Source organism: Ochotona princeps, chromosome X (genome assembly GCF_030435755.1).
Source record: "Ochotona princeps isolate mOchPri1 chromosome X, mOchPri1.hap1, whole genome shotgun sequence".
NCBI classification, from domain to species: Eukaryota; Metazoa; Chordata; class Mammalia; order Lagomorpha; family Ochotonidae; genus Ochotona; species Ochotona princeps.
The window spans coordinates 101,536,595-101,608,683 of record NC_080865.1 but is presented as its reverse complement, the minus strand read 5'-3'; the positions used below and the strand labels follow the sequence as shown (position 1 = coordinate 101,608,683).

At 39.0% G+C, this 72,089-nt stretch overlaps 1 long non-coding RNA gene and 1 pseudogene across 1 annotated transcript; one reads left to right on the top strand and one right to left on the bottom strand.

Moving 5' to 3' along the window:
• Window positions 1-872: 872 nt before the first annotated feature.
• On the top strand, window positions 873-20,122 carry LOC131478550 (uncharacterized). The gene is made up of 4 exons (XR_009244545.1): window positions 873-909; window positions 3,537-3,677; window positions 5,309-5,475; window positions 19,795-20,122. It is a non-coding gene; the product is annotated as an uncharacterized LOC131478550 (long non-coding RNA).
• Window positions 20,123-31,580: 11,458 nt separating this feature from the next.
• Window positions 31,581-60,644, bottom strand: LOC101531974 (protein FAM114A2-like; annotated as a pseudogene).
• Between the last annotated feature and the right edge of the window lie 11,445 nt (window positions 60,645-72,089).

Sequence of the window (72,089 nt, the reverse complement as noted above, 5' to 3'; positions counted from 1 at the left end):
TGCTTGCTTATTTTGTGTTTCAGGAATTGAGGCTAAGTAATTTAGGAAAAGGGACTCAGGAATTTGACAAGGCAGGGGAAGGTAAGAAGTATGTTTTCTGCTTTAAATCATTGAATTTTGTGAAAGCAAACTGTTTCTTAATAATTCATATATAGAAGTCAGAAAATACATAGGTAAATCATGGGAGACAGCATCCTCCATGACCAAGGACTAAGAAATTAAGACTAAGAGGAAGATTTAATGGTCCCCAGTTCTGAGAACTGCCATGTGGGAATCCCATTGTTCGAGAAGATGGTACTCAGAAAGAGATCTGAGTGAGGACACTTGCAAAGGCACTGCAAGTCTATCTGTCCACGCACAGCCTGGTCACACTAATAGAATACTAATTTTTGGGACAGCAACAGCAAAGTTCTGCCAACTGTGTGACTTGCACCAATGCAAGCATGTTATCTCACTATTCTGGAGGATAGACGTTTAAAATAAAGGTGTCAGCAGAGCTATGCTCCCACTGAAAGTTGGAGGATGCTGTCATTTTCCTGTTTCCAGCTGTTTGGTTGTCTGCAGGCAATGTTTGGTGTTCCTTAAACTGAAGTAGGGCACCCCTACTCCAATTTGATTTTGTCTTAATTACATCTGTAATGATCCTAGTTCCAATAAAGTCACATTTGCAACTACTAGGGATTAGGACTTCAGAATATTTGAGGGGGGAGGTCCGTAATTCAGCTCATAAGACAGATGTTTTAAAGGCAAGTGAGTGGTTAAGCAAGGCTGCATCCCTGGATGTGCTGTGTGCTATACTCAACTCAAGAACGTGGCAATCATGTATAAATAAATATGATTGACACTTCTATGAGTGGAGTAAAGCATGACATGTGCCATGTAAGTGATGCGCTCTGTGCACACTGGTAAGTTTTTCAAATTTATTTATTTGAACATCAGAAAGAAAAATTCATAGAGAAAGGCTGGAGGAAGCTAGAAGCTAGGAACTCAGTCAAGGACTCTCATGCAGGTTGCAGGGCCTAATCACTTGGTTGCTGCTTTCAAAAGTATGCATTAGCATGAAACTGGATTCAGAAGCCCACTTTTAGGATTTAGCCCAGGTACTACAAGGTTTAAAATTTTGTTTATTAAGAAACAAGACACAGTTATGTAGAATGAGATATGTGCAGTGGTTCACTTCGTAAATGTCTGCAATATCCAGGCTTGATTCTAGCCTAAAACAGGACTACAAAACTCACTCTGCTTCTCCCCCACGGTAGGCAGGGACCAAAGTATTTGAGCTGTCACCAGCCATTTCCTAGTGTGTACGTTAGCAGGAAGCTTGGAACTGGAAGCAGAGCCAGGACCTGAATCCACTTTTCTGTGTACATTCCACATGGAATCCTTACCAATGTAGTAACCCCCCACCTCAGCAAGTGTGTGTCTGGAACAGTCTTAACCATTCTGCTCAATGTTCTCCTGAGCTGGTGGGGGTTTATTGCCAATGGAAGGATGCTTCCTCAGAGCCCATACACACCTCTGCCTATGTTTCTTATATCAGGCTACACTTTCAGGCTTAGGTCAGGCTACCATTTCGGACTACATCAAGGCATTATTAACAATATCCACTTGTTCTAGATTTTTGAGATATATATAACTTGCCTGACCCTCCACCATAAACTACATACAATTTGAATATTACTAGGCTGGTTTTTGTTTGTTTTCCTCTCCACACGGTGATGATCCCTGAGGTTTAACAGAATATGATATGAAAAGCAGATATCCATTAACTACAGCCATCATATGCATACTAAGTCTAGGTTTTTAAGACATATACACAATTTTATTTCTTTAGATTGTTATACTTTGCTGTAAGTCATCCCTAATGTGGAGTCATGTAGTCCCCAAATTTATCTAGGTGTGGCACTCTGGTCAAAAGATGGATACTGAATTCAAGAAAACTTTCTAAGGTAAAGCTGAGTCCTCCCCTTACCTATGTGGACACTAGTAATTGTCATTGCTCCTGTTACTGTTACTGCTGAAGTACTCTTAGATTAAACTTGTAAGAACAATCACAAAAGACATGTTCAAGTGTTTGGAGTAAGAAATTGTCAAGATATGGCCCTGAGAGATCAGTCAGGTTTGTAGTATTTTCATGGAGTGAGTGGTTGTCTAATGGCGTCCATCTTTTTCTGAAAATAAATGTTATGAACATTTTTGTTTTGGCTTGTTTCCTCTTTTGGTTTGTTCCTTTGAATCCTTTATTTTTGGATAATTCTACATTTTTCTTTCTTCTTTTGTTGGGACCATCTATGACAAAATTATATAATTTTTTTCTGTGAAAGATAGTAAATATTTTTGCATTTCACCACCATATATCATCTGTAGTTCAATTACACAGTTTTGCCTGTATAGCATTGAAATCAGTACATGACAGTGTGCAAACCAACTGATAAATCTATTTTTCCAATTTAATTATTTACTTAATTTGAAGAAGACTAAAGTGACGAGTTCACAGACACAATTTTAGGATATACTATGTCTTTCCAAACTAAAACTTTGAGAGCCTGGTGTTGGGATATGCTTGATTGTTTGATCAAATTGTCCTGTTCTCTTTTATGTCTGCTCATTCGTTATGTATGCCAGATACTTTGTCATAACATAATCATGGAGGATACAGATGATTTATTCCGCCCTACACCGTTCTCCCTTTTCACAGTTAGCAAGACACTGTGAGGTACAAATCATCACGATTCAATCACAGATTGAGCTGCAACTGTGATGAATGCCAGTTTGACTAACAATCAATCCAGCTTCTCTTCATGCTTTGGCCTTGGCTTGGTCTCAATTGGGCTTTTGATTGAGAGACTGGCAGATTTCAGTCTCAGGAGTCTGAAAGACTTCCAAAGACTCAATTCTGCCTTTCAAAGATTTTGATTTTAGTACTTTTGGCATCTGTTATAGACAGCTTCAGAAGCTGATAAATGCCATGGCTTGTGTCATTCTGCATGACTTTGTGGCCACCCCCACCCACAGTATGACCTTTTCTTGTTGAGCAAAGCTGCAATAGATCATACTCTTCCTTACAGTTGTTTTTGGTATCAGTCTCAATCAAGCTACACATTTAGCGAGTGGTCTCTACGATAAAACATAAAAAGCTGGTTGCCTTTTGGATTTGTCTAACTTTACTTAGGTCATGACAAATTCTCAGTCTAGTGGCCATACTGACAAATGTTTCCAAAGTAAAACAGTGATCATCCTATAACTGGATTTTGGTTAAATTTTAATTTTATTTCCTTGTCATGTTATGTTCAAAATTTCCCAGTGACTTGAAATTTAAACTATATTTTTGATTGTTTCCATGAGAATGTTGACTAACTTGAAATATATCCAGTTACAAGTCTGGAGTTCCTTTGCATTTCAATGTTGAGAACTCTTGGTGCTTTTTAGTTAAAGCAGCATAATTGACCCACCCACATCTATGCACTTTTTCTTGATTTCCTTCATACTGAATCAGAGAGTGCTGACAAATTTTCTTTTTATTTCAAATTGGAAAGAAATCCCTGGATACATTATCTACAATTATAGACATGAGTTATTTTGAAACCAAATTTACCATGAATTAATCTACTCTTTAGTAAAGGAGATTGAGGTGTGGGAGTTAAAGGACATGATGACACAAGAATGTGAAATATCAGGTATTATTGGTCAATTAGGTATAATAATGTAAATTATGTATTTATATCAATGAAGTGAATACTATTTTAAGAGATTTGTAATTTCCTTTATCTATCAGGAGTTTTAATCTTTGTTTTTCCTTTGACTTTTTTTAGTTTCTTAGAAAATGATGCCATTTTAGTTTTATATATGTACATATTGTTTTGAAGTATTATACATTGAAGAATGGCCAAATATACTTAAAATATATTGCCTTACATAAGTCTCATTTTCATTCTGAGAACACATAGGCTCAAATCTTCATTATTCAAGAATACAGAAGCCTGCATTTGGTCTAGTGGTTAAGCATACAGAATTCCACATTGAAGTACTTGAATTTGAGTCTCTGACTTTAATTTAAGCTCCTGATTCCAGCTTACTATTTATGTGGACTTTGAGGTCAAGGGCAGAGGTAATGGCTCAAGTGCTTGGTCCCTATTACCCAGGTAAAAGATCCGGAGTGAATTCCTGACATTTTTGTTTGTTTTTGAGAATTATAGAGATTTATTCTGATTTATAGAATATATTTGTCAGTTTGAGTATCACATTAAAGATGAAAGACAGAGTGGCATAACATGATATAGGACACAGAAGGATGTGAAAGTTTACCTGTTACAATTAGGCCCACACTTTTCAGACACTGGACATCAAAGACAGCATGAATGAGAGTTGATGCAAACATCAGGTTTGTTCAAGAGACCAACTTATTGGGAGAAGAGCAGAGCTCTTTAATCCCCAAAGCACAATTCCCCAATTTTCAAGTTAGCAGGAAGACTTTGTAAGGTATTTAGTTTGAAAGAGTACAGAGACCGAGGGAGAGACAGAGATCTTTCATCTTATGCATTGCTTCACAGATGACCAAACTGGGCCAGGCCAAATCCAGGGGCTAACTTCATCCAAGTCTCTCATGTGGGTGGTAGGAGCCTAGATACATTTTCCCTTGGCCATTAGCAGTGAGCAGGATCAGAAGCACAGCAACCAGGAATAGAACTGGCGCCAGTTTGACAGGCTCTGGGATTTTCCCTCTCCCCTCCCTAAATACCATTCCCCCATTGATTTCCCCTATATTATTATAAAAATATATTCCTTCAATAGCAGTCTTAAGTACATCATTCTGCTATATCCTGACATTTTATAACCTGACATTATAGGCATGGACAATGGTAGAGAGTCCGGCATCTTATTGTGAAGATATGTTGAACAGTTTCTTTGGGAGACCATCTTTGATTTGGAAGTAGAGCTATATACTGCATTGTATCTTTACATCTGGATAGGATAGTCTCTATTGCACAGTTCCACTAGATGACTACATGTACATGCATACTTATTGAGCTTTTATTTTGCATGAAGTTTGCCTTATATCAGAGAGAACATATTTTATTTGTCCTTTTGGGGTTGGCTTATTTAACTGAGCATAATGGTCTATGGTTGGGTCCATTTTTTTTTTTTTTGCAAATGATACAATTTCATTCCTTTGAATAGCTGAGAAGTATTCCATAGAATACTTGTACCACAATTTCTTTATCCATTCTTCTTTTATTGGGTATCTTGGTTGGTTACATATCTTTGCTATTATACCACTGATGGGCGTTCCATGTCTTTGCTGTTACAGGCCACTGGTGGGCATCCTGGAAGGCAGCAGGTTATGGTTCAAGTAGTTCAGTTCTTGCCATTCAGTAGTAGACTTGAGTTGAATTCCTTGGTGCTGAATTCAGTGTGGCCCATCTCCAGCAACCGTGGGAATTTGGGGGAATGACGCAGCAGATGTTTAATTTCTGTGTGAGAGCGTGTGTTTTCAAATAACAATATTTACAGAAAATCTCAAATTAACATTATGCTTTTATTATGTAGACAACAAATCTCAACTCCTCCTTCCTTATATGTGTCTTTATAACCAATGCGTATCTGAAATAGCGGCTGGCTTTTTATACATAACCCGGGGCTTTGAGGGATTGCAAACTAGTTTTTCATGATGCAAGTTGCCTTCAAATGTGTATGTTATTTCAAAATCATCCGCAGCAAAATATTCTTACCTTTTCCATAAATTCTTTGCAGTACCTCCATATAGGCAAAATAATATGAAAACTGGTACGATAATTCTGTTTCCTTTGAAGAACAGATAAAGTGGAAAGCTAATTCTCGCTCAATCTCAAGTCAGTGGGGATAGAAACTGTATAATTCCCTTGTTATAAATTTTGGTAGTTATACAAAGGCAAAACTCTGGGAAAACTTGAATAAGAATTGCATGGATAGCAAATGTGAGGGCGAGACTGCCACATTCATCTATTCTATGTGCAGTGCTTTTCACAAGAAGGTGTCGTTCATGTGGGCCAAAAATATGAATGCCGCCTTTTTGAGAAGAGTAATGTACAACATGGACTGCATATGTGGGGGCCTTGGAAATGAAAGTTGAAGTGCATTCACAGAGATGGTGTTTGGATGCCACGCACCCCTTCCTTAATGTTCAGGGGATCTCACAAAAAGGCTTATTTGCAAAGAAGAGAGGAAGAAAGAAAGAGAGAGAGAGAGAGAGACAGAGAGAGAGAGAGAGAGAGAAAGAGACCACAAATGGTTGCGACAGCCTGGGTTGGAAACAGGCTGAAACCAGCAGCCATCTATCCTGATATCCCAGGGACTCAAGTGCCTGGTTTGTCATCTACTGCCTTTCAAGCAGAATTCTTAGCAGGGAACTAGATTGGAAGCTGAGTAATCTGGACCCTAACCAACACTCTAATACGAGATGCAGTCATCCAAAGGCATGGCCGATGTGCTATGTCACCAAATATGCTCCCAAGGCACTTTTAAAAATGATTTATGTGAATTGCAGATTTATAGAGAGGGAGAGATTTTTCCATCCACTGCAACTACTGGGTCTGCCAAAGCCAAAGCTCAATAAAAATAACAAAATGATGGTTTATAGTTGGAGAATAATCTAAACATTCAAAACAGAAACATCAAAGTTATTTAACGAATTCCAAACGTATCAAAAAGAAAAGAAATATGCTAAATAACTGTTCATACAATTGAAAGCAAATAAAAAGATGAGAATCTTAAACATAGCCATGTCAACAATCACATTAAATGTGAATTATTTCAAATGAATAGCAGAGATTGTCAGATTTTCCTAATTATATGCTGCATCATAAACCATGTTTAAATATGAAAACAGAACAAGCTAAAATAAAGATCAAAAAATGTATTAATCTAGAAATAGTCAAAATAATGCTGACAAGAGGATTTCAGAGGAAGTATGCTATCATATCATGGTGATAAAGAGTCCAGTCTTCAGCACAGCCTAATCCTAAGTGTTTGTATACAGACACATCAAACTGTAGGAAATACTGGGTTATATAACTGTCCCTTTAAGTACTGCTCTAATTCTGGCTCATGAATTTTAAGATATTGTATGTTCATTTCACTCACTACAAAATCTTTAGAAGTATGATCATTAACATACAAGCACTTTGAGTATTTTGGGAAAAATCTGTTATTTATTTCTACTTTAATTCATTATATAATAAAATATTTCTTATAACATTATTTAAAATGTCTTGTGTATCGTTCTATTGTTCAGAATATAATACGTATCACTAAATGTTCTATGATTACTTGAAATGATGTGTCTTCTGCCCTTTCTTTTCTCTGCTTCTTTTTTGGAATACCTCATTGCTTGATACAAGAAAGAGGCCTGAAATTTAGGGAAGGTTTAAGGATCAGGCTGGATGTGTACCCAAATACTTTCCAAGACCCACTGACTTCTCAACGATGACTTACAGGTTCCACATTGTTATTGGCAGGGGATTTGATTTCTCCTCATATATATTTTTGTATATGTAGTACATGTATGTGTGTGTGGTGTGTGTGTGTGCACATCGAAAAGACAATCACTCAGACTATATGAATTTTTTCTACGTTAACACTATAGACAAAGTAGAGACTTTCTATATTAAATTTGCTTCAATAAATTTTAGACATTTATTTGTGTACAAGCATGCTGTCTGTAAAGATAACATTTACATTTTCTATTCACACCTTTGTTCTTATTTCTTTTGCGTGCCTTATGGCTGCCAGTAATATTTGCAATATTTGTAATAATGGACATCTTCACTTTACATCTTTGATTTTACATTGGGGGAAATTCCATTATTTTACCAGGAGTATAGCATCAACTATAATTGTTTTGTAGATATCTGGCATTTTTTATCATAAAAAGGTGATGATTTGGACCTGGCACAATAGCTCAATGGTTAATGTTTGCTTTGCAACTGTCAGGACCCTATATGAACGCAGGTACATGGCCTGGCAGCTCTTCTTCCCATCCTGCTCCCTGCTTGTGGCCTGGGATAGCATTTGAGGATGGCCCAAAGCCTTGGGATCCTGCACCTGCGTGGAAAATTCAGAAGAACTTCCTAGCTCCTGGCTTCAGATTGGCTCAGCTCTGGCCACTGCAGCTACTTGGGGAGTGATTCAACAGATGGAAAATCTTTCTCTCTGTCTCTCCTTCTCTCTGTAAATCTGCCTTTCTAATAAAAATAAAATTGATTTGACCGCAATGGCTGGAGTTGAGCCAATCCAAAGCCAGGAGCCCGGAGCTTCATCTGGGTTTCCCACCGGCTTTGGCAAGATCTCAAGGCTTTGGGCCGTCCTCCACTGCTTTCCCAGGCCACAAGCAGGGAGCTGGATGGGAAGCGGGGCTACTGGGATTAGAACCAGTTTCCATATTGGATCCAGGCACAGTCAAAGCGAGGACTTTAGCCACTAGGCTACCACACTGGGCCTGTGATAGAGTTTTAAGTTTTGGTTTTATGGAAGCCTATGGCTCAATATTCAAGTGTCTGGGATATTCAAAATGATCTTCTGTTAATTATTTTTATTTCATTGCCATTTGATATAAGGTTCTGCTTTACGGCCTATGATACTGAATAAGGTTTCAGAGATAGAATGTATGTATCTTCTATATGTACATTTAAATCTGCACATGTGAATTACTGGGTGTCGTTTGTGTGCATGTTGGTTTATGAGGATTTTTCACGGTTATCTAATTAGTGTATGTCTCCTGCAGCAGGTTGTTGTAGCACTCAAATCCTCTATTATTTTATCCTCTTTTTGTTTTTCTTTTCCACTAATTGCTGAGATGTGTTAGAATCAGCAATGACTCAATTAGAAGAGTCCTGTTATTGACACTTCAGAACTTTGCATTTATCCCTCATTATTCTTGAAATTTGTCAAGTTAGATGTATTTAAGTAAGGCACACTCTTTTCCTGAAAAATAAGTAAAGCTGCAGTGAAACTCAGTCCTGGACGCAGTTTGCTATGGCGCAGAGGAAGGGCTCTATTCTAGCTTGATTGAAAGTAACATCATTTGCTATTCAACTTGCTTATTGTGGTTTGCAGCATTGACAATTTTACATAAGTTACTATTTATCCATCAACTGACTGAAATTGTTGTCATCTTATTATTTTTTTGCAAATACAAGTACAGTACCATGTACATGCAACTTTGTTTCTTTCAGAGTTGCAATGAATACGGAACTGCCTGAGAATGGCTGGGTTCTACTTTCTGATAAGTGGGAATGTTGCATACACTTCTTTTTAATTTATTCATTGAAATTGTGTCAGAACGCTATGTATCAAGATGTACACTAGGGGTCCAAGGTGATAGTGTAGTGATTAAAGTCCTTGCCTTGCACACGCCAAGATACAACATCGGTGCCAGTTCTAGTCCCGGCAGCTCCACTTCCTATCCAGCTCTCTGCTTGTGGCCTGGGAAAGCAGTGGAGGACGGCCCAAAGCCTTGGGACCCTGCAACTGCGTGGGAGACCTGGAGGAAGTTCCTGGCTCCTGGCTTCAGATCAGCACAGCACCGGCCGTTGCAGTCACTTGTGGAGTGAATCATTGGACGGAAGATCTTCCTCTCTCTCTTCTCCTCTCTGTATATCTGACTTTGCAATAAAAATTTAAAAAAAATAACAAATCGTTAAGATGTACATTAGGAGTTGGAAATTGTTCTAGGACTTCAATTCCCCACATATATTCTATCTTCATAAATTATGTCTGCATATGAATTACACATTTTGTATAACATTTTATCATTTTATTGAACAGCAATAATTTTGAATTAATAATACTGAAACTTTTATATATTGCATAAATTATACATATCTTCCACTATCCTAAAGCTCTGTTCCTGTTTGGTTTGCCGTATCCTTTTCATGGCTCATGTCTGAGGTGTTAGGGTAAATGGAGGGAATGCAAGTTACTTTTTGGGTCAAAGTAATTCTGCAGACATCTCTAAGCTTTCTAGTCTGAATTTAAGGCTAATGAGGACAGTGGGATTCTATTGTAGTTGAGCGTGCTGGTTTACAACAATGGTGGGGATTGTAGTGCTTTCTACTCACCCTGTCTGTTGTGAGTGAACCCTGGTTCACTCCCCAATTAGCTACAATATATACTGCAATGTGCTTCGTTCCTCTCTCTCTATGATGAGTTTTGAATCTTTGTGCTGTTAGAATTGCCACCATTTCTTTAATGTAGTTTTCCTTCGGTCGATTTCTTGGAAATGCCCTACTTTCTTTGTTGTTCTGTCTCTTCTGTATGCTGAAGGAAAGTAGAGGACTTCACATTCAGCCATCTTTGACCTGTCTTAAACCCAGTTTGGAATTAAATTTTTTCCACGAAACTTCTGAATTGCTTGTATATACTATCAAAAAGTCAGGACTAGGAGCTCATTTCTTATCTCTTCTTTGGGCTTTCTTGTCTGTTCAAGCTTGTATATAGGAAAAATGTTTCACTTGTTGACTGCAACAAGATAATTGAATTTGCTCTGCTTCAATTATATTTCATTGTAATGAAGTTGAGCTAACATAAATAAGGTTGTCTATCATCTGCAATTGAGGAATATATCAAGTTTATCATCCCATTAGGTTTTATAAAACTTTTTCACACCATACATAACAGGAAGGAATAATTCGCAGATTGACAATTGGAACTGTTGGATCCATAGTTTATTGCAGAATTAGTGGATCTTTAAAATTATATCATAGGAGACAAGAAGCTTTACCCAGGTGTCACTAAAACATAGTTATTCCCCACTGTGGAAATTTGCAATAGAAAGATTACCATATTCCAATGTGTTTGTAATTGTGAGATATAGCATGTACTTACTTTTCTAAATGTAGTTTTCTGCAAAATGTAAGAGGCTTTTTCTCAAGAGAAATTTGCATCAGCTTTTTTAGCATTCAGAATTTTTAGTTCCAGGCCCAGCATGTTTTGCAGAACTAAATGTAGACTACTCTCCGAGGTAAAGAATGAGAAAATTCTTTAACAGAGACTCAAAGAATAGGTAACTCTTTATTGATTCTGGTGTAAAAGAGGTAATTTAACACCTTTTATAATTATTCTAAACATGAATGAACATTAGTAGCTAAACTGAACACTACCTTTGGCCTAGAAACTAATCTACTGGTTAATATATGACCTTTCCAGCATATCAAAATAACTGTCCACATCAGATAATCAATTAAGATACTTGTATAGCACATAAGGATAAATTTTTAAAGAGATTCATGCATTTATTTTGTTGTTTATTTATTTGTTTACTTTTGGAAAGGCAGATTTACGGAGAGAAAAAGAGAAAGAAAATCCTTCCATCCCCTGGTTCATCCCCAAGTGACCACAATGGGCAGAGTTGCACCAATGAGAAGTCAGGAACCAGGAGCTTCTTCTGGGCCTCCCATGTGGGTGCAGGGTCATCATCTGATGCTTTGGGTCATCATCTGATGCTTTCCCAGGCCGCAAGCAGAGAGCTGGGTGGGAAGTGGGGCAACCAGGGCACGGACTGGCATCCAAATGGGATCCCAACTGTTGCAAGACAAGGATTTAGCCACTTGGCTCTTTTGTCACACCCAATGGTTATTTTTATTTATTTTAAAATTTTTAACATTTATTTATTTTCATTGCAAAGTCAGATATACAGAGAGGAGGAAAGAGAAGACAATCTTCCATCCAATGATTCACTCACCAAGTGACCACAATGGCCGGAGCTGAGCCATTCCAAAGCTAGGAACCAGGATCTTTTTCTGGGTCTCCCACGCGGGTGCAGGGTCCCAAGGCTTTGGGCCGCCTCAACTGTTTTCCTAGGCCACAAGCAGGGAGCTGGATGGGAAGCGTAGCTGCCGGGGTTAGAACTGGCGCCCATATGGGATCCTGGGGCTTTCAAGGAAAGGACTTTAGCCACTAGGCTACCGCACTGGGCCAAATGGTTATTATTTATTTACTTATTTATTTATTTTAAAAGTTACATAGAAGGGAGAAAGGGAAAGAAAAAGCGAGAGGGAGAGAGATTTTCCCTCTAGTGTTTCACTGTCTAAATGGCAGAACAATGAGGTCTGAACCAGTTTAAACTAGGACCCAGGAAATCCATCTAGGTCTCTCATCTGGTCACAGAGGCCCATCTTCAGCTGCTTTCCCAAGTAAGTTAGTAAGGAGCTGAATAGGAACCAGCGTAACTGGGATGCAAACTGGAGCCCATATGGGAAACTGGAATTATAGGCAGCATGGGGTCCTGCTATAGCATAATGCTGCCCCCCCAAAATCTTTTGTAAACAAGCTCCTGATTGTGCACATATAGGTCATGCAAGAGCACACATTAAGAAAATACGTGGTTCCCCTAAGACTTAAATTAATCAGAAATCATAAATGATGTTAACTTATATTTAAAACCAGACAGTTATTTTGATTTCTTGTTTTATTTACCCAATGATTATCTTTGAAAGAAGATCCAGTCCGTTGCGAGGACTGTTGGAATGAGTTTGTGATAAAGGCTCATGTTTTTTTGACTAAGCCAAACCCCTGCAAAATATATTCCGTCAGCTACAAGGACAGAGTTAAATACCCAAGAGCCTTTGTAAACCCAGCTGTTCTTCCTCCATAAGGTGGGTCTCCATAACAGTGAAGAGTCAGTACTTCCTCAGTAAAGAGACCCATTACCATTAACACAGCACTCCATTTGCTTATTTAAGATCACAGAATCATTTTCCCCCACAAAATCCTACTGAGATCTAATTGGACAAGTATTCTTTGTGTACTACATTGGATTAATGCATTCATTATCATGCAGAATCACATATTCAAGTATTCAAAAGGTCTTTGAAAGTGTTTTTAAGGATAAAAGCATCTGACCTTTCACATGTAACAACTCACATTCACTTGCACGGTACTCCTTACAGTCATCATCTCAGCGAATCTTGATGATAATCCGTGGAAGAACGTGGATTTTCTACTTCAGAGAGACTTACAGAAGACCGTAAGTGATCTGACTGAAATGGCTTGAACTAGAATGCTTGTTTTCACTTCAGTCAATCTCTAGCAGCATCCCCAAATAGTCCTAAAATAAACCCGTGATGTAAGTGAAAATTGTCTTTGTTAATGTGCTCTTCCCTAATTCTAAACAATCTAACAAGGTTGCAACATACAACACCCTTAGGATCCAGCAGCACAGTACCGTTATGACTTCTGAGGCTTTCTTGATTTACTTGACACTCTTTCTGAATAAGGTAGTAAAATATTACTTTATACACAAATTAGAGATTTTCTTGATTTTCTTCCTTGAAGAGATGGATACAGAGGAAGCTACTAAGTCCATCCTCAATTTTTATTTGAAGAAACAAACAGAAGTTCTACCTACATGTTCATCATGGATTATTGGAAGATAATTAAGAGAGAAATCCAGGCATCCTATAATCTATTTAAATATGTAATTATTGGCATGATTCACTCATTTCTTCAATACCTGATCTTTAGGGACAAATTATCACTTGCTTTCCTAACTACACCTATTTTTGAAGGTACAGGATTTGCTTACTTATAAACGGTGTTAGGTCTTCATGACCTGTATGATACATTATCCGCTTCATTGGTATCATTGCAGATTATCACAGCTCAAGCAATTATACTGAAATGTCTACCTTTTAAGTGGGAACAAGCAAGAATGAGTTGCCTCAAAGTCGAGAACTATGCTTTTCTTCTCCACGGGCTTTTCAGAGAGTATGGATTTTCTTTGGGTAGGTTGGTGGGGATTTGAAAATGTGTGTTATATTAAACAGCATTTATTTCTGGAAACAAAGAAGCTGTAAACCTCAAATATGCAAGGCAGTAAGAAAAACCAAGGACTCGTCTGAGCCCAAATGCAATAATGTATTTCAGAAATAGTGTACTAAAGATACATATAGGATCATTAAAACTGAGGTGCAGTTATACATTTATGAAGTTTCAAGTTGATTTATTGTGTAAGAAGGCAGAAAGCATTCATTTTAAAAGTTTTGAGTATTTTATGATTTTGTGAAATATCTTATAATCACACATTGCCAAAAAATGAGTACTTGATGTGTTCGAAGATGATAAGTAGCAATTAAAAATGGAAATTCCTCCAATGTTGGAAAGTTTAACTAATGAATGAATTGAGAGCTCACATCATGTATTCTAAGCAGACCTAAAGAACCGGGTCAGATTGTTAAAACATATGGAGTTTATTCTTAAAAAAAAAAAAGTCAAACAAACGTAAAAGTAACATGTACCATTTTTGCAATATTGTTTAAGCCATTAATTAAACAGAACCAGTAAAATGTTATAACCAAGTCTAAAGAGAATCGAAATCATGTAATTAGGAACCTGAAATTAACTTACATAAAGAATGAAATTCACCATTGTTTCCACAAAGAAAAAGCACCAATTGTTCCATTAATTTTCAATTCTATGATCAAGAATCACTAGAAAGTTTATCAATTTTCTACAAGCTGCAGAACTGTAAAAAAAATTGCTTAACAGCAATACAAGATGCAAGCTCCAAGCTCCAAAGTCAGGGAAAACAGATTCAGACAATATCTGATGTTCTACTGTAGACAGCAACTTTTTGGTCCATTTGAAAGATGTTTTTTACAATCTTTAATAGCAGCACCATCCTTTTGTCTAAAAGATTATTATTAGGCAAAAAAGAGGTTGTTTTCAATAGGTTTGTCCAGAATATTTACATAAATATAAAAATTAGTGTTAGTTTACTACACAGGCTTCCTTAAGATTGTTTTGCAGATGTGAAGCTATATGACACTGAGAAATTACTGAGACCACAAAGTCAATTTTTGTGTTTAGACATTTATATAATTAACCTCAGGTAGCACTTAAAAAGGGATTTAAGATTTCCAAATATATATTGGCTATTGGAAGTCCAGGGAATGAATCTTAAGAAATCCTCTTCACTAAATTGAACTTATATATTTCATACATTTAGATGCATTATTTTTCCTCAAGAATCTCAACATGTCAATATTCCTGGCTTAACAGAAAGATTCTTACATTACCTGTAAGTCTGTCATTCTGAAAACCAGGTGGCGTTTCTAGAAATATGTTATGAACATTGTCTTCAAAAGTGAAGCTGACTTATTTTTATTAAAAGCTCTTTGTCTTATCTAGTCACAATTCTACAATGCAGTACTTCTGGTAAGGTGCTCTATACAATTGGTTTGTATATGTGGTTAGTAAATTTAATTCCTCTTCTACATGTCCATGAAAAAACAGATTTTTATGAAACCAATACAAATGCCAAATTGCAAAGAAAAATAAGGAGATTTAGTAAATTTCTGACTTACGGAAATGGGACTAATTTAAAATTATGACATTTTATGTTACAAAGTCAGATTGTGAAAATTATTATATAATTATGTATGGACTTTTTTCTTGTTGTTATCCACTAAACCATGTAGTATGATAATTATTTAAACAGTATTGACTTTACATTAGGTATTCTGAATAATTCTAGAAATGATTTAAGTTTACAAAAGCATATGCACAAGTTTTTGGCAAATACTCTGCCTTGTGTAAGAGACTTCAGCATACACGCTTATTTGCACCCACTGGTGTCCTGAAAACCAATCCACAGGAATCTGAGGGAGCACTGTGGCTACGAATGTGGTTATGCCAACTGCATGGAGAAAGAAAAGAGTGTTTATCGACCAAACAGAAACACGACTACTGTGAACTGGTGTTTGCATCCATTTTTATTGATTACCTGCAATCTCAGAATGCTAAGTAGATCAAAGGATCATGGCCAAGGAAATGCTCATGGAAATAGGTGGTATCCACATTTCTAACTAATATGTCTCCTATTGGACCATGTCAATGTTATCCACAAATTTCCCTGAGAACCTTTTTTATATTTTACTCATATTTCCCTGAAAAAGGAAGGTTATTGTTATTATTTTTTGGATTTCTTATGTCAAACTAATATGAACAGCAGAGGTTGACTCTTCAGTATAATGATTTTATTCAAAAATTGACAGGGGATTTCCATCAAGTCAAAATATGTCATGGTGAATCAGCAACATACCCAGACATGCAGAACCAGATAAAGGTTTTTAAAGATAAAATGGGGTGGACTCTTAAGTTATTTCAAATAGCTATTCACTCTTGCTAAGATGGATAACAAGAGTGGCATCAGTCCAAGGGCTGAACCAATAATTGCTGGCTAGATGTGCTTATAGAAATAGCTTTTGTACAATATTTCATCAATCTTTGCTCAAGGTTTAGTTTTGGCAGAGTATGTGGTAACTTGTGATCAGGCAAATCTACATACAGACTTTTACTTCATAGCCTCTTAATTCCAATTTGTTAGGGTTTGACATAAATAACTCCATTCTGATTGTGACAAACTTCCCAGTTTATAGAGCTCTCCAATGATCCAGACTGTGCTCATAAGTGCGTTTGTGACCACTACTTCATTTTTAGGGTCTCAGCACCACCAGGAGAATCAGAAGTATATTTGCCTACACATCTGCTACTTATCTAATAAATCCTATCTTTACCTGCAGAGTGCTCTAAAGTGCTAATCAATTGTACTGCTGTAAGTGTGATAAGTATACATATTCTCTTGTGTGCATTTCCTACAGTAAAAGGGAGATAAAAAAGTCAATAAGAAAAGATGACATCAAACACAGAAATGACAGCAAGATTGATACACACAGAAGGGAGTTTGAAAAATTGTCAGGGAAAATATGTAAGATGTTTGTGCAAGTACCAGTGTGTTTTGATAACAACTTTTCTGTGGTATTTCTTGATGTCTGGTATTGTGATATCTCCAGTTTTGTTTGTCTTGCATAAGAGTGATTTGGCTAGGGCCCAATGCAGTAGCCTAGTGGCTAAAGTCCTCGCTTTGCATGTACCAGAATCCCATATGGGTGTAGATTTGTGTCCCAGCTACTCCACTTCCCAACCAGCTTCCTGCTGGTGTCCTGGGAAAGAAATCCAGGACAGCTCAAAGCCTTGGGACCCTTCACCCTCCTGGGAGATGTGGAAGAAGCTCCTGGCTCCTGGCTTCAGATCAGCTCTGTTCCAGCCACTGCAGCCACTTGGGGAGTAAACCAGCAGACAGAAGATTCTTTTCTGTCTTTCCTTCACTTTGTAAAATATGACTTTCCAATAAACAAGAAATAAGTAAATAAATATTTTAAAAAGTGATTTGGCTATCAATGGACCATATAAATTCCATATATATTTTATCATAATTTTTCTTAGCTCTGAGAAGAGTGTCGCATGTATTTTGATTGAGATCATACTGAATCTGTAAATTGCTTCTACTAGTATGGGCATCTTGACGATATTAAGTCTACCAATTCATGAAAATGGACAGTTTTTCTCTTTTTTACTGTCTTCTTCAGTTCCTTCCGTCATTATTTTAAGATTTTCATCATAGAGATCCTTCACATCTTTGTTAAATTTATGCAAATAAATTAAAAAATTTTCACAGCTGTTATGAATGGGATTGATCTAGCAAGTTATTCTCAGCCATGGAATTATTAGCGTATATAAAGATTTTTAATTTTGCACATTGATTTTGTATCCAGTTTCATTAAACTCTCTTAGTATTCTGGCTCCCCTCTGTGTAGAATTATGTCATTGTAAACAAAGATAAAACTTTCTCCTTTCCAGTTTATATCCTTTCAATTTTTTCTTTTGCTAAATGATTCAGTTGAACACTTCCACGACTCTGTTGGATAGCAGTGGTGAGCGTGGGCCCCACTGCTCTGGGTGGCACATGCGGCAAAAAGGGGTAGAACTGTGCTCCTCTTCGCATCAACCTAACAGAACCCTTCACAATCACTCTGCTCCCAGTGCAAATGGAGTCAGGGTGATGTGCAAGACCCTACACCATGCACTATCACCAGGGACCCTGATGTTGTGGTCTGTTTCCATATCTCCCTAGTCCCGAGCGTGGTGTTTCTGCTCAGTGTCTCGTGATTGCATTTTCCATGTTGCTCCATATTTCCTCACTGTGTTCTGCAGAATTTCCACTGCAGACCTCTCTCAAAGTCTGCCATAAGAATGCACCTCATCTACTTTTCTTTCACAAGCCAGCCTTGCACAGTCACAATCATCTTTTTCTCTATTTAGGTATTTTGGCAACTTACAAATAACCTTTTTTTTTTTTCTAAATGGTAATTGTAAGTATAAATGAAGACTGGAGGAGGGTTGAAAATAGTTTTTTTTTCATTCCTTCTACAATATTTTGAAAATCAGCATTTTCTTAAAGGAACATAAATTTGTTGTGATTAAAGATATGCATACACTATTCATCCATTTGCAAATGTAGTACACATAGTAAGTTATTATACAGTGCTACTGAAGCTTTCAGGCAGTCAGGAAATATGCACACTTTTTGTCATTTAAAAATGTACATTTAAATAAAATTGGCACTTTGATCATTTGCAGTTTTCCTCCTCCCCTCCACAATTCTACACATTGATTTTCATTGCAACAGTTTGTGTTACTGGTCAAAATATCTGTGAATATATAAATAATAATGCCTGAGCATTATCGTGGTAAAATATGTGAAAAATGGTCCCCAAAACAGTCATGTAGAATCATTTAGTTTTATTTGAAAGAATTACATAAACACACACACACACACACACACACACACATATATATACATGCACAAATAAACAAAGAGAGGGAGAGGGGGATAGAGAGAATTTTCATCTGTTGGTTCGCTCTCCAAATGGCCCCAAAGTTTCAGAGTGGGGCCAGGCCAAAGCCAGGAGCCCAGAGCTTCATTTGAGTCCCCAGCATGGACTTTTGGGGCCCACACAAGCCCTTGAGCCGTCTTCCACTGTTCTTGCAATGCCAGTAACAAGGAGGTGGAATTGAAGTGAAACATACGCGACATGAATCAAAGGTTTCACCAACTGGGACACAATATGCCATCTCAACCCCTGCCATGTTCTGTTTCTTGATCTGCATGCTAGTTGCATGTATGTTTTCAGTTTTGTAACTTACTCAAGCAACACAAGTATAGGCATTTCTATATATGTATATTTATATGTTATAGAAAAAATAAAATCATATTATTGCAAGGAAGGAACAATTTTGTGCTAATATACAGTAAACTTAATATGAAATGAGAGAATTTGAGTCTTCCTAAAGTTATTGGGTCAGGATATCATTTTCTGGGGAACTATTAATATATTCAGGAACAGAAGTTGGCAAATTCTAAACTGAATAAAATAGTCTGTCTCTTTTCAGTGTGACCATGTGAGCCTGTGGTATTCCTAGAGAATTTACTTCAGTAATATCACTTGTGTTTTCCTCCTTTTTTCATTGCCAGTACCATTATAGTGGTTAGGGTCTCAATTCCATTTTAAGAAACACTGTTGTTGCCTTCTAATACAAAGATTTTCCCGATGGCCTCAGGGATCAAGGGTAATGTAGAACACCGTTTCTGAGTGGTGGAGTTCACAAGTAGCCTGAGACTTCATGTATATTCTGATGTACATCTAATTCTCTGTCCAGTATACCTGTGTCCTTTTTTATCACTATATATTCAGTGTCTGGTAATGGGTCCAATAGAGTTTATGTGCTTAGGAAATTTTATTTGATTGCTTTTCAGGGGATAATAAACGAATATAATTAGATTGATCTCTAATGTACTATTCATTAGAAATTTTGTTATGCCAACATGCAGAGTAAACACCTGAAAAGGAGAATATAGGAGTTATATTTTGATACGAACTTGTACATGAAATTTTTTTCTTTGATTGTCTTCTTTTGCAGAGGGCAAGAGAAAAACAGATTGAATCCAGTCTTCTATTTCACTCCCTAATTACCTACAACAACCAATATTGGGCTGCAATCAACTTCCGTAGCTCAGAACTCAATCCAGTTCTCGCCTGTGGATAGCAGGAGCCCAGCTACTTGAGCCATCACCTGCGACCATATTAGCGGGAAGCTGGAGTCAGGAGCCACAGTTGTGCACTGAACTCAAGAACTTCTGCGTAGGACATAGGTGTCCTAACTGATGGTTAACCTCTAAGCCAACCACCCATCCCTTATTTTATTTGCATATCACATACAGCACACTTTGGGTAATGTGCCTCAATATTTTTCTCTCCAGCTACTGTGTTAGAATCGTTTCCAACGCAAGATGCTAGGATTTTTCACATGTTGTGAAGATTGGGGCTCAAAACAAAAGGTAAGGCCAATTTGCTATGAATTACCACTCTTCAAAACGGGAGCTGCTCATCTTCAGTCACATTTTAAGAAATTACATAAATAATTCTGATGGAATAAACAGTCAAAATCATTTTAAATGATATTCAAACATGGATAGAAATTAATCAAAATTTACATACAAGAACAGCTTCTTACATAAAAGAATATTAAGAAAATTATAAAGGAAATATTTTTCAGCTTTTCCAAAACCAATTTCATTATTTCGTTATAAATTAACTTGTGAAATCAAAGACATTTCTTTACTTGGTTTTACACATTTCTAAATATTTTTATTATGAGATGTGCATAATCTTTCAGAACAAATCTAAGTTATTGCTCAATTCTTTCATAGGAATCATGATCTTTTTCAGAGTAATCCTCAGTGTTTTTCATTAATCCTTTTATTCATGTTTCCTTGAAGCAGCAGATATATTTTTATTCACGCTGTGAGGACAGGTGTTTGTCATAGCACTTAAGAAGCCGCTTGTGACACCTGCACCGGAATCACAGTGTCTAGGTTTGACTACTAGTTCTGCTTCTAATTGTAGCTTCCTGCCAAGGCACATAAGAGAGGCAGCAGATGATACACCTGGAAGCTAGATTCTGGTCATCTACATTGGAGATCCGGATTGAGTTCAAGGCTCCCGGTTTTGACCTTGCCCAAACCCACCAGTTTTAGACATCTGGGGAGCAAACCATTGGGTAGGGGATTTCTGCATCCTTGTCTCTCTCTGTCTCTCCACCTCCCTCCCTCTCTCTTTTCTCTTTTCTGTGTACTCCCACTACTCCCCACTTTCTATATTTCAATAAACAAAAATAACTGTCTAAAAATTTAAAGCATAAACAATGCTATAAAAAAGAGTAAATCTTCCACTGGAGCTCCATTCATAGATTTAACAGCCACACTAATTTTGCCACAGTTATAAGTGTACTCACAGTCTGTTCTCTTAAGTTTAATTACATGAAAAAGGCACTGATCTGGGATTTAGAACAAAGCAGGTACTTTTTCTTTGAAAAGTTCATTATTTTCAAGGACTCTAAATAACTGCACAAATGATTTCTTCTTACTCTGAAGAAACATGGATAAAATGTTAAGACAGAGGAAACTCACAGTGGACAGCTAAAGGAATATATTTTCTGTATTAATAACCTAACGAGTTCAAAAAGAGTGAAATACAATGCTTATGAAAACAAATTGTATTTGGGGTTTATGTTGAAAGCTACTTCAATTTAATTAAAGGGATCATGCTAAACTGATTCATGAATCTGTAGTGAAACATGCTCTGGTTAATGAATTCTACTTTTATTATAATTTATCAGTGATATTTGATTTTCTATATGATCGTATGTATCTTTGTCAGTTTAATACTAGGAAACTTAATGATAACCCAAATATTTCATTCAGTTGGAATGTTTTACCTTCATCTCTCCTTGTCTGCCCTGCAGAAATAATGGATGTCTATATCGTAGAAATAATGTAGAGCTTATTATCTTGTGTTTAGTATCAAGTGATATGCTTAACATAAAAAATGTCAAGTGATGTTAGATTCAATATTTGATGCCCATGAATGGGTTTCATGAGTCTTGCTGTGTAACAAACCATGTGGGGCTAAATGGCATAAAACATCAACAATTACTGATTTTTGCTAACTAATCTGCAATTTGAATTAAGGTTTAATGAGTTGACTCATCTCTGTTCCAACATGGCTCATTCATGTCGGGGCAAGTTGGTGCTGTTGTAGACTGTGGGTTCAGCTGAAGCTGTGAGCTAGAATCCTCAATTTGCTTCATGTGGGTTTTTCTATGGGTTTTGGAGCATCCAAGCAGCATGATGGCTGGATGCCAACAGCATGAGTTCTAACAAATTATAGCTGAAATGTGTGGCATTTTCTGGGAATAGTTTTATAACCTACACAATCTCATTTTTGCCATATGGTGAAATTTGAAGCAATCACAAATTTCCACCAAATTTCAAAATGAGGAAATGTAGAGTTCATTACATGATGGGCTAAGCATCAAGCTCACATTTGCAGGAGCATGTGATTTGGGAGATATTGTTGTATCAATTTGAGGGAAATGCAGTATGCCACATTAGTGATGTTAATGCTTTAAAAAGGAACCAAAATGAAAATTGAGATTTAATTAATGAAGGTGTGTTTTCTGTTCCCTCACTTAGAATAATGGTTATTCTGTGTAGTTTTTGTTCTACGAGAATTCATTTTTATTGACATAGCTTTCTAATTGAGAATGATTAAGTTTGTATTAAAGTGCAAATACATATATAACACTGGTCAAATAATTATTTAAGTTCCAACATGAGTTTTAGAAGGAACACATTGAAACCATAGCACCTTGGTTGATGAATAACATTTCAGCCCCCACTGCTGACACTGAATTTGTCTTTCAGGCACTGGGATCTAGAAGTCTCAAATGAAATAGAAACAACTGCAAATATGGAACAATGCTTCTAACCTCTCTTGAGCTCACTAGTTTTCTGCTGTTATTTAAAAATTGTCACAAATGTAGTAACTTACAGTTAAGTGTATCATTTAAAAGGTTAGAATTTTGTGGTTGGGCATGTCTCATTTTTCATCTGCATTTCACGGTGTTAAAAATCCATTCAAGTTGATGGCAAAATGCAACTCCTTGCAATGGTAAGACTGAGTTTGCTGCTTTCCTGTTGGCTCTCAATTAAAGGGCATTCTCAGCCCCTGAAGCCCACCCACTGCTCTCCACACATAGCAGTTTGATTCTTCAAGGTTACTGTACTGTGTTTTGAATTATTCTAAACTCTACTTACTGTTTCTTAATTGGAAAGGAAAAGAGGTAAGAGAGATGAGAGATTAGATGAGAGAGACTTGGTTCAACCCCAAGCTGGCTACAACAGTTAGTAACCTGGACCTCAATCTGGGTCTTCAAAGTGACAAGCAATGATGCAAGCAGTTGAGCTGATACCTGCTGCTTCCCAGGGTGCACAGGAACAGGATGCTTAAATGGGAAGAAGAGACAGTATCATATCTCAGGCACTCCTATATGGGTTGCTGTCCTACCAAGCACCACCTTAATTGGTGTACCAAATACCCACCCTTTTTGTTATTTGAAACCTAAACTAAAATGACATACAACCATTTCAAGGTACACAACTTATTGTCAGTGTATTTAAATGTTTTGAAAGCAACACTTGCATCTTATTCCAAAATATTTTAGTCAGTCTCAAACCAGATCACATAAATTAAGCGAATATTCTATTTCTTCTTTCCTAGTCCTCGAAGTCACTAAATAGCTTCCATATTCAATGGATTTACTAATTCTTGATATTTCATATAAAGGGAGTCATGTAATGTTTTTGTATGTGTCCTGCTACTTAGTGTAATGCCTTTGGGATGTTCCCACACTAGAGAGCACATCAGTCTTTCACTCCTTTTTATGAATGAGTAGTACTCCATTGTGGAAATATATGACATTTTATTTATCCATTCACTAGTTGATGGATATGTGGACTTACAAGCCAGGATCTAGATGGGAAGCAGGGCTGTTGAGATTAAAACCAGCATCCATATGGAATTTCGGCTCATCTAAGGCGAAGACTTTAGCATCTAGGCTATGGCCGCAGTCCCTATTTGATCTATTTTTCAAAGAATTCACCTGACCAGTTTATACACACCAAAGATAATCTTTTTTATTAGCTGAAAAGCATTACTAGGCACCTTAAAAAATAATGAATCATGCCTACTTTATTAATCACTGTATTCTTCACAAGGGATAAAGAGATGGCTATATTAGGATCATGGAATTAGAACTCCCTGCAAGCTACAAGCCCCCACACCATGTATCCTACCTTATTACTCGTTAATCAGAATGGCTCCCTTCCTCATATGTCTCATGTGCATGGACAATGTTAAAAAGCACTGCCCTTCCAACCTCATAAAAGACATTGAAATTGGGACAGACGTTCCTTTCTTCCTTTTCTTCTCAGCTCATCAGCACAGGAGGAGGTACTGCCATCTTCCCACCCCTTTTGTCCTCTCTAGGTAGATCTGCTCCTTCCTTACTGTGTGTGTGTGTTTTCTCACCATATTTTTTTCGAAAGATTTATTTACTTATATTGCAAAGTCAGATAAACAGAGAGGAGGAGAGAGAGAGAGGAAGATCTTCCATCTGCTGACTCACTCCCCAATTGGTCATAATGGCCAAGGCTGTGCCAATCCAAAGCCAGGAGCCTGGAACTCCCACGCAAGTGCAGGGTTCTAAGGCTTTGGGCTGTCCTCGACTGCTTTCCCAGGCAGAAGCAGGGAGCTGGATGGGAGTGGGGCTGTCGGTATTAAAACTGGTGCCCATATGGGATGCAGGCACGTGTAAGGTGAGGACTTTAGCCACTAGCCCCATTTTTCACCTTTTAAATAGACTATCAATTTGTGTCTCATACAGGTGCTAATCTAGATGGAAATGCTCATCTAGATGGAAAGCAAGAGCCTGGAATAAATATTAGACCTCAATTTCTCCACCTTATTCTCAACACTTTGTACATACTAGGTGTTCAGTTAATTGCTGGTGAATAAAATTTATTCCCTGTGGCATTGTTATGAAAATTGGAAATAACTGAAATCTCTAATTATATGAAGAAGATTAAAGAATTTATGGTGGGGTCAGTGCAATGGTGCAGCAAGTTAAATCCTTTACCTTGTGCCAGCATGGCATATGAGTGCCAGTTAGTGTCTCAGATGCTCCACTTCCCATCCAGCTCTCTGTGTTCTGGGAAAGAAGTCGAAGATGGTCCAAGTCCTTGGGACCCTGCACCCATGTGGGAGAGCCCTCAAAGAAGCTCCCAGCTCCTGCCGTCTCTGGCCATTATTGCCATTTGAGGAGTGAAGCAGTGGATAGATGAACTTCACTCGCTATCTCTACTTCTCTCTCTGTAAAATCTTCCTTTCAAATAGAAATAAATCAATTTTTACAAAAAAATTATGGTTAACTGTACAAATACTTCAGGAAATGATACCCTTTAAAATAATATTGATATGTTTTCAATTGAACAAATGCCAAGATTGATAGTAAGCAAAAAATTGAAAAAATAAAATGAAAACCCAACTCCTACCTCTAATGATCATTTAGAATGTCTCTTCTTATTTATTTCCCTTGATCTCACTGTTGTTCTTCTGGACACAAATTAGGATTTGCTTTTTCCAACATGCTTTCTTAAAATCCATGCCCTGGAAGCAACTATCACCTCTTTAAGGTCTAATATTCAATTACAATGTATTTATTCTAATGAATTATAATGGTCTCTTTATTTGTAAATCTTCTGAAAGCTCTAGTTTCCTCTAAGAAACTGAACACCAGGAATTAGTGGAAATTGTGTAGTATTAAAAAAAACCTACAAAATTTGAATTTTTTCAGTGCAAATTAACCTTTTTTCATTTCATTTTCCATCAACATTTTGAAGAAAACTTGTATTTTGGATTTAATTCTATACTAACAGTACCTGTTGAGGGGTGCATAGTGACTCAATGACCAGTGATTAATATCATTAATTCATTCAGTTGTCTATACATTCATCAATTTTTCCTGGCAACTTATCTAATATTAAGATTCAAAAACAACTTTTCAATCTATGTTTAATATTACTCTCAATATTTCATTATAGGATGTTACAACTTATATACCATTTCAAATAATATTGTCTTATTTAATTATCACAATCTCTGATACATTGCCAGTAGTGTTTGCATTTTAGGGTGCAGATTTTATAGGTTATTTTGCCAGCTTCTTGATTTCCTTCCCACCTGACCACACTGTATAAATAATTTTTACAGCTATAAAATGAATAGCAATAAATAATCTTATCCTGGCACTGTTTGTTTATAAAGACCTTTTGAGATGTTAATTTAAACAATTCTAGGACTATGACAATTTTTTTTGCTCCCATGATATAATGCAGAGTAATGAGGCATCCTCTTTGAAAGACGAATTTGTTGAAACCCATTCATTTTCCAAAGACCTTCTTATTCCATGGTCACAGACTTCAATGAAGAAATGTGTAATTAGCATAGACTTTCTTAGGATAATTACTTGTTGCTTCTTCCCTATTTTAGAATGTTACTTGTCCTATATTTTCCACTAAGCACATTTTCAAAAATATTGTGTAAAGTTAACATTTTAAGTCCAACATTACTCATTGTTCCTCAGAGATCTGCTAAAAAGCAGATTTATTTTGACATGGAGTGTTTAATTAGAGTTGGTTTGTTTGAGTAGTGACTTAATGAGTTAGCTCAGTAAACAGACTGCTTTATATATTTTGAATATAAAGCCCTCCATTCTACATAGTCATGTGGGTTCAGCTTCAGATCATGTGGTTGAGAAATGGTGGTGGAAATGTTGAGAGATGACCTAGGGGTTCTGCCTTTCAGAGACAAAGCTTTATGTCATCACAGATATGCAAGTAAGGGAATCACGGATTGAGCAATATGTCATTCAAAAGAGACAGTCTTCATTCCACTACAATTGTTTAGAATCTGATTTCTTTTTTCCTACATAATAGAAGAGGCCTGTGAATTGTAGTAGATTGGATACTAACTTAGGTTCAAGTTCCAAAGGGTGGTTTTCCATTCTTAAGGTATAATTATCTGCACACAGCTGCAGGTAGGGAAATAATAGAGACAGTTCACTACACATGAAATCACCCAACGATTGGCTTTTTGGGCTACTTAATACAGCAATTGACCATTTAAAAGTTATTTAGTGAGTTCCAACAGCCAATTACATGTAACAATTATTTTGAGAAACATTTTTTCCACATGCATTTAATTTGGAACTGACAATTGTACCCGATTAATAAAATTACTTTGTAAGCTCATTTATTATAAAAGTGTCTTGTAAGCTTGCCTAGAAGCTAAGGGAAAAAATATAAGAGATCCACAAGAGAGAATATAGTCACCCTGTACAGGTGGAATCATTCAGCTGTTACAGCTTTACATAGGCAGGATTTGCTTGTCATTTGTTTTATTTTTCTTCACAGTGTTTATCATTATGTGACACTTTGTCCCTACCATTTTGTATTAGTGCTCTCCACACAGTCTATACTTTCTGCGGTGCCACAGCTGTATTGTGTACTGTTCCATGAGTTGTTAGAACAATATTTAACATACAGCATGCACTCCATGTTTAATTTATATTTTGTGTTAGGCATTCTTGAATGATCTACATGGCTCTATTATCTTTGCGTGACTCCAGAAATCACATTTGCATAATGGAACCACTCAGAGTACAAGTTAAGCTAGTGGAATTTAACATAATAGTGGATAAAAATTCTTTCCACCAGGCTGCAGAGGCCAAAATGCAATTAACCTGTAAAAAAATATTGGTATGTTTTATTTCTTTTTTTAAAGATTTATTTATTTTTATTGCAAAGTCAGATATACAGAGAGGAGGAGAGACAGAGAGGAAGATCTTCTGTCCGATTATTTACTCCCCAAGTGGCTGCAACGGCTGGAGATGAGCCAACCCAAAACCAGGAGCCTGGAGAGCCTCTTCAGGGTCTCCCACATGGGTGCAGGGTTCCAAGGCTTTGGGCTGTCCTCGACTGTTTTCCCAGGCCACAGGCAGGGAGCTGGATGGGAAGCGGGGCTGCCAGGATTAGAACCTGTGCCCATATGAGATCCTGGTGTGTGCAAGGTGAGGACTTTAGCTCCTAGGCTACCGCTCTGGACCCTGTTTGGTTCATTTCTATGTAATATTAAAGTAAACTACTCACCTAATTGTAAAGATTATAGAAATAGTACTCCATCTTGTGACTAAGCTGTATGAAGCATATGATGTCTCAGTGCATGCTGATACAAACTGGATAATCTAGAGCTCTTCTGTTAAACCGACAAATGAAATTTTGCAAAGCATAAAACAACGTAGTGCTGAACAGCATTCCAAACTTGTTGAAAGGATTGCTATAGAAGTCCAAACCTGGTCCATTTCAATGATATACAGAAAGTCAATCACTAACATGCTGGTGGTGGAAGAGTGAAAATATGTTTTGCAAATCACAGAACCAGGACTCTGGAAGCTATTAATTTCCAGGTTTTCTGAGGAGTTAGGCATGAAAACTCCTACACAACAAAATTGGGAAACAGAGGTGCATGGTCGGCATGTGCCCGAGTTCCTGCTTGATCCCGTGTGAGCATGACCTTTCTTTGATTGCTGTGATGCCCTGGTCACCTGGGAAATTATAATGGCCAGCTTGGCTCCAGTAAGTCTGAGGTTATATGAGATGACAGTTACATTCTGTCAATGCTGCAGTTTCTCTGAACAAAGCCTTCTGCACAATATTGCCCATCAAGGTTCTTATATATTGGAGAGGCAAATGATTCCTTGAGTGTAGTGATCCGAACCTTGTAAAGCCAGCGGGGTCATTCTCTCAAGTCAGTGAATTCCTTTTGCTAGAGGATGCAGGGACCTTGGCGCAAGGAAAACATACAAGAGCCTGAGTCCTGCTTTTTCATTACAGGGTTCGGTTTCAACAATGCTCTTCTTACATTTGCTGTTGTTTTGGAAACTATAATCATATTTCATACCAATGATTTTATGTCAAATATAGCAGTTTTATGTTTGGAAATTAATAAATTGATAGGAAATTGTCACATTTTTGATTTTCAATATGAAAACTTAAAAACTCTTGGTCATCTAGTTGTAAGAAAAGCAAAGGTTTAATGAGTGAAGGGGATGTTATTATAGCTGTGTGGAAATGTACTGGAGAAAAGAGAAGAAAAAGAAGAATCAATGCTTCACTTGAATGCCAACAGGCAAGCGCAACGCAATAGAAAGAGCCAGTGACATGCTTGTGGAAGAACTTGAGAACTCAGAGAAATGAAAACAGGACTTTGAGAATACAGTGCCTGCTCCCAACCCCACATCGAGACAGTCTTCTCTGTATTTCTTTTCTTGTTCTTTTTTAAAGTACGTATTCAATTTTCATTGGAAAGTCAGATATACAGAGAGGAGGAGAGAAAGAGAGGATGATCTTCCATGTGATGATTCACGCCTCAAGTGAATCAATGGCTGGAGCTGTACCAATCTGAAACCAGGTACCTGCAGCCTCTTCCAGGTCTCCCACACGGGTGCAGGATCCCAAGACTTTGGGCTGTCCTCGAATGCTTTCCCAAGCCACAAGCAGGGAGCTGAGTGGGAACCAGGACTGCAGGGATTAGAACTTGCACCCATATGGGATCCTGGCGCATTCAAGGTGAGAACATTAGCTACCAGGCTACCGTGCTGGGCCCTCATTGTATTTCTTAATCAAATATATTTTCACCCTGTGATTAGCTTATGCTATGTGTGGAGCTATAGTTTTTCAAAACTGTTCGTATTTGAAAAAAACATAATCACTACATTTATGACCTTGCAAATGTAGGCTAACTTTTTTTCCATTCTGTGACTTTTTTATAAACTGGAGAGAATAATAATTCACGAGTCTATAACACAAGCAATAATAATTCTCAAGTCTATAAGAAAGCATAGTGCTTACAATCAGAAGTAAGGTCAGCCAACACTTACGTGATTAGAAAGTAATCATGAGGCTTGGGACCCTGCACCCGCGTGGGAGATCTGGAAGAGGTTCCAGGTTCCCAGCTACGGATCGGTGCGCACTGGCCGTAGCGGCTCACTTGGGGAGTGAATCATCGGACGGAAGATCTTCCTCTGTGTCTCTCCTCCTCTCTGTATATCTGACTCTGTAATAAAAATAATAAATAAATCTTTAAAAAAATAGGAAGATAATAACAGTCCCTTAAGTTGTAGAAGAGAGCATAAGAAAGGGTAAAAACTAGATGATAAAAGTTGTATTCAAAGCATGTTGAAAAACACATTAAAACACACAGAAAAGAATGAGGAAAAATACATTGTTCTTAGAGGTAAAATCCAGTAATAAATGAGTTTCATTTCCATGAGACTCTACTGTTCAATTCAACAACATCCAAACAAAAACCCCGTGACTGAAAGAACAACGCTCCTTTGATTATGGTTGTTGAGAAATGTATCCTGCATGTTAGGAACATATGAAAGACATTCAGGATAATCAGAGTATCTACAAATGCAAAGCTGTTTCTCTAAATTGCACAATTTGGTCTTGAATTCAGCTGAGCAGGGGTCAGTGATAACTTGAAGCTTGTTGACCTAGGGTTAGGGGAGAATGTGAAGCCAGAGTGCATGTGCCTACAGATACAATATTCTCTAAGTTTTTCCTTAATGCCACACACCTACTGACAAACAGCATATGAAACTTCTGAACCATTTCCAATACTTTGTATGAGAAAGGATAATAATTACAGTTTACACACTCAGTTTTCTTAAAGTAATTATTCTGGAAATAATACATCACGTTAATAAACTGAGCAAGTTGTGAATTCCAGAATGCCAGATGAAATTGTTTTATCTTGCTTCACAACCAGTTATACTTATGGACTACAAATGACATCAATGAAAAATTGTTAGTGTTTTGGCAATCTGTTAAGTAAAACTCAATATTTTTCCTAACCTTTATCCAGGGCTATTATTTCTGGATTTTCTAAAATATTTCTAATTTATTATAACTAAGAGGCTTGTATGAGGACTTGCATGCCTCAGCAAGTGAAATGACGAACTTCCTCTTCAGCCCTGCAAAATAAACCCTTTGCCTTGATTTCTTCAGGAGTGCTCTGAACAAATTGGCATTTTTTGGTACATCAGGAAATCCGGGTCCAACATGCTCTGTTCCTCATTGTTGTGACGCGCGTTCCCACTTGCAGCTCCTGCCGTGGGGAGTGAGTCTCATTCTGGACGAGCTCTCACAGGAATACTGTGGTGATTAGCGAGTGAGGGACCTCCACCTTTTCTTTGCCTGCAGCAGTTGTAAGGCAGATGGTGAACTACTTACTGTCCCCCAAGTGTCCTCTCGGGAAGCATTGCACTCCTTTCTGTTGCTGCTACTTCCTACTTTGGGCTGTGTAGGACTAATTTATTTTTATTGCAAAGTGAGAAATACAGAGAGAAGGAGAGACAGAGAGGATGATCTTCTGTCCGATCATTCACTCCCCAAGTGGCCTCAGCAGCTGGAGCTGAACTGATCTGAACCAAGCAGCCAGGAACTTCTTCCAGGTCTCCCACATGGGTGCAGGATCCCAAGGCTTTGGGCTGTGCTCCACTGCTTTCCCAGGGCACTAGCAGGGAGCTGGATGGGAAGTGGGGCTGCTGGCAGGGGAGCTGGTGATCACATTGGATCCTGTTGCATGCCAGTCAAGGACTTTAACCCCTAGGCTAAAGCGCTGAGCCTAAATCTTCCCCCTCCCTTCCTTTTTTTCTTTTCTTTTCTTTCTTTTTTTTTTTTTCTATTCCTCTCCCTGTTCCTCACAAAACTCTGCTAGGGAAAATGCTTATTTCAGTTTCTCTAGTTCAAGTTTCAGAATTTGTAATTCTCCACTCAGAGGGTTAAAGACAGATTTCATCTGTATTTCATTTTCTCTGGATAGTATCTCCAGAGCTTCTCGATGTGAAAGGCCTTGAACTTCATCAAAGACTAGCCCATAGTAAGTTTTTATCTGTTTTCATGGCAACCTCATTGTAGGTCCATAATTCTTCTTTCTCTTTCACCTCCTGTGAAACCTGAGACAGTACAGGATTCCAGTTCATCAGAGCCTTCCTTCGTTTAAGTCTAGCATCCTTTCTGCTCTTAATCTATTGTCTTTTTTCCTAACGATTTCCAGTAATAACACTCGGTTCTGTGCTCTGAACAGCAGTAGAGATGGTTGGAAATGCACCAAATGGGAAAGGGTTTTCATTCTCTTTGGCATTGGCTTCTCCTGCTGCATGCTTGGCTTCAGATAAGTTTTCACTGGGACTAGGGAATCCAAAAGAAGTCTCTGCCATTTCAATGACATTTGAAATACCTTGTCCTATGGTGCTTACTGTAACTGAGACTGAGGAGAATAAAGACTTGCCCCAGCTGCCCCAACGACCCCGTCTGGGCTGGGGGTTCCGAGGGATATCTTCAGAAACAGACTCTGGAACAGAAAAGCTTCTGAAGTCTCCCGGTCACTGGGCAGTTTAGACTCTGGTCTTTCTCAAGTGTAAACTACAGGTTCTCCTTTACTCTCTGACTCGGAACCTTGGTCAACAGACTGCACACTCTCAGCTGGCTCACAGTTTCACCTTCACAGGCAGAGGCTTCTTCAGCTAGCACTGGAGTCCCACGATCATCTTTTTCAGACACGACTAAAACATCACCACACTGACGGAGCAGTTGCTTTACTTTTTAACAAATCAAGCAAGAATGCAGTTTATAAGTTAGATCTGTTTTTACAGTTTTCAATTAATGTTATTAGAGGGAATGTCTTACACTGAAAAAATATATTTATATAACTTCTTCACAAAAATGGTATCTAATACCCACCAATACGATGATTATGCGATTTTATATATTCTTTCTTGTATAATCTGCAGATGATTGGCCAGCTAAAGAAGGCCAAGGGGTGCATTGAGAGAATCATGATTTTGATGCATGAATCATGATCACTTTTTATATTATTTTATGTGATGATATTCATTTTTAATCTACTTCAGAGTCAACTGTTGTTCCATTTAACTCTGTATTTGTTCCAATGTCACCCCAATTTACCCAATATAATGTGTATGCCAGTGACAAATAACCCTTCCCATGTGATGCATAAAATTACACAATCAATGTCATATCTTCCTCTTTTCCCCATTTGCTGACTGAATTCAGAGGGCATCAAGAACTGAGAGAAAGGAAAATGTTAGGCTTGACTCACACCTTATTGGATATTGGGTTGTGGCATGAGAGACAACATATTTGTGCTGTGATAAATCACTTGGAATTTTTACTTTTGCTGTAGAAATAACTGGAATCATTTCTATTTTTAACCAGGAAAGTTAAAAAGAAATAGAGTGAAATTATGGCAACTATCTGAAAGATGTGGTGGACATGTAGATGCTAGGGAGTAGAAACAGCATGTTAGAATACACTGAAAAGCTCATGGAAATCTGAATCTATTACTCATTCATTTTAATGTAGACAATTTTATTAATAATATGCATTTACCATGTTTTTAATTGCTCTTACATATATATATATATATATATATATATATATGAATATCAAACATTACCAAGCCAAAATAAATTTATATTTTTTGAAAGACAAATTTACAGAGAGAGAAGGAGAAAACGAGAGACCTTCCACCTGCTGGTTCACTCCCCAAATGACCACAATGGCTGGAACAGGACTAGTTCAAAGCCAGGTGTCCAAAATCTCTTCCAGGTCTCCCACGTGCTTGAAGAGATCCAATGACTGAAGCCATATTCTGTTGCTCTTCCAGATCCATTAGCAGGGAGCTGAAATGGACGTGGAGCAGCTGAAACATGACTGCTTCCCATACAGTATGCTGACGCCGCAGATGTAGGCTTAAGCTACTATGCCACAGCACCGGTTCCCAAATAAATTTAACACTTGATTCCATATCCTACAAACTCTTTGAAACACCTTTGAAAACAGAGTAGAATATGTAGTAGATAGTATGTCACTGCCAATATTTAATAAAATTCTGACCTAAAGCATCTTAGAAACAAAGCAAAGGCCTATTGATTCTGTAGTTCTGGGAGCATTCGCTAATGAAAGGTAGCATTTTGCATATATTGCTTATATTTGCATTGTGTTAAACCTCTAATATTTTAAAACAATGTATTCAGAATGAGATCAGCCCAGGTTAATAATGGCTAGTTTTTTACCTTGAAGATCTTTTTCATCATATTCTTGCTGTGCATGAGCTGAATAAAGGATAAGATTATATTGTCTAAATCCAGAGAAGGAGCTTAATACATTGTGCGTGAATGACAGATTGAATTGTCATCTGTTTGTTTTGGTAATTGCCAGCTGAGTGATGGGAATAACGATTTTATGATGTAGTGTTACGTGACTATAATTTACTGCCACAAGTAGCAGCAATTTTGCTTTCAAGAAATTTACTTTAACCGCTAGGTGACCGGTTTGTCAATTTTTTTAAATCCATGACCTTTAGAGCACCAGTATCAGAGTTTAAAAGCTACTGAAAGAACAGATCTCAAGTTATTTTAAGTCTGAATTTAGTCCGCCTTATAGGTTAAAAATAATGTTATCTCTTAGCTGGCAGTTTTCTACTTCCTGTATGACAACTATTCTAAATCCATTTGCTTTATTATTCTTTCAAGTTTTTCTTTTAGTGCCGTAACCACAATGTAACAGATCCAATCAACAAATGAGGAAAATGGTTTCCAAAAGTGTTGAAAACTGTGACCTCTTAGTGACTTTTTATGATGATTAAATCTCATGGACTCGTTCCCTGAGGAATATTCGTGCTTTCCAGTATGAATATTTGCAAGCCTAATTTCAGAACTTAATCTTGAGAATGTGACTGGAGAGTCAGAAATTGCTGATGTGATGCACAGTGACCTGAAAAGTAGACTGCAACTCGTCTTAAACACAAACAGGAAGACAAAGCTCCCAGTCTGTCAGCACCTCTGTGTATTAACACATCCTCAAACTTGCCAGGAATCAGTGGAAGTAATCAGTCTCTGGGTTTCTTAGGGGAAAAAAAGGAAAAGATACTGTTCACACAGATATAATTTTAATAAGACAAAGATGACTGATTATACAAAAAAAAAAGTTGCCTCCCCAAAGAAAGATAAGGATGTTCCACTGTTTTCTCAGAATATAGTTGACCCTTCCATCTATTGGGAATTTTCAGAGCCCTTTACTTTATTCATCTGGAATTCATAAAAGCTGCGTGGATTGTATCATGCAGGCTTTAGATGACTTTTCTCCAATCTCTGGCCCAAACAGAAGACAACACTTTCTGTAAATTTCAGCAGTGGGATTTAAATTTCATGCAATTTAAAACTCACTGAGCCTAAGAGTCCGTGGAACAGTTTAGCATAGGTGCTGACCATATAAATCTTTCCAAAGCCCTTCAGTCATCCCTTCTCCCTTTTTCCATTCACATGCAATGCCCAAGGCTGGGATTTTAAAAGCTCAAATTCTGCAAGGATATTGTTATTGCTAATACTAAATACTTATCTTAAAACAACTGTCATAGGATTATTCAATATATAGTTTTTACAAAAAAGCTTAGAAATATTGCTTTTTCTGCTTTTTATCGCTGGAAAAATTATGGAGAGTTTTCAGTGCAAAGTCTAGTCTTCAAGACAAAAATTAGCATTATCTACATCATATACATATGCATCTAATAGACAATGTGAGTCTATATTATTTGAGACTAGTTGAATACATACTTGGCATATTTGAACATTCTCTGATTTAAAATTATGAAAGTGATTTAACATATACAACTAACAAATAATTAGATGTTACAATAAAAGCACCTTATAGAAATCAATGTTATTCTGCTAAATCTGCACTTGACGGCATCCTGTAAGATTTTCAAATTGTTCCTCACCCATTTATTATCTGTGTTAGCACAGCGCAGTTGCTTAAAATATCTAAATTGTGTAAAATAAGGATGTTTATAGGGTGACTAAAAAGCCTAAAGAAACCTGTAGGGAAAATCATGTGTTAATGAAAGATATATAGACTATATGTTCAATACGCAGTAACTTTGACATCACCGAATTCGTAGTTACTAGACAATTTTACTTAAATAATGGACAATAAACATATCTAATTTTTTGTATTTAGAAGTAAAAAAGTACAACCTATGGTAGACTTGAAAATAATATTGGAAATTTTAGAGTTTACAAGTGTTGAATATTTTAAGTTTTTTAAAAGATGTATTTATTTTAGTTGGAGGAATTACAGAGACAGAGAGATAGGGAGAGAGAGAAAGAGAGAGACACAGAGAGAGAGAGACCTTCCATCTGCAGGTTACTCCCAAATGGCTACTATGGTCAGAGCTGGGCTGATCCAAAACCAGGAGCCAGGAGCTTCTCCCAGACCAAAAACTAGGAGCTGGATCAAAAGTGGAGCAGTCAGGACACCAATCAGTGCCAATATAAGAGACTAGTACCACAGGTGTAGAATTAGCATGCTACACCACAGTCCTGGTTTTGAATACATTGTTTTACACCTGAAGTTAAAGGAACACTTTCCTTGAGCCTTCACTGTACACTTTTTTTTTTTATTTATTTTTTATTTTATTTTTTATTTATTTTATTTTATTTTATTTTTTTAAAGATTTATTTTATTTTTATTACAAAGTCAGATATACTGAGAGGAGGAGAGATAGAGAGGAAGTGTAGCTGCCGGGATTAGAACCAGCGGCCATATGGGATCAAGGCAAGGACCTCAGCCACTAGGCCACACTGCTGAGCCCCACTGTACACTTTGTTAAGCTACAGCCTTGGTCGCCAGCATCCCCTAACAGAATCATGGTTTTAAGTTCCATTAGTCTACTTCTGATCCAGCTTTCTCCTCATGTACACTCTGCAAAGCACCTGACAATGGTTTGAGTGTCTGAGCATTTGTCATCCATGTTTGAGAGCCAGGTGGCGTTCCTCTTGGCTTTGGTCTGGTACAGTTCTAGCTGTTGTGGTCATTTGTGGAGTGAACCAGACAATGGAACTTGTCTCTATCTCTATTCGTTTCTCTCTCATTTGCCCCGGTCCATCTGAGGCTTTGCCTTTCCACTAAATGAGTAAATAAATGTAAAAATACATATATCTTTAAAAAACATATCTTTTGTTTGGCTTACAATTATTACAATTTTTAATCACACGCTTGGATTATGTTATGCAACTTTTTCACATCAGAGAATTGGAGCTGTCACTCATTCATGAATTTTCTTGAGTAAAACAATGATTGCATTTTAACTAATTTCTGGATTTTTAAGGTATTATTTCTGGCTGATAATGTTTAGAAGGTTTACTTTTTCAATTTCAAAATTTGCTTATTTAATAAACACAGAATTGGATTTTTGAGCAGATCTTTTGCAGCCCTCATTCTGGATATAATTCATCAACCATTTCACACAAAAATCAATCAATTTGTACAAATTTGTACAAATCTTCAGTTTCAAAAACAATGAAGCATAGAATCTTTATAACTTATGGAATTCTGTAGATTCTATACTGCACATCAGAAGACTTAATATTTTCTGTTGATTTTTATAAATAAAATGCAAATTTAATATACTTCATGACTGACTCATAAACAATCCGCATGCAGTAAACCCATATTACATTAATGAAACTGAGTTTGTTTCTGTTAGACCAATTGATTCATAATAGAGCACATTAAGATTACAGCTAATAATCATGTATATATACATATATACACATACATATACACATGTGTTTATGTATATATAATTATCATAAATAATAAGATTTATTTATTTTTATTGGAAAGCTGATTTACAGAGAAAAGGAGACACAGATAGAAAGGTCTTCCATCCACATGCTCACTGTCCAAATGGCCACAATGTTTAGGACTGCACCAATCCCAAGCCATGAGCCAGGCACCTCCTCTGGGTCTCCCATGTAGGTAGAGGATCCCAAAGCTTTGGGCTACCCTCCACTGCTTTCCCAGGCCATAAACAATGAGCTGGATGTGAAATGGAGCGACTGGGACACAAACCAGCACCCATATAGGATGCTAGCACTTGCAGGTGGAGGAATAGCCAGTTGAGATATTGCTCCTACCCTGCCCTATATTCTCAGTAAAAATAGCAGTATGTTCAGGTCTTTGAATGTCCCTTTTTCTTCATATTTCTAGTAAATATAGGAAATTAAAGCTTGCAAATGCTGATATGGTTGAATGAATGCATGTCACCAAATTTTCATTTCCCTAAGCATGCAAACCCAATCATCTGAAGACATTTTAATTACATAAAACTCCGTAGATGATATCCGGATAATTTGTCTGATGAACAGCTAAGTGGAGGTGGCATTCACTAGTTCTGATTGGGTCATTAATTCTGAGAAAGATTAGAGATCTGGTCTACAGATGCTGTTCCTTAACGCTGACTGAGATGATGACTGTAAGAGTCTTCCTGAAACAGTTGAACAGGAGGTGCTACTTTTTGGCAGCCCTCACCTATGTGATAGGGGGTTGTGTTGCTGTGTGTTGGTGTCCATAAATACTGAACACAGTGCACATCACACCTGCAAGGTAACTCAGAAAGCTTCCCATTTTGAGCTGTGCAGCAGTTAGCATTAGAAGTCAGCAAGCAGATTATTTTTAAATTTATTTTTTGACAGACTTGACATAATTAGGGTAAAAAGGTTCAAGCGCTACAGGAAGATGGGCAAGACAATTAGTTCCGTATCATTTCCTTAATATATCTGATGTAAAAGGGGATTTTAAGGGAGAAGCCCCACCCAGTCTCCCACCCACCCCAGGTCCCGGAGGTGGGGCATGCTCCGAGGGTCCCGCTCAAATGGTTTTGATAGTTCAACAGTTGCTGCCACTCTCACCACTCCAAGCATGATGAGTTCGTTGAAGAATCCACTGATTGACATAGTCCATCATAGAGTCTCCATTTGCCCAGTATTTTCATTGCCAACATATAGCTGAGGTGGTTGATTGACTTGCTCTGGCCTCTGTCTTTTGATGGCTAGGGTTCTGAGTCCGGAAGCTTGATTGGGGGTATCCCCAAAGAAACTTTGTCTGAGGTGTTCCCAGACCAGATTCCTGTATGTAATAGCAAGCACATGGACCCACCGGTATGCGCAAAATCTGGCACTCAGAGGGGTTCTGATGGAGGAGCCTGGGCAATTCCTCTGACAGGACACAGACCCTGCAAATAAGCGCAAGAAGCATGGAAGGAAACAGCCCAGAAGAGGTCATGCAAAGTGTCCCACTGCTATACATCTGGCATGGTTCGGGGGCAGACCAGGCTGAATCAGTTCACGTCATCCACTGGCAAATCCAAACACTGGAACAGAGTGTGGGTCGAGCCAGGTTCGGTCACGACATAAGCAGTGCACAACATGGAATGCCAAGGTGAGGTTGCCTGTGCCAGATGTGACCGTAGCGCCCATCCAGCACACGTGAGAATCAGGAAGGAAGGGGGCAGAACCGGCAGGGGAATAGGGGGTGGTTCCCTTGCTGAACAGCTACTCCCACTGGAGAGCGTGGGCTGGGATGGGGACAGACCAGACTAGGCAGGGCTACAACACCTGTGCGCCTCATGTGGACTAGATCAGGGAAAAGCCAGGCTGGGCTGATTATTGCTACTGGTGCAATCTACAATTAGAGTGGGTGAGGGTTGTTGGGGCTTAGCCGCAGCATCAGCTGGCAGAAGCTGGCACTGTGTGCTAGTTCTGTCAAGTCAAACCACAGAACCACCTGGAGAGTGCATAATCCAGGAGTGGGAGTGGCCTGGGAGGGAAATAGTGGGCTCCTCCCTCTTGGGTTACCACCCCCCACGGAAGGGCACGAAAATTAGGGCAGGGGCTGGGGTGGCTTGAGAAACACCCAACAACGTACGTGAGGGCTGGATAGTAGAGCTGGTTAGATGGAACAAGGTTTTAATACCCATTGACATGTATGAGAGCAGAAGGGGATGTGAGACAGACTGCACTAGTCTGCCACACATACTGGCAAACCAGGGTAGGGGGCGGGCCTGGTGGGGGTTATTGTGGGTCGCTCTGACTAGGCTGCAGCCCACACTGGTTTGTGTGAGGGCTTTGTGTGTGCTGGGCAGAACCAGGCTGGAATGCAACACCCATTGGTTCCAGTGGAAGACAGGGATGGAAACAGAACCGATCCAGCAATTGCAACCACCAGCTGATGAGGGCAATGGACTGTGCCGGGCCCTGTGCTTGCTAGTACATACAGGAAGCAAGCAGATTTTGACTACAGACATCTGCATTCTTCTAGCCACAGGGAATGAGACTAGGACTAAGCAGTACTAAGATGCTAGATTGGTTCTAATGGCCCAGGGACATCTAACCCTTCCAATTTCATGGGCAATATAACAAATGCCAAGTTTGTGCAGGACATGACCTTCTTTCTTAGGCTACAACTGATGTTAAAAGTTCTGATTCAAGCAACCAGTGCAAGGGTATCCTCAGAAGGAGTATCTTCTGGCCTGATGTACGTACTCTGGGCTGCAATACCTGGAGAACTGGTGCCTCAATTCACAAATATGAGAACCCCTAGAGAGGGGTTTGAAAGCTAATATCTCTATTCTTACTCCTTCAAAACACCCTATCCTGCCCGAAGACCAGTCCAGTAGTAATAGCAGGCAGACATCTGAAGTGTCACTATACGTTTCACGCACATAGTGCGTTTTGCCAAACATGCAAGGAATTAGTGTATGTATGGTCTACTGCCACTGGGATTTGAATGGTTGTGATTGGAGAATGACAACTTTAGTGTAAAGGTTCAATCCCACAGGATACCAAACACCCTATTGTGCAGGATACTTCAAATACCCATCAAATCAGGGAGATCACTTACGGTATTGGATGTAACTTGATAGCATCAATTAGTTCAGCTCATGATTACACCAGAGAAAACTTTGTACAATTGAACTGAAGACATTTATCATGACTTTTCCATAACTAGAGATACATGTGCTTCCCTGGGTTACATGTTCTGTGTGATGTGCTGGTGTATGGTGTGATTGACACTCTAAGGGCATACAGTTTGGGAATTATGGATCCTCAATTGTTTGTGCTGTATAACACTCTAAAGTGGAAAGGGCACACATTTCTGACCAATAGCAGGTTTGCTGAAACCTTGTAAAATAAATCTTTAGCTGTTTCTACTCTCCATGTCCTCAGACTTGGTGTAGGTATAAATACACTGGAAAACTATAAGTAACTTATCATTGACTAAGATGAAACCAGGCAATAACATTACTTGAGTTCCTTGGAAATGATAAAATTCATTAGTAAATACTGATTAGGGACAACCTAACATCCCTCAATTATTAACTGGTAGAATAGGGTGGCATCTGGGTTACTGCCAATATCTCATTATCAGTTACTTGGGAAAGGTAGAAATCCAGTTGGAAAAGATCCACTCAGTTAAAGTGGATGCTAGCTCTAAATGTGACAGCACCACATTTTGGTTTCATTTATTTGTTTATCCAGTTTAATAATGGTACTTGAGATTGCTGGTAGAGTGTCATCCTTCAGGGAGGTGTGACCATCCATTTGGGTCTGGTTCTCTTACTTACCCTAAAAAAGTAATGTCTCAGTGTGAAAGATTCTGAAATGAAGTTACAGCCATATGGTTTACTCCTTGGTTCTAGATGATCCAACTCTTCCCAGGTGGGTCAAAAGTCTCATGGCATTTGACTTGCCTTGTCTGCTGCTTCTGTGGTTGAGATGGTTGAAGTACACATTGATGGAAAAGACCTGTGAGCTGGTTGCTCTGCACTATCCGCCAAAGTTGAAGACTGATGCATGCTGTTGGACCTAGTTTTGTTTATCACTTCTCGATATAAATAGTTCAGTATTCCCAACAAGGTTTTGTGTTATTTTCCTTGGCAGCTTAGCTACCAATATGCAAAAGGAAGGACTATTTAGAGTCCACCTCTGGGAAAGGTAACCAGGTCATAGTTTTACCCTCCCCAGAGATTTGTCACACATGCTTAAAAATCTTCTCAAAAAGAGAAATGGATTTGAATACTTAGGAAGATTGGAAGTTCAGTGTGTATTTTCCATTTAAAATATGTTCAACCGTGCTGAGAGGGTCTGGAGACATATCTTTCAACATAATTTTGAGAAGTACATTCGTGAATGAAGCTTGGATGTGGTGAAATAGCTCTGTGATAATTTTTCTCTTATAGGCCAGACCTTGTAGTGGAGATTGTCAATGCTAAATTTGGAAAGCTAAATTCTAGGGGGAAAATGGAGTTTGGAATGACAGAAGCCAAGTTATGTCACTTAACTACTTAACTAGCTAAGAGAAGATGTGTGTGTGTGTGTGTGTGTGTGTGTGTGTGTGTGTGTGTGTGTGTGTTTACTGCAATGGACAGCAGAATCAAACAGTAATCAAAATTGTCTGACTCATGCAGATATATGGTGTTGGTTAATTGCTCGTAGTGTTTTCAGAAGTGAAATACATAATAAACATGAAATTCTGACCTGATATGTATCAGCAGAAAAGACATGGATGAAATGACCATAAAAGTAACATGAATTATAAAAACAGAAAGCCATTTCCATAAATCAGTTCTAAGATTTTAGTGAGCCCTAAGTTCCAATAGTCCTTGAGTGAAGAGGGCTGAGGAGGAGGCTTGTTCTTACTGAGATAAGGCTCTGGTACATTGCCAAATTTATTCTTTAATTCTTTATTTTAGTAATCTTCAGAGGGAATTTTAACCAAGGTGACTGTGATTTGCCTTCAGGAACTACTGGATGTTTAATCTGAACTGACAGTAATTCCAGGAGACCTAAAATACCACAGTGTCACAGTAAGAATACAGGCTGACTTAAGACAAGTGCTCACTGAAGCTTTAATTCAGATCCATTTCACTTTGGGTAACTGTTTTTGAACATATTCTGTGGTTGTTTTCTCAGTTCTGCAAGTGTTAGTAAGACGGATGCACTTCTGTAAGAGAATCACCATGTTGTTTGCTTGATCTGCTGTATGAATGCTATCATAGTGAGAAAGATCAGTGAGAAGAAAATAGAACTACTACCTCTACCTTTGATAATGGTTAATAAAAAGCAATACCACACTTATGGAGGATTTACATATTTGTGTCACCATCAAGAACCTGTAAAATGCAGGAGTGGAGATTCTGATGACATCTCCATTTAATTCTCTTGCTTGATCTGTACGGAAATCATATGGTTCTGAGAGAATAAAAGTAGATTTTTGTAAACTTACCCATGTGTTCATCTTGGGGCTGTCATAGCACAGCTGGTAAAGACACCTCTCACAATACAGGCATCCTATATAGGCACTGTTTGGTATTCCGGATGCTCCTCTTTCAATGCAGCTAATCTATTAATGACCTTGGGAAAAGCAACAGAAGATAGCACAAATTGCCTGGGCCTTTGCCACCCACTTGGGAGGCTAAGATGAAGTTGAAGTCCCAGGCATATGACTAGAGCCTGGAAAGTTCTGGCTGTTGCAAGCATGTGGTGAATGAACCAGAGGATGAAAAATTTCTCTCTCATTCTCTCTTTTTTTTCTATTCATTTATTCATTAATTACATTGTATTACATGACACAATTTCATAGGTACTGGGATTCTCCCCCCTTCACCCCAAACCCTTCCCCCATGGTGAATTCCTTCACCTTGATGCATAACCACAGCTCAAGTTCCGTTGGGATTCCCTAATTACAAGCTCACACCATACAGAGTCCAGCATCCCACTTGTCCAGTCAAGTTCAACGGCCTCTTAGGGAGGCCCTCTCAGGTTTGAAGGTAGTGCCAGCAGAGCATCACCTCGATCAATTAGAAGCTCCAACATATCATCAGCAACAATCCAGGTACGATGTGCCTGGTGCAGAGTCCACTGATTGACATAGTCCATCTTAGTGTCTCATTGTCTCTTAAATCTTCTTTCTCTGCCAATTAAATAAAAATAAATTGTTGGAAAAAAACAGGTTTCCATTATGTATCCATACATTACTCAGAATATGTTTTTCGTATTTCATCATATGGAATGCATTCTCTTTTATTAGCAATTCAGTATTAATTTTACATCATAGTATAAAGGCATAGACTATCGTACAGGAAATTGAATATCACCGAACTTTACTTCATCTTTCTGGAGAAATTTAATGTGTTTCTTATTGTATGCAGGACATTTATATTTATTAAATGGAATGACACCTAAAGAATAACATTTTTTGTATTGGGATTTAAATGTGATTTTAGGGGATATGTAGGGGTGCCAATGTGGAAATGAATGGGTGTTTTATGATCGACTTTACGTGTCAAATTAACTAGATATTGGAATTTTCAAATGTTTGGTCAAAAATTATTTAGATTTGCTTTTGGATGTGTTTTTGAATACGATTGACATTTGAACTCGTATACTTCATAAAGCAGCTTTCTTCCTTAGTGTGAATAAACCAGTGAAGGTGGGAATAAAATAAAAAAATTAAGGCCCCATTCTCTGTATCTGTCTTCCAACTAAGGCATCACTCTTCTTTCTTCAGGGTTGCGTTCAGAATAGAATCTCTACCATTGGATCGGTTTGTTCTCAGGCCTTTGGACTTGGACTAGAGCCACATACGGGCTCTCCAATGCCTTGACTGGCTGACTACAGATAGACCATTTTCAATCTCCACAACAATATAAGACTGTTCCTTATAATAAATAAATCTCTTTTCCTCTATATCATGTTGGTTCTGTTTCTTTGGAGAATTCTGAATAACACAAACCTTATCTGAAATTTTTCTCCTAATGTGGAAAAATGTACATTGGAAAAAAATCCGTGGGCATGCTATGCATCTGTGCTCTATATAGGAAGACAATGTCAGCAGCTATTATGGAGAATGCAAGGAAGACATAAAAATAAGAATATAGCTTATTCTGTGGCCCAGAACCCAGGGTAGTTATTTGTCATGTTCTTCTGATGCTCATTGCTTTTACAACAAGCTTCTTTCTTTTGTGAAATTTTCTGCCTTACAGATCCAACCACAGCAAGAGGATGCCAGGAAATTATCATCTCAATCAGCTTTGCAGCTGCCACTATCAGGAAGCCGCACAAGCCAGTCACTCTGCAGAAGGTAAATTCAGTTGCACACAGCATGCAGGAGTCAAGTGCTGTGTTCAATGCAGTTTTTAGTGAGGGCTGTAGTAGAGATATCAGTCCTTCAGAATCAGTGACAGAAGATCTCTACTTACTGTCCAGCACTGATGCTGTAAAAATAGTGTGTCTCTCTACGCAACAAAGGGGATTTTGCATATTCACTGAACATCTGTCACAGGAAGGTTGGGGCATATGTTTTAGCTTAAATAGTTTGACTCTGGACTTCTAGGTGTATTTAGGGGCTACTTTACATCTTTAAAACAATTATCTTTCCGTGTCAAATTTGAAATTAATTTAATAGACCGGCACCATGGCTCGGCTGGCTGGTCCTCTCTTTCTGAGTGCTGGCATTCCATGTGGGTGCTACTTCATGTTCCAGCAGCTTCACTTGTAGTTCAGCTCCCTACTTGTGACCAAAAAAGCCAATGGAGGATGGCCCAGGTTCTTGGGACCCTGCATCCATGTGGAAGATCGGGGTGAAGTTCATGGCTCCTGGCTCCTGGCTCCTGGCTTTGAACTGGTTTACCTCCAGCTGTTGTAGCATTTGGGGAGTGAACCAGCAGATAGAGGATCCTAATAAAAAAGAAGGAAAGTGAATTCCATGGTTTGCAACTAGGAGTGTTGACTGATAAAGCCACAAAAGCTTTATGACTCCATCCTGCTATGAAGAAAGAATCTGAAACCAAAAGTTACATCTTGGAGAGCAGTACACACTCTTACAAGGTGGAGAAATATGAACCCTGCTTTAGAGATTTGAAGTAAGCAAGGGGGAAATAATCAAGGTGTCAAACAAATCAAAAGAGAATAAAGCAACAGAAGAGAAGTAGATGGACCCAAAAGGCAGAAAGAGGAACCAAATGAATATTTGAGAGCAAAATTAACATGTTTCAATTGTCATTAAACACAGTTTGGAAAGAATTTGTGCACATCTTGCCTGTAAATTAGAAGATACCCCATTCTCAGGAAGCAATGAGGTTTTCCAGCACCTGCAAGAGAAGATTTTACAGAATTAGAAAGCCAGAAAAAGAGAGAGCGAAAGAGCGAGAGCGAGAGAACGAGAGAGAAAGTCAGGTTTTTCATGAACTGAAAGATGATTCGCTCCATGAGATCAGTGAAGACCACATGGGGAACCTGAACTTGACCCACATCTACCCTTCAATAATGGTAATCCTCTGACAATCCCTGTTACACTAAATGTCACCATTATTCACATGCAAAGAAAACACTACCCCCTCAGTGTAGGTAAAAAGTTAGGAATGTCATGGAGAGCTAGGAAATTTCTTTTTCACTCAGTTTTCACGAGGAGTCCTCTCACATGTTATCAATGCAGGCGAATAAGGAATCTAAACTACCATTGTCTGTTAAGTAAAGGCATGGTCACTCTCATGGCAGTGTCAGAAAAGCCTGCTTAGCAGAAATATTTAAACAAAATGTAGAATTCTAAAACAACTCAAAATTTTTACATTACAATTGCAAATAACTGATCATGTTGAGAAACAAAAGTATCTAAAACTAAAGATAATAAATTCTGGGCCCAGCGAGATGGCCTAGTAGCTAAAGGCCTTGCCTTGCACGCACCAGGATCCCATATGGGCGCCAGTTCTAATTCCGGCAGCTGTGCTTCTCATCCAGCTCCCTGCTTGTGGCCTGGGAAAGCAGTTGAGGATGGCCCAAAGCCTTGGGATAATGCACCCGTGTGGGAGACCCAGAAGAGGCTCCTGTCTCCTGGCTTTGGGTTAGCACAGCTGTGGCCTTTGTGGCCACTTGGGGGGGTGAATCATCGGACAAAGATCTTCCTCTCCATCACTCCTCCTCTCTGTATATCGGATTTTGTGATAAATCCTAAAAAAAGATAATACATTCTAACACAAACATGGCAAATGTGTTGGGATAATGTGATAATTAGCCATGATAAATTTGCATTCGTGAACAACTTGAAATGTGTTTCAAATAAATGAAAACATACATGCAGGAAAGAGATGGAAGATATAGAAATAAATCAAATGTAAAATTTAGAACTGTAAATTATAACTTAAATGAAAGATTAGTAGTTCAATATAATGAACAGTAGAAAAGAAGATGAAATGATAAGTGATGGGATTGGCAATAATGACAGAGTTGGTTAAGCGACCACCTTCAGCACCAGTGTCACATGTGAGGGTCCTGACTCCAGGACTGGTTATTCTGCATCTTATACACCTCCCTGCCGATAACTCTTGCACAGCAGAGAGATCAGCCAAGTGTTTGGCACCCGGCCATCCGTGTGGAAGATCAGGAAGAGGTTAGGGCATCCTGAGTCCAGCCTGAACCAGCCCTGCTTATTGTGACATTTGGGAGATGAATCACTGATGAAAACTCTCTCTCACTCACTCTCTTTTGCTATGTGTGTGTCTGTCTCTCCCCCATGCCATTCTATCTGTTGCATTGCCTTTGAAATAAGTAAATAAGTAAATTTTAGCAAAAGAAACTGTAAGTAAACTGAAGAATAAAACAATAAAAGTTATTCAATCTGAACAACAGAGAAAAAGTAAACTAAAAAGAAAATGATAAGGTTTTCCAGGACCTAGGAACTGTAACAAAAGGTCTAATTATTATGTTAGGGAAGTCTGAAAGTAGAAGGGATTTAGTTGAATATGTACTCAAAAAAAAGTTGAAAACTTCCCAGATATGACAAAAGATTAAACATCCAGATTTAAGAAGCTTAATGAATGTTAAATAGCAAAGCATATCCAAGTGAAGGCAGATTGCAATATATATATATATATATATATATATATATATATATATATATATATATTCTAAAAAGCGCAAAGAGAATATTTTCAAAGAAGTTACAGACCTAAATGTTTTCTAGGTTGAAAGCAAATGCCAAATATTTTTCAAATGCCAAAAGGGAAAAATCTATCAACACGAAATCACATGCCCTTAGCAACCGTCCTTCAGGAGTGAGGAAAAAAGAGGACACTCTCTTATTTTAAGAAATTGATGTCAGCAGATAAATTCTTAAAAATCCACTGGTAAAATGTTATTATTCATAAAAGAAATTATGTGAGCTGTTAATGCTGGGGGTGCATATGCACAGTAAGTAAAATCATACTGTTGACTTGTGTGTGACACAGCTTAGAAACCCGCCCTAGGATGAAGAAGCTGCTAACTAGAAGTACAATGACAAATAGCAAAAGAAGAGACAGAGGCACAATGAATATTACTGAAGACTCCCTTGGAAAGGAGCAAAACCCTATGCCAACCTCAGAGTTAACTGAGGAAGACATTAAGAAAATGGGGGACACAGAATTCAGAAAACTCATTATAAAGCTTCTTATCAACAACGAGAAGCACATACAGGAGTTCAAGGAATTTAAGGAATATGCCACATAGGAAATAGCAACACTGAAAGATAAACAGTTTTAAGAAGAAAAATTGCAAGTAGTTCGTCTAATTGCAAAGCAAGCTCAATGGCATATAACTAAGCATTTAATGAGAATGCCAAAAATTTAATGCCCTAATTCTTTTGTACAACTTAATCCTAAATCCTAGGTTCATTTGTTTCTGCCTATCTCCCCTCTAAGCTCAAGAATACTTTGCAGTGAACAACCCTTGTATTTGCTTTTCACTTCCAATCAATATTCTATAATCATAAGCATTGTGGCACACAAAAATAAAACATTAATAGAAGTCTATTCTTACTAAGTAAGTAGGAATTCTCACACAACAGTAGCTGGACAAATCATCCTCATAGATGCCCATTATATTTATAATAATGATGTGAGAAATTGTTTAATAAGTACTGTTCTAAGCCTCAGAATTAAGGGACTTAGAGAAATTTGTTAAAAGCACTGCTTTTTTGTTAAGAGTCTGCTTCATTGCTGGCTTAAAGTTTGGGGTACTTTCTATTTGTAGCTTGCATCTGATTGTGGTAATAGGATATCTATTTATTGAAAATTGTCACCTGAATAGTCATAGAATGCTCCTTTTAAAATTTACCTCATACAATGCCAGCAGCTGTCCTATACACTTACAAGCAGAGAATAATCTGAGAGTTAATTGAAGTATGTCATGACAGTCAACTGCGTTACACTTGGAATGGTTCTCTTTCCTTATGAATTGCAGCCATGATTTAATGGTAATATGATTATTCATGCCATATTATGGAAGTATCTATGATATTTTAAAGATAGCTTGACAGAACAAGAACTACAACAATTCCTCACATGAATCAACTGTGGCTTTGATTTCTCTCCTCACAGATTTTAATTTTCACATTGTCTCTCAAAAAATTTCTTCCTGTGCTAAAATTATCATCCATGATATCTTCTTCTTACTTTCAATAAATAGAACCAAAAATACTTTTCTGAGAATTAGGACAAGTAAACACAAACAGGTAGCATTTTCAGGCAAGATGGACAAAAGTTGGAGATGCTACTGCAAGGTTTGGTTTCTCATTTGTTGATTCTTTCCTGTCTTTGTCCTGAGGCCAGAACCCAAATGTAAAACAAAATAATGCCAGTAACATTTCAGATGGTTAAAATATTATTAGAAATTCTATCTTTTTATCCAAGGAGGAAAGGGAAGGAAATATTTGGGACTCTCAAAGGACAGGAGCAGACAGAACAGGTACCCGCTAATTCTGACTATGTATCTGGACAAACTCAAGATAATCCCTGATCTATTAATGTCTAATAAAGATCTACTGCAATCAGCATAACAAAGATGGAGAAATTCTCACTGGAATCTAAACCATTGTGAAAGACTCAATTAATCCTTAAGAGGCAAATATATGGGACAGATCTGAAGACTTTAATAAAAGCACTGATATCTGAATTTGTACCTAATTAGGCTAAGATAGTGATTGTACTTAGAGTATAATAGATTTGATTGTTTTAGAGTATATATATTCCAATAATCATTATGGAAGACTGGCTTTATGTAGCACAACATTCAAAAGATTTGTTCAGGAGATAATCGAAAAAATGATTCTATAACCAAAGTTCCAGAAAAATGTGACAGACTCTCAACAGAAAAGGTCATTAGCAGATGCTACCCAAAGATGACTTCAATGTTAAAATTGTAAAATGAAGATCGTATAGCAACACAATTATATATTTTGAGGTCAAAGAAAATATATTTGGAAAGAATGGGAAAACAGACATTGTCTGGAGAGACACAAAAAAAAATTGGAAAGAACAAAATTTAACTTTCTAACTAAAAATGCAATTCATACAACATACATTCCCTGTGTGGGCTCAATAAAAGAATGAAGACAACTGTCAGAATCAAAACTGGAACATCATCTGATAGTGCTTTGTGTGATTATGGCTGTATCTATGTGAAATCTGTAACATTAAAAGTATTGGATTGGGGCAGCACGGTGGTTCAACAAGCTAACCCTGTACCCTGCAAGTGCCAGTATCCCATATGGACCCCAGCTCATGTCTCGGCTGTTCCTATGCTAATTCAGCTCCCTGTTTATTGACTGGGAAGGCAGCAGAGAATGGCTCAAGTCCTTGGGTCTCTGTACCCACATTGGAGACCCAAATGTTTCTGACTTCTGACTGTGGATCAGCTGAGCTCCAGGTGCTATAACCACCTTGTTAGTAAACCAGCAGATAGAAGTGAACCAGTACATGGAAGAAATCTCTGTTTCTTCTCTCTGTAAATCCTCCAAATAAAAATAAATAAATATATTTTTTTAAAAAATAAGTTAAGATTACATAAATGAAAATACATTTTAGTGCATTTATTATTGCATTGCAAATTATTCTCAAAACTGACACTTCGAAGTGAACATTTTTTTTATTCCGAGTTCATATGGGTCACAAATTCCTGAGTAGTATAGTTGTTGATTTTTTTAAAGATATATTTTATTTACCTGAAATGGAGGATGACACATCAGGGGAGAAAAAGATTGATTTTTCGTCTTCTGGTTCACTCCTTAGATGGCCACAACAATAAGGGCTGGGTTTGGCCAAGCCAGCCATCAGGAACTCCATTTGGGTTTCCAGTTTTGTGGCAGGGGCCCAAGCACTCGGGTCATTTTTTACTACCTTCTAGGTGTGTTAGCAAGAAGTTTAATAGGAAGCAGAGCAGCAAGGACTTGAAACTGTTCTCCAATATGGGATGCTGGCTATCTCGAGCCATGGCTTAAACTGCAGCATAATAGCACCACCTCTAAGTTATTGATTCTAAGTAAAGATCACCATAAGGTTGCCATCAAGATGGCCAGTGCTGCAGTTTGCTTAATGCTTATATGGCGATGGGGAATCTACTTCCAAGATGGTTTATTTTTGACAGACATTTAGTTATTGACGGAAAGGTAATTATTTCTGGAAAGCCTTAGTTTTTCCTGGTTGTTGGCTGGAATCATGACTTTTTTTCCCTAATTAGCTCTAAAAGGCAGAATCACAAAGACAGAGAGACAGGCACACAGACAGAGAGATTTTTCATGTGTTGTTTTACTCCCCAAACTTCTGCCATTGTCATGTCTAGGACAGGAGCAAGCCAAGAGCTTGGAACTCTGAGTGTCTCTCCTATGTGGTTAAAAAGAGCCAAGCAGGCAGGCATCCTCGCCTCGTATGCCCAAGATCCCATACGGGCACTAGCTACTCTGCTTTCCCATCCAGCTCCCTGCTTTTGGCATGGGAAGCGGTAGACAGCAGCCCAAAACCTTGGGACCCTGCACCTGCATGGAGACCAGGAGGAATCTCCAAGCTCCAGACTTTGGATTAGCTCAGCTTTGGCCTTTATGTCCATTTGGGGAGTGAAGCAGTAGATAGAAGATCTTTCTCTTTGTATCTGCTTATCTCTGTGTATCTGCCTTCCCATTAAAAAATAAATAAATCTTTAAAACATACAAACAAAAAGGAACCAAAGCATTTTGGCTATCCCACTGCTGTATCAGAATGAATATCTTGAAGCTGGATCACAAGTGAACATTAATTGGTACACATTAATTGGTACACATGGGTGATGCTGGTACTGTATGAAGCAGTCAAACACACTGTACAATAATGTTGGACCCAGAGTATTCAGTTCTCAGTCATACAAATGCCAAATAACCCATACTTCCACATCTTCACAACACAGCAAATATGTGTTCCATATTCAATAATTTTAGAGGAGGAAACATGGAAACCTCTATATATTTTATGTTCAATTCTTTCCTTTTGTCTCCTGTAATTTTTTCACGTATTATCCTCATCACAAATAATCATATAAATTAATACTACCTAAACAGCACGAGAATTAAGCTACTTTCCAAATAAAGAATTAGAAAATATGAGGTCCAGCATCATGGTGTAGCATGTTAAGTTGCCGCGTGTGACGCCAGCATGCACTTTGAACATCCATTCAAATTCAAGCTGCTCCACTTTCAATCCAGCTCCTTGCTAATGGCATGCGAAGAGCAGTGGAAAATGGCCCAAGTGTTTGGATCCCTGTCACTTATGTTTGGGTTCCTGCCACCCATGTGGAAGAAATTCCTGGCTCTTGATTTCAGCCTGATGCAACCATGGCCTTTGTGACTGAATAACAATGAACTAACAAATGGAAGGGGTTTTTTTCTCTCTCTCCTTTACATGCGTAAATCTGACTTAAAAGTAAAATAGTCGTTTTTGAAGCATAAGATATGTGGAAATTAGTTAAAATAACACAGTATGCACACAGTTACCATAAAAGTCTGAAGTGGCTGAATCCTCATGAAGTCAGCCGTACTTTCCTTTTATTCTAAAAGTGTTAAAGCCTCATTTGGAAAGTAAATGGGGCAATGTACCACATGCAACTCCCCCAATTCCTACTGTTTTCTCTTCCTTTATTCTCATTGCTTTCCTTTATAACCATCCTCTTTTACATTCCATTCTTACTCTTTTCTACCAAAGTTTAAGTCCCTTTCCTATAGAAGGCTTTTGGCATGTTCACAAAATTCTACTGAATTTCAATTTTCAACTGACTTAACTGACAGAAATAAAAGGTTGAATTGCTTCCAGGACAAGTGTAGGAGACAACATTTTTCTTCCAGTTACAGAGTTTGGAGTAAAATAGTGACAGGGTTCCATTTGGAGAGCTATCTGTTTCACCTCCAGGTAAACTTTTAAAAATGTTTTTGTTGACTAGCAGCAGGACTTCCTTATAAAACTCTTTCTTCTTTAAAATCATGGACTATCAGCATGTGTTGACTGAATTATATTGGCAAGAATGAAGCATGTCTTTGTTGCCTACAGCATCTGAAACATGGTTACTTTGGGGAAAAGAAACAGATTTTTAGCCCAAGTGCAGAACTCACAGTAAACTATTTTAGTCACACTAGTCCACATTTATGTTAATATTACAGTTCCAAAGGATACTTCTTTACCCAGGGAAATTGGTAGCACTTTACATACTCCATTACTTTGATTTATGCTTTTCAAAATACTGCTTCACTCAAATTGTACATAAACTTGATCTTCTAAAAATCATATAATTATCCTATCTTTTCTTTAGTATGATTAGAAACACTTTTCTTTCCTGTTTCATTCCTTTGTAGTGTAGGATGAACAGAACTCTTTTAGTGATTTATTTGTTCCTTGCAATTTTTACCAGTTATACAACTCTGTTGTCATGGGGATTACCTGAAAATAGTCTAATGGAAAAATTTGTATTTCTCCTAGATACATATCTGTTTCATGTTAGCTAATAACTTTTCTCACACTTGACTACATAAAAGTGCATTTTATTGACAAAGAATGAAGGGCACTGTGTTAAAAATATTTCCCTCTTTTTCTTTATGAGGGAATGGTGACAGTGCTAGTTTGCACCTACACACACAGCAGTACTGGAAAGCTTAAGCTGAAATGCAGGTTATAGAAAAGACATTGTTAGGCTAGGCCTTGACCTGTGGCACCAGCATGCATCCCATATAGGTGGAATTTAGAGTCCTAGCTGCTCCACTTTCTATCCAACTCCCTGATAATGTAGAATAGTCACAGAAAATGTCCCTGCATCCATGTAGCAGACCCAATGGAAACTCTCGGCTCCTGGCTTTGACCTGGACCAGCCCTAGCATTGCAGTCATCTGGGGAATGAACTAGAGGATGAAAGATCTCGTTCTCTCTCTCTCTCTCTCTCACTCTCTCTCTTCAGCTTTCTGTAACCCTGTATTTCAAATGATACAGTAAAAATTTTTAAAAAGACTATTCTTGGATATCATAAGCATTCCACAGAGTTCATAATATGAGGTTGAAATCTAAACAATATATGATATTGTCATAGATAACTTTTTCAGAATGTATCAATCCATATGAATTCTACAAGTTTTACATTATTTTTTTTAAAAGATTGTGCATTCCTTCAAAGAGGATTGCTTAAAGTTCCCACTATGCTCTAATACTGCACTACTGAAAAAATAAACATTTGAGGACTGTGTAATATGGAACGAAAATGAAACAGATTGTGTAAAGTCTACATATGCAAGAGAAATCTACTGATGTGTGTAAAATATTCCAAGAAGCTTCAGTCTCTACTTGAGTAAAGACACAGAGTAGAATGTGGCACTAAGGTAATTTAGCAATTAAATCAATCCTGAACTTTAAGCCACAGCAGAGTCCATTACCCAACATGCACAAAAGCATGCATGTACTTATATGAACACACACACTCACACACACATGCACACATACACACAATATCAGCAGGCAATAGCAGTGTTTTTGATGTAGTATGTAACTACAGAAACAGACAGTAGAACAGTAAGGTACCTACCTAAGAGACTACTTCAGACCTAAAACACTAAGTATCAATAGAAACTAAGAAATTATCATGGTGTGCAGACAAGAAAGCGACTATGCTCATTGCTTGCCATTACTGTAGTGTCTGTTCTTGACAAGTCCACACTCGTGCAACCTAAAGCACAAGTATTGACCTGTAAGCCCGTATTGTTTGTCTTTTCATACAAAGCTATCCACCAGACCCTTTTTCCAGCCTGAAATTGATTTGGTCAGCAAAATTGTCATGAAAACATGATTATCCTTGTTGTCTATGTAGAAAACTAACAATTACAAAGCATTTGTTAAAAAAAATTATGATAGCAATAAGCAAAAGGAAAATTATAGTGGTTATGGTGATGACAATAATATTTGAGAGTGAAGATTTTGCTTTATGCCAGATACCATCGTAAGTATTTTTTCTTTGCAAATATCTGAGAAGCAAAAAGGATTATAAAACAGGCTTAATTTCACTCATCATACAAACAGTAGAATCAGTATTCAACACCAGGCTGCAGTGCTCCCAGTGGTCATTTTTAATTTTATTACAAATACTCACATTGGGCCAACGTAGCGTCTCAACTGGCTAATCCTCCCCTTGCAGCACCAGCATTTCTACGGGCACTGGTTCATATCTCAACAGTCCACTTCCTATGCAGCTCCCTGCTAATGGCCTAGACAAGCAACAGAGGACGGTTTAAAGTCCTTGGGCCCCTGCATCCATGTGGCGGATCTTGAAGAAGCTCCTAGTTCTGGCTTCTGATTGGTTCGGCTCTGGCCATTGCTGCTATCTGGGGAGTGATCCACCAAATGGAAGATATTTCTCTGTCTCTCTTTCTCTTTGTAAGTCTGGATTTCAAATAAAAATAAGTTAAAAACAATAAAAAGAATTACACACATGTTTCCCCGAATTTTGTATTCATTTAACTGTTTGTTTTCCTATTTTTTATTTTTGAGATAGCATTTTTATTTTGCCTTATAACCTAAGGCTTAACATTCCACTAGAAAGTTTATTTTTTTCTTTTATTCTTTAAAAGATTATTTGAAAGATAGAGCTATAAAGAGAGGGAGATACAGAAAAAGAGAGAGAGTTTCCATTTGTTAGTTCACTTCCCAAATGACAGCACCAGACCAAAGCCGGGAGCTGGGAGGTTCATCCAGGCCTCTCACATGGGTGAGACTGTCATCTTCTGTTTTCCAGGTGTGTGAGCAGGTGGATGAATCAAAGTGTAGAATGGCCAGGAAGCCAAACAACTCATTTCCATATGGGAAGTGGACTTTTCAGGTGGTTTACACACTGTGCCACAATACCTGCCCAGATTCTCAGGCTTTCAGATTGACAGCAGGGTTTATATACTTAGTCTCCTATTTGTCAGGTCTTTGTACTTGGATTGATTTTATTGCTGATTTTCCTGTTCTTCTGCCTTCAAATATTCCTATATATGAATATATATGTACATGTGTATATGTATATATATGTGTGTGTGTGTGTGTGTGTGTGTACACTTGGACTGACTTGTACAAAGCTTTCTGCTTGATATTTTTGTTTCCATGCCGTTGTACTTAACATACCTAAGTTTATCAATATTGCATTGCATTTTGAATCACTGCTTACACAAAGTATTTTCTTAATTTTTAGATAAATTTATTATCATATTTCCCTTTATTTTTGTGTGGTTTCACTAGTCATTTGTATTCCTGATACATTGAGTTTGTTCTTTTGTGTCATATGAGATATGGAACCAATTATTCTGTCTTTTCCAAATTCAAAACTCATTGTCTCAACACCAATTAATTTTAAGTCCATGTCTTCCCCAGTGATTATAGATTACATCTTCATATTGTTCTACATTTCCATATAAAACTGAAATCCTTTCTGAACTTTTAAATGTATTGTACTACTCTGTTTGTCTACTCATGTACAAGTATGACAATGTTTAATTAAAGGGTCTTGTATGCATTAATGTCTGATAGGGCTATTGTTACGCATTATTTTCTTTTAAATTTCTTTCTGGTAGAGCTATTTTTATAATGCTTTTACACTGGAAAAATGTTTCAGCAAATTAGTTTCTACACTTCATATTGTTAAATTACCCAAAAACTTTCAAACTTACTATTGTTTCCCTGTACTCAGCTAAAAGTTAAAAATTGTCATGTCTAATCCTAGTTTGATGTTTTCCTAAGATTATTCTGTCAGACGTTTCATTGATATTTTCTGAGACATCAGAAGTCACTGCCGCTTCCCATTTCTTCCACCTGCATAGATGTGAATTCAGCCTGGGCATTTTTATTTTCAGTAGTGTGCATTCACTTCTTAGTCCACTAGTATTTGGTATTGTCACTCTCTTCCAATAAGTTTTTCCTTTTCTGTTTTTTCAGTTAGTTAGTTTCAGATGCTATGTCTCATATTCAGAATGTCTGGATTCAAGTCCTGGCTTAACGCGGAATTCCAGCTTCCTGATAATGCAAACCCACCTAGTTGCCTAGTAGCCCAGCTTATCATAAATACTGACTCAATGAGCAGGTGAGAGAAAAGTGATACCTGATTTCTGTCATCCAGTGGTTAAGTAATTCAGAAAATCATTCAAGTAATTGATTAGACACTACTCATATATCAGCCTAGCAGATTATTTGGACATTCCTGTTTTACTAAATATTTGCAAAAAGCAAGTATCCTGTGGCACCAAAATGTAGTTGATTACTCATGAGCTCAGAAACATACGGAAGCTTTTTATTGTCTTATTTAATGCTTGGTGCAAGACACAGTGAGTATCACTTCTTCTATTTTAAGGTAGGAAGCATCGATAACGTAAGCAAAGGAATGACATATCAGCTCTGTGTTTAAGATCATTCTGGATACTGTGTGGTAGAAGGTCACTAACCTGTATGATAAAAGAACAGGTGTAGAAAATTAGTTAAGAAGCAGTCATACTAGTTCAAATATGAGACAGTTTTGGGTGATAGGAAAAGCATTTTTAATTACAGCCCTGTTGAAGTTTGAACCTGATAACTCATTCCAGTGTTAGTCATACCATCCATGGCAGGATGTTTATCAGTAGCTCTCCCTTCAACTGAGAAGGAAATCACATACCTTTAATTGTTAGAGAAAATTTTCAGGAGGAAGGTAATGACGGAAAAGATAAGGCAGTAGATAAAAAATTCAGCAAATCATCCAAGAGTTAATTTAAACTGGATCAGCAGGAATTTTTCCTTAAGCTTATTAGAGAATAGCAGGCTGATGTTGTTTTTGCTAAATTTTCTGTTCTTGTTTTTAAATCCCCTGTCCTCAGATTCAACTGCTTTTCTCAGACAGCACGTGTAACTTCTTCATTCCCCGCCCCACCCAAAGACACACATATAGCAGGATGATAAATGATTCATTTTCCCCATTGGGCGCAAGAAGTTGGGACAAATCTGAATTTGTATTTTTAATTGTATGTTTAACTCAGCATTGAAAGATGAGGAGTTGCTGCCTCAACGGTCGTTAATGATAATGGCCTTTGGTGTTTTGGGTGACTCTTAGGAACTTTGCGTGGTAAGTGAACATTCACATTTTTCAAAAGAAGAAATGGAATAGTCATTTTTGTGATGAATTGGATTGAATGTCGTGTGAGATGAGCCCACAATGAAGTGTGGCATCTGCTTAACAACCAAAGTATGCATTGCCCCTTTCGGATGATCTTTGCAAGGAAAGGGACAGTGATTGCTAGATTATGCACAAAGGGCACGGGATACATGGAAGTCAGACTTGTTTTGGGGGTGAACATTTGATCCAATAATTCGACCACTGCTTGGGACAACTGAATGTTCTATTGGAATGACTTGCTTTAGTTCCTTTGGGAATGCCTGATTTGAGTCCCAGCTTCCAGCTAATGTGCACCTGGAAAGCAATAGAGATTGTTTAAGTATATGGATCTTTATCATTTGACAACAGTTCCTTGCATTCATAGACTCCAATTTCTTCCCTGGTAAGACTGCATTGTCAGCAACAAAGTCTATTTTACAGTCTATTATTATTTTTTTTTAAAGGAAAATTTTCACCGTCCCTTTTCCAATGATATTGTTTCCTCTTACATACTGTTGGATTCTGTTGTAGTCGTTGATTGAGTTCCTGGCCTGTGATTTGTCTGGGTAAGATCTGTTGTGAGTATTGTGGAGTAATCCATCAGATAAAGGGCCTGTTTCTCTCAGGCATTGAACAAAACCAAGTGATTGCTTGTAAGGAGCTATGGAAAAACATTGTTGTGGGTCACTAAAGGGATGCAGGGACTACATACTTTCAACAGTACATTTTTCTTTCATTTTAGGGATCTGTGAGATAAATTTATTTCCAAAGAATGGCATAGAACAACTGACAGGTCAAAGAAATATATGGCCATACCACAGTGATTAAAGATTCCATTTTTAAAAAGATTTATTTATTTTTATTGGAAAGTCAGGTATACAGAGAGGAGGAGAGACAGAGAGAAAGATCCTCTGTCTGTAGTTTCACTCCCCAAGTGACCACAACAGCCGGTACTGCACCAATCCGAAAGGAGGAACCAGGAACTTCCTCCAGGTCTCCCACACAGGTGCAGGGTCCCAAGGCTTTGGGCTGGCCTTCACTGCTTTCCCAGGCCACAAGCAGAGAGCTGGATGGGAAGTGGAGCATCCGGGATTAGAACCGGCACCCATATGGGATCCGGGTGCTTTCAAGGCGAGGACTTTAGCCACTAGGCCACCAAACCGGGCCCAAGATTCCATGCTTTATAGCTGAGGGTCATAAATTTTACTCATCAAAGAAAATCTCCAGAGGTTTCTTGCTAAGTGCTGCAGGAAATATTTGTCTTATGGTAAATTTTGCAAGGACAATCTAGATAATGTAAGAATCTTGATTATCAATTGTCTTGGGCACTGGTTGAAGTTTTGTATTAGAAGTATATTACCTTGTGAAGGCAGTTGCCACAGGCATGAATATTAAAAATTACATAAGAGTCTGGGGAGCATAAAGGTCATTTTGACATGTTTGGAAAATCTGATAAGAAAATTGAATTATTATATAACTGATGCTTTTAGAGTTTTTTGTATGTTTGTCAAGTTCCGAAAGACATGTACCTATTGACAAAAGAACTTTTAGTAGGGAAAATTAGCAACTCTTAATAAAGTCATTATAATCTGAAATAATACGGCAATCAACAAGGGTCAGTTATCCAGACATGGAATTGGATTTTGTGATAAAAAGAATGAAAAGGGAGAAGAGACTGATAAAGACATGAAGATTTGATATCATGGAAATTTAGATGAGAAACTTTGAGGGAACATATAAGTAAGAAAATAATAGAAAATACAAGGGTCCAAAAAAAAAAGAGTGTTTGCATTAAAAATTGAAAACGGCTAAAAATAAAGAACAAGAGAAGACTGTTGGAATTGGTAAAACACTCTTAAAATCACTGAGCACAATTTGCATGTTTTCAGAAACGATATCAATATTAAAAATGCATGAATACTCTGCTAGTCATGAATTAGGTAGACAACTGAATATACACATACCTTTTCAACACTAACTTTGTTGAAGAATAAAATTTTAGATTTGGGATTTCCATACACAATTTTCCAGTACACTATTACCTATCACAATTGAAATATGTTCCCTAATTAGGAATATACACTCAAATGAAATCACTAAATATGCTCATAGTTTATGATGATCATCTCCTGTTCTCAAAACCATCTGCTTTGTACATTGAGAGGTATTGATAAAAAAAGACCTGATTCACCGCGGAGTAGAAATATATCTAACATCTGGTTTTTGATGCAACTGCTTCATTTTGAGTTGATGGTATTAGAAAAAAATGTAGCACGCCTTTGTTAGCCTTCAGTTAATTCAGGCTCAGGCCTTCATTCCTGTATTTTGGTCCACAGACTTTGTCGAACCCTTACAAAAATGCCAAGATCATTAGTTGTCAGCACAGTCCCTAAAGCGTTTGACTTCCCGATATCCATTCTGGAGGCGTGATTCATGACATACTGAAAACTCACAGGTAACCTTTTGTTTGATAGATTTCCCATCATTTCCTGAGCAGAAATGTCTGTCATTCTATCAAATTCTTCCTGTAGTCATACTTATTTCAGCTTCTGGCAGGTGATAAAATGTTGCATGCAGTTTTCCATTTTTCACTAGTAGCACTGTATCTAGTTTTGAAGATGTGCCTTTGAGTTGTTTGATGGTCTAATGTGTTGTTAATATAGGGTGTCCATTTCTCTCCAAAGCCATTTATAGAAAATTGATTCCAGTTGGTGGTATGTTTTAAGTATGTGTAAAATCTTAAAAGGATATACATGCTAATTCTCCGCACTAGCCAGTGTTTTCTGTAAGCATGGCCTTTTGGTTTAAATTATTGTCTCGGTTGCTTTATTTATTATATTTCATTGATTCACTCTTGATAAATGTTCTCTCTCTCTTTTTTTGCTTATTTTAGATTCACTTGCTCTTTATTTCTCAATTAAGTTGAAATTTCTGATTATTGCTTTAAGACCTTTCTTTTCTAAAACCAGAAATTAGTGACATTAATTTTCTTCTAAACTCTTAACGAAACACCACGAATTTGATTGCTTTATTTTTATTTTGCTTCATTTTAAAATATGTTTTAATTTCTGTTTCCATGTTTCATCCATGGGTTATTTGCAAGGTTTTTTTTTAATTTTGTAAACATTTCTTGATTTTTCCACAGATAATTATTTTGTTGATTTTAATTTCATTTCACTGGGAAGATGCAATATAAACAGGTGTCTATTCTGCTATTGTTCAGAATGTTACATAAATGTTAATTATGTTAAATCACTCAATTACATTGTTCATATGAATACTTCTCTCGATGATTTTTTGCCTATTTTTAAAATAGTTACTGAGGCCTTGGCACCATGGCTTAACAGACTAATCCACCATCATCAAGCATAGACACCCTATATGGGGGCCAGTTCGTGTTCCAGCTGCTTCACTTCCCTTCCAGATACCTGTTAATGGTTTGTGAAAGCAGCAGAAGATGGCTCAAAGCTTTGACACCTTGCGCCCACGTGGGAAACCAGGAAAAACCTCCAGGCTCCTGGTTTCAGACTGGCATGGCCCCCTGCCTTTGTGGCTTCTTGGGGAATGAACCAGTGGACAGAAAATCTTTCTCTCTGTCTCTCCTTCTCTCTGCAAATCATCCTTTTCAATAAAAATAAATAAATCTTTAAAAATAAACTAAAAGTTGAACACCAGCAGGCAGTGGCCAAGAAAGGATGTCCTAGAAGTTCCCCTACCAGTCCTGCTTCCAGCCCTGGGTTTTGCACGTGCCAGCAGGTACTGCAGCCCAGCCTGAGATGACCTGCCCCAACTCAGCATTCACCAGCAGATGCTGCAGCCTGGCTCAGCCCAGACTGACCCAAATACAGCTCTTTCTACTGGTACAGCAGCATAGTCCCACCTGTCTCACGGCCAGAACCAGCTTTCGTGTGAAGTGGCAGGTGTTGCAATCCAACCCAGCATTACCTGCATTCCATCTTTGCTCTCATTTGTGCCAGCATGTGTTGTAGACTGACCCTGCTCTGCCCACATCCAAACCTGGCTCATATGTATGCCAATGAGTGCTGTAGCCTAGCCTTGTCTGAGCTTTTCCCAGACCTGGCTCTCACACTCACCAGTGGGAGCTGCAGCCTAGCAGTGGAGTTCCTCAAGTTCTCCTACTAGACCCATTCTTAGCAATGGATATCACGTGTGCTGAGGGTTGCTGCTGCTCTGATCAGCACAGCCAGTCCCCAGGCCTGGCACTAATCAGCGGGTGCTGTGGCCTAGCCCGACTGGCCTAAACCCATTCTGGCTTACATCAATGGATGTCACAGTGTGACCAGTCTGGCTTTCTCTCAGCCTTGACCCTCATGTGACCCAGCGAGTGCTACAGCTTAGCCCAGTCTGTCCCACACCCATTCTGACTTGTGGGAGCTCTAGTAGATGCTGGAGCTTAGCACACTTTGGCCCACCTGCAGACATGGCTCACACGAATGACAATGGGTGCTACAGCCTTGCCCAGCCTGGTCCACTCCCATGCTTGGTTCTTGTACTTCCCCGTGGGAGCTGTGGCCTAGCAGTGGAGTGCCCAGAGTTATTTTACCAAGCTTGTTCCCAGCCACAGTTCTTGATCATTCTGATGAGTGCTTCAACACAGCCTGGCATGGCCCACCTGCAGTCTCAGCTCTCATTGGCAGGTGATGCAGCCTATCCTAGCCCTGCATAACCTACAACCTGCCTTGCCTCTTGTGCATGCCAGTAAATTTTATAGCCTGGACCAGCCAGGCATGTTTCCCAGGCCCATCTTTTCTGTGTGCCAGTGGATAGCAGGTGATGTTATTTAGCCCAACAGAGGTCTCCAATATGGGTGGGTAACTTGGCCTTACCCAGACATGCCCTCCAGTTTTTTCTCTCTAAACCACTCCATCTCAGCTCCCACATCTTCCTGCAACTACTGTGGCCCAGTTCATCAAGACCCCAAAAGTTGTTTGTCCCTTGTCAAACATGCCCTCAGCCCCTCCCATTCCAATATATCTCTAGATTCCCTCTCCTAGGCAGTCTGCAGCCTCTTTCCCCATTTCCTTTGTGGGGTGCAGAGTGGCATGTCCCAAGCTGCTGCTCTTCTTCCCAAATTCGAAAAATAATAATAAAAATATAAGAGCAACTATGCTGTCATACTTGTATAGTAAACACACATTTGGCATTAATCAGGCTCAGAATGTGCACCAGCTGCTAGCTGCTTTGCTCGCAGCAGTGTTGCCTAGATACTTGCCTAGATACAAGGCAATCTAGGCAACTGCTTACAACTGTGCGAGAAAGAGTGCCCTTCCACCGATTCACTCCCAAAAGGGCTGCAATGGTCAGAGTTTAGCTAATCCAAAGGCAGGAGCCAGGAGCTTCTTTGTGGTCTCCCCTGTGGGTGCAGGGGCCCAACCCTTTGGGTCATCCTCCTCTGCTTTCCCAGACAACAGGTAGGGAGATGGAAAGTAAGTGGAAAAGCCGAGACACAAACCAGCACCAATATGAGATGCAAGTGTTTGAGAATGGAGGACTGGCCTGTTGAGCTATGGCACCAGACCCTCAAGCTGATGCATTGAACTTGCTTTAGTTCACCAGCAAAACATTTTAACTTGAAACATAAAAGATAATTTTGCTAGACACGACTTTGCAAGTAAACTTTTTCTCCTTTTGGTGTTCTATTGAAGTCAACTACTATATTTGTGCATACTTTTGATAAAAAAAAAACCACAACACTTCTGCCATATTATCTTATTCCTTTGTTTTTCCCCCAGGTCCTTTCAATATTTTTTTTTGTTTTGTTTTCTGTGATTTTAAAGATTTTGTTTAAAGATTTCATTTAAAGATGAGATCGTGGGGTGCATTGGTATGCCTTTTTCTATATGTTTTGTGCTTGTATTTCATTGAAATTCTTAAATCTGTGGAATTGTTTTTGTTAGTTTTCAGAAATGTAACTATTATTCTTTCAGTAGTTTCCTATTTTCTATTCTGTTTAGGATACTCCAAACGCAGGCACATGAAGTCCATCAGAAGTGTCCTCAAATTCTGTGATATCCTTCATTTTGCATACTTTGTTTGGCTAGGTCTTTACTTCCATAATGCTTTTACAGTGTCTAATGTTCTATTTATCCCACCAGGCATACTTTTCATGCCAAGAAGTATACTTTTTTCAATCATGAATGTTTTATTTGTTTTAAAGCTTTTTTAGCTTGTCATTTTATAATACTAAACTGATAGAATATATTTAATGTAACTTTTAACATTCCAGCCTGATATCTATGTCATTTCTGGGTCCGTTTTTGTAGAATGATAATTCTCCTCAATATGGGTCATGTTTTCTGGTTACTTTGCATTCTTGTTCAACTTTGACTGAGAGAGAAGGAGAAAGAAAGGTCTTCTGTGTGCTGGCTCACTCTCCAAGAAGCCTCAAGAGACAGAGTTGAGCAGATCTGAAGCCGGAAGCTAGGAGCTTCATCCAGGTCTCCCACGTGTGTTCAGGGTCCAAAGGCTTTGAGCCATCCTTGATTCCTTTCTCAGCCCACAAGCATGGAGCTAGATGGGAAGTAGAGTAGTCGGGATATGAACCAGTGCCCATATGGGATCCGGGCATGTAAGGTGAGAATTTAGCCACTAGGCTATCTTGCCGGCCCAAGTTCTTCTAATACAGTATTGAAACACTTCAGTATGTCACATGAAGCTAATTTTTAAAAGCATGACTATTGTTTTAAATAATTTGGCCTACCTTTCAGGCCAACTTTTCTTCAGCATGTACTAAGGCATGTAGAAAATCTGTTAGAAGTAATCAGGGACAACTTACATCCCTTAGGATAGAGACTTACAAAATAGGTACTTACAGAACAAGGAGGAGCCTATGCAGTGATTAATGGAATTTGTCACCTCTAAAGGTGGTATGGTCGCTGACAGGAAAGTTGTAAGTATTCATGCATGGGCTACATGGTTATACAGTCTGACAGGGGCAATCCCTCAGTATTTGGGAGATAATAAAATGTAATCTTCCCTTCTTAAAGAGCACTCCACCCATAATTTGTTTCTGTCCAATCTTGCCCGTACTGACTGATAAGCATTCTGATTCAAAGTCCAGCTTCTTGTCAGAGTGTTGAAGACTATGATGGGACACAGCCAATGGCAGTGACTGGGAGATCTCTGGATAATGAGATGGGTCCATTAGATGAGACAGGGAGAGAGTTCTGAACCTGGGATGTGCAAGGCCTACATCCCTAATCAGAAGAAAATAGTTCCAGATGGTGTGATGAACCTGCATCTTCCAACAACCCTTATGGCTAATGCTGAGAGATCTCTGAAGAGCAAAGGAGAAAGTCCGCAGCTTTCTTAGGGTCATGAGTTGGAAGCCACACCTCCCCTGCTCTATGTGTTCCTTTCTGCCCACCTGTACATTAAATGACCCCTCCCCCAAATGTACTTTCCCTCCCTGGGACCAGGCGGTGGTACTGGGTAAACTCTTTTCAGGACTCATAAGAAGCCTGGCAACTGGCTTTATAATGCTGCATATTTAGTTTATTTTATTTGTCCAAGTTCTGAATGTAAATAGTTTTGAACTTTTTCTATAGAGACCCTACTACCAGAAAGATCAACTAAATATATTTTTAGATATAAGTGATTACTCATTTTACATTAATTTCCCATGGGCCCAGAGTTTTGAAAATGTAGGTAAAGGGGCCAGTTAGTGCTCCTGCTGCTCTACTATTACTCCAGTTTTCTGCTAATGGAATGGGAAATGATGTGGAAGATGGCACAGGTGTTTCAGCCCCTGTCATCCATGTGGGAGACCTGGATGAAGCTGCTGGCTCCTGACTTCCACCTGGCGCAGCCATGGGAAGTGGGCCAGCAAATAGAAATTCTTTCTTGGTCTGTCTCTCCACCTCTGTTTCTGTAATTCTTTCAAATAGGTAAATCAATCTTGAAATAAATTATCCATGAATAAATGTGAGGGGAGGGATATGAGTATTCTTAATTTTAATACTGCAATAGTTTCCTATGTGGATATGCAGCTATTCCGGTACTAACTTTCAGTGGCAACTTTTTGATGTATCCAATGTTCACATATGCATCAATGCCTGCCTGGCGTCTTCATTTGTTCACTGCTCGTTTTGTCTACAAATGACCCAATGCCATGTTAACCTATGACGTGTGTTTTCCCACAAATGTAAGTAATTGGTAGAGCAAGTCTGTCACATTGTTTTCAATTTTAATTTTGGGGGGTAATATTGGACCCTTATTGTTTTAAAAATTCCACAGGATGGGCATGGCATGGTCTTCACCTTGCACGCCCTGGGATCTGATGTGGGGGCCAGTTTGCATCCCGGCAGCCCCGCTTCCCATCTGGCTCCCTGCTTGTGGCTTGGGAAAGCAGTGGAGGACAGCTCAAGGCCTTGGGACCCTGCACCCACATGGGAGACCCAGAGGAGGCACCTGGCTCCTGGCTTCTAATTGGCACGGTTCCGGCTGTTGTGGCCACTTGGGTAGTGAAACTATGGAGAGAGATCTTCCTCTCTGTCTCTTCTTCCTTTTGTATGTCTGTCTTTCCAATAAAAATAAAATAAAATAAATCTTTAAAAAAAATTCCATGTGATTATTGATTGGAGTTTCAGTAAATGTATTGTTTAGTATAAACAATTAAAATTTTGTGATCTTGAGTCTTTCTGTTTTTATAATGGAATTTTTTATATACTCAGATCTTCTTTATAGTGCAGAATAACATCTTGCTATCCAAAAATATATTTAAAATCTTATATTACTTATATATTAGAACAATTAGTCTGAAATTATTTATCCTACTATAATTTATAATTTTGTTATTTTATATAAAGAAACGATAATTCTAATGTATCCTGAATTTTTAAACTATGTTTCTAGTGTTAATAATTGTATTCTCAGGGATTTGCCATATATGTAATCATCTCAAGTACAAATATAGACCATGTTGCTTACACTTATGTTTTCTATATACTTTATTGGCTTAATGCATCAGTTAGGGCTTCCATTACATTTTGAAAAGAAAAATAAAATAATAGACTTCTTTGTTCTTTCTTACTTTACTAGGATTGCTTCTGAAGTTTATCTTGCATCATATTTTATGGTTGACTGATAGCAAAACAATTAAATTCGCTCCATGTTCATTCTACTTATTTTATAATATGAAATCAAATGTTTAACTTTTAAGCAATGAATGCAACAGAAACCTGTGCTATTTAACAAGACATTTGATATTTCAAAGAACATCATATCGAAGACTTTTAAGCTGCTGTCTTGTCTGTAAAAACCCTTTGTGTTCTCCTAAGAAGTCTGTGCGTATAGCCTTATAATCTGCTTAATTTCACATTGATTTTCTTCTTCTGGCAAGATAAGCATTTTACATGTTGATTGTTAATTTTACTTTGGGTTAAACGTATCAAAATCATGAAGTTGAAAAAAATAAGATAAATAAATGTTATTTCAGTGAATATATAAGTATATTTTCAAAGGTAAGTGTCTAACATATTTCTCTTTTAGAACACCCTGTTCTCCAATAAGTAAAATACAATTAAACATTAAGTATTCAACTCCTTTTTAAGTAGGGGAATGTGTACTGTCAATGATGGAGAGAGATACAATAAGCAAGTAAGTCATCAAGCAACATCCATTTGATAGGGGTGGCCAGGCAGCCTTGGGGATGGTCCTCGTACCCGGAGGTCCACTGGGCAGAGGACGGTCCTGGGTGCGAGAGGGGAGTACCCCTAGGACAGGAGGGGAAGGGAAGAGGATGAGATGAGACAAGGGCGCATCATTAAGATGAGAGCTGCTGGGAGCAGGGCAGCCCTGCAGCCATTTCTGCACCACTGTGGCAGGGTTCAGAAGGCTTTCGGGGGCCTGGAGGATTATGACTTACAGGGGTCCAGCAGGGATAGTGTCAGCAGGGTATGCAGGCATGTAGGGGCTCATGTCCAGGCAGGCAGAGCTAGCCTGGAGATTCCCCCAGGTGCTTGGTCCTGTGGCGGGGGAGGGAGGGAAAGGGTGGTGGGAGGAGAGGGAAGAGCCTCAGGTTAACATGCTGGCCCAGTGTACTGGTGAACCAAGTTTGGAGAACTTTGAACGGGTCTGGATTTTGGGTTTGTGGAGGGTAAGATCCCAGGCCTGCACAGGTGTCAGGGAGCTTGGGATCATGGTAGACAGGAAGAACCCCAGACTAGCATTCCACTTCTCTGGAAGGCTGGACTTCGGAAGGCTGAGCTGGGGAACCCATGGCTCCCTAGGTACAGGGACTGTGCATTTATCAGGGAAAGGGGCAGGGATATGGGGGGCGGGCAGAACTGGTGAGGGAGTGTTACAGGTTAAGAATGACTTCTAAGGGACTCCCAATATTAAGGCCACCATACTTGCAGATGAATAAGGCGGCTGACACTAGCAGTTTGGAGGTCTCCCCAAGGCCAGAGGACCTTTATTGGTCAGACCGCTGCACCCACCCATGTGGGAGACCTGAGCTGGACTAGTTAGCATCAACCATGCCAATCATCACCCACCGGTGTACACTAAAACTAGGGCTGGGACATGCCTGGCAGGGCTAGATCACGGTACCACCAGTGGGAGTCAGAAAAGGTACGGGTAACCAACATGTGAGAGAACCAGGTCTGGGGGCAGATTCTCTGGGGAATATATGGGCTCACCCCTATGGAATTGCAATTTTCACTGGATCTCTTAAGAGCTGGCGGTAGTGACAGGCTGAGCTTGGCACTGGCACAGGTGAGATCTGGGTCTGGGAGTGGGCCTGGTGGGGGAAATGGAGAAACTTCCTTGATGAGTCATAACTCCTGCTGTGACTCATGTGGATTCAGGCTGGGGAGTTGGTCAGGCCAGGCAAGGACACTAACCCATTGTGAAGTTTATGGGTTGGTTCTGGACAGACAAGGCAGGGCCAGGGCAGTCTTAGCTGTACAGAAGCCAGCCTGGTGTGTTGGTCATGCCGGCCTAGGCTGTTACACCTAATAGTTTGCATGAGGCAGGAATAGGAGCAGAATGGACAGGGCTAGGCGGCAGCACCCACCAGAGAGAGTTGGAACTGAGGGTGGAATGGGATAGGCCAGGCTGTAGCAACTGATGGCAAAGGCCAGCACAGGGGATGAGCTATGCTGAACTGGGTCAGAGCAACCATTGGCATGCATAAGATCTGTGGCGGGTATCAGGCCTGGATTGGGAACTATAGGGCTGTCTTGTCTGGGTTGTGTTTTTCCCTGCTGAATGCAATAGCCAGGATGGGGACAGTGATCTGGGCTGTATGTGACTGCAGTGTCCCTCAGCACAGGTATGGACCGGATCTGGGGCATGCCAGACTGGGCTAGACTCCAGCACTCATGAGAGCCAGGGTGGGTGTAGAACAGGCTGGGATAGGTCTCTGTCCCTGCTGAACCATGCAAAAGCTATACCTGGACATGGACCAGGTGTGGCTTTGCTCAACAGTAAGAACTGGAATGGATGTGGTCCATTTAGGCAAGACCTCTGTTCCTGCCAGGACAGAAGCCATGCTAAGGACCCACCCCACGGGTGTGCATGAGATCTGCCACTGGGAGGAAAACTAATACAGGAGCTTGGGGAGCTCTTCTGTCAGGACACAGTCTCTGCAGGTGAGAACAGGAGCCAAGGCTGGGGGCAGCCCAGACTAAGCCAGATTATGGTATCCGCAGGCATACATTCGGGTCAGGTCTGGGGGAAGGGCATGATGGCAGTTCATAACATCCACCGTCAAGGTGTGGTCAATTCATCGCCAGAGGTTCCTTTTCTCCCTGAGCCAGCATATCAACTGGGTCTGCCGTGCCACATTCTCCCCTGATGGGCGACTCATTGTGTCTGCCAGTGATGACAAGACTGTCAAACTGTGGGACAAAAGCAGCCAGGAATGTGTCTACTCGTACTGTGACCATGGCAGCTTTGTCACCTACGTGGACTTGCACTCCAGTGGTACCTGCATTGCTGTGGCCGGCATGAACAACATGTGAAGGTGTGGGATGTGCAGCCATGAACTCCCTCTCCTTTCACCCCACAGGAAACTACCTGATCACAGCATCCAGCGACTCGACCCTGAAGACACTGGACCTGATGGAGGGCGGGTTGCTCTACACACGGCATGGGCATCAGGGTCCTGTCACCACTGTTTCCTTTTCGAGAACTGGTGTGTATTTTGCTTCTGGAGATTCTGATGAGCAGGTGATGGTTTGGAAGAGTAACTTTGACATTGCTGACTATGGGGAAGCCATCAATGTGCAGAAGCCCCAGCCACGCTGGCCATCTCTGCCAGGACTCTGGTCTGGACATTGCTGCAGAGTTCTCTGAAGACTCCTGATGCCATTAGCAGCTCTCTCTTTGGCCACACCTAAGGCTTCTCCAAACTCTGGGTGGACCTGGACGGAGACGACTGCCTGCCATGGTACAAGTCCCCCAACACCAGCATGGCAATGATTTCCTGGCTCAGCTTCCTGCCGGGGTCCCCTTGCCTGGCCTCGGCTACACAGCTCACTCCAGTCACCAGGCAGCTGGGTTTTTGTTTTTGTTTTTGTTTTGTTGTTAAAACAAGATAAAAACCTTTGTATTGTGAAAAAAAAAAATGACAGGCCGAGTTGGGCCAAAACACTGGCCAGCTCACAATAGGACCATGACTGAGGACCAACTGGGCCGGCAAGGCTGTAGCATGTACCAGCATGAGCTGGAACTTAGGGGCACGCTGGACTGGATCAGACTGCAGCACCCACTGGAAAATGCCAAGGTTCAGTGGGCCATGTCAGACTGGGCTGCAGCATCTACCAGCACTCGTGACACCCAGGGAGGTGGGTACGCAAGTCTGGAAGGGGATGTGCATGGAGCTCCTCTGCTTGGACACTGCTCCCACTGGCGAGTGTGGGAACTGGAACTGAACAGACCAGGCCAGGCATAGATATGACATTTGTTTTCCTGCATATGAACTTGGTTGGGGGAGAGTCTGGCTGTGCTTTCACGTATCTACTGGTGCATGCATGAGCCAGAGTGGGAGTGGGTCCGGGTTGTTTGGGCTTTGCTGCAGCACTAGCTGGCAAGTGCTGGGACTAGGGGCAAATCCTGTCAAGCTACAATGCAGAATCGTCTGGAGTGTTCAAGATCTGGGTTGGGGAGTGAACCCAGTAGGGAAACTGTGGGTATCTCTGATGGGCTGTGACGCCCACTGGTGAGCATCAGAACCAGGGCTGGGAGCTAACCTGGATAGACAGGTGATGGCACCAACTGACTTGAGTGTAAAATAGGTAGCGGGACTGGTTGGGTTTAGCTAGGTTTCAACAACCTTTCACCAGTACCAAAGCTGAATGGGTTATGTGACACATTAACCAGTCTGCTGCACAAACTGGCCAGCACAGGAGCCAGGGCTGGGAATGGCCTACCAGGGATTACTGGGGATCACTCCAACTAGGCCACAGCTCCTGCTGGTGTACATATGCACTGAGTATGCCGTGGGCAGGGTTGGAATGGGCCACAGCATTCATTGGTTTACAGAAGAGACTGAGCTTAGAACAGATCCAGCAATTGCCACTACCAGTGTGTGTATAGGCGGATGTGGGTGACAGAGCCGGACCCCGTGTTGGCAGGCACACACAAGAGTCAGTTCTGAGATCACTGTGGGCACCTCTCTGATGGGTTTCAATTCTCACAGATGAGCGAAAGATCCAGGGCTGGGGGTGTGCCCAGATAGATAGGTGGTGGCACCCACTGGCATGGGTGTGGGCTGAATAGTGGGATTATCTGGGCTGAGCTAGGATTCAATGCCTTGTGACTTGTAGGATATGTGAGTGGGTTATGGCTCACACTGGCAAGCACAGGAACCAGGCCTGGTGAGGGTTATTAGGAGT